The 72089-nt window shown below is 43.0% G+C and overlaps 1 protein-coding gene across 1 annotated transcript; it reads right to left on the reverse strand.

The window, feature by feature from the left end:
• Nucleotides 1-2630: 2630 nt before the first annotated feature.
• Nucleotides 2631-53562, reverse strand: IRS1 (insulin receptor substrate 1). Its single transcript, XM_053390068.1, has 2 exons — nucleotides 49124-53562; nucleotides 2631-3695 (listed from the first exon to the last, which is right to left on the reverse strand). Exon 1 carries the CDS (start codon nucleotides 52746-52748, stop codon nucleotides 49146-49148), a length of 3603 nt encoding a protein of 1200 aa, XP_053246043.1. The 5' UTR covers nucleotides 52749-53562; the 3' UTR covers nucleotides 2631-3695; nucleotides 49124-49145.
• Nucleotides 53563-72089: the final 18527 nt, after the last annotated feature.

Raw genomic sequence — 72089 nt, forward strand, 5'->3', positions numbered from 1 at the left:
TGCTAGTCTTCTTCATAAGGCCGGCATATGGCAAATGTTTGTGTTTATTCCCATAGCTTTTGGGATAAAAGTTGCTGTGGTTAAAAGCAAAGTTGTGAATGATAGAAATGCCAGGCTTTTGTCATTCTATGTTGACAGCATTATGGCTGATGTATCCCCACTTTCATTTTTTAAGCAATCAATAAGGTGGTTTAATGGCAGTCTCCATCCAACAAGTGGCGTTCAATCAGATACACACCAGAGATACACTGCTCTTCTGGAAGTTATTGCGGTTACATTCCTTCCAACTGGAAGAATGTTGTATTATAGGGCTTGACTGTTGAAAACTCATCCTGTATGTGTATCAAGTGATAGGCTTGGAGGCTAACAGAGCTACTTGAAGGATGGGAGTTGTTCTGGAGAACACCAGACCACACTTTAGGGAGAAACCATAGCTACATGCAGTACAGTGGTACCTCGGGTTAAGAACTTAATTCGTTCCGGAGGTCTGTTCTTAACCTGAGGTACCACTTTAGCTAATGGGGCCTCACACTGCCGGCGCACAATTTCTGTTCTCATCCTGAAACAAAGTTCTTAACCCGAGGTACTATTTCTGGATTAGTGGAGTCTGTAACCTGAAACATCTGTAACCCGAGGTACCACTTTATCTTGGGTCCCTGGTGTGATGTCCATAGACAGCAGTGTGTTCAGATATCCCTCTTAGCACCCATCAAGGTATCATGCCCCTCCCAGGTTTTTTAAGAATGGGGGGTTAGAAAACTTTGTTTAAAACATGGGTGGTGGGGGGCTGGCTCAAAAGCCAAATGAAAGCATCGAGACACAACACCTTACTTCGCTTTCCCCGGAATGCCTCTGACTGGTGTTTTATAACTGCTTTTGGTAGAGGTTGTTTGGTTGCGGTGTCTACTTATGTTTTGTTTGGTTCTTCTTTTCTTTAGTTTGTGGATGCATTGCCTAGTTTTGCTTGGGAGTGTTATGCAAATTTTGGGGGTGTTACCTGATTTTTGGCTGTCTCCTTTTTGGTTTTGGAGTGGGTACGCTTTGTGGGGGGGGGTTCTGAACATCAGTTTTCCCTCTGTGGAATGGGCATTTCTTGGTGCTCATTACAGCTTCCCAAAAAAAGTTGAGAACTCCGAGGTTACAGGATGTGCAATGTTTGGTATTCCAGATTTCTGTTGGAACTTTTCCACCCCACGGATTCTGATGACGTGTTGCATGGTGCTAATAGGCGAGGCCTCCAGAAATGCATACAGTTGTGTAAATATTTTTCAAAAATGAACAAAAAATGAGGGCATACCCTGATGAAGCAGAATGTTGCCATCTGGAGAGGCATGGCAAAATAAATAAACCCATTGCTCTTTGTAGTATGTGTATTCTTACTGCTGAAATTCAGTACACTTCAGAAATTACCAGTGGAGAACACTGCTGAAAACATCTGAGGTCTGAATTATGGCTAGGGGTGCGGGGGGAGAGGATATCAGGTTAAAGAAGAGAATCAATCTACCATAAAGGTTTCCTGTGCATGCCCTATTCAAATAATTAGGAGCTATAGTTTGCAAAGACTGGTTTATGTCCAAAGTCTAAGGATCAAAAAATGTTCCAACTTGTTTCCTGGGTGCCACATTAGCAGAAAGTGAGTCTCAATCAATATGCTCCATAAATGCTGTTTTTACAGTATCTCTATTAAGGTTCATCTATCTTAGATTTTCAAACTGGATTCAATTCACATCCAATTCGCTTGTTGCTCCTATTCTTGTGGTATAACGACCTATGAGACCTGAGGGTAGTTCACTGTGAAAATAAAATAATCAGCACAATAGTTTTCTGTTTCAATGATAAAAGGGAAATTAAAGCTGCTGCCCTAAACACTGTTACATAAGAGCATGTCCCACTAAACTCATAGAACTTAGCTCGATGTAGATAGCCACAGGATTGCAGACTGATATACAAAACAGTGAAACAAACTGGATATACAAGACAGTGCAATAGACAGCAGAAGAATTACCTTTGACTCTCAAGAGTACAAAAGGGAAAATGAATATGCTGGCGCAATTCTTGCTTTTTAAAGTTATGGGAAGGTCTTCCTAACACTGAAGACATTTCAAAATTCTCAGTTAATGGAATAGAAAAGGACCTCAATATCAGGCAGTGAGTAAACATAAATTCCAAAGTATGAGTGAAATTCTATAGAGATGTGTTTTTTCTATTGAGAGATCTCATTACAAGTACATTCAAAATACAGATTCTAAAGTAAGGACCTGACCCCTCCACAGAGAATGTGAAGATACCTTAATATATACATTAAGTACAGTGGTACCTCGCAAGACAAATGCCTCGTAAGACGAAAAACTGGCAAGACGAAAGAGTTTTTCGTTTTTTGAGTTGCTTCGCAAGACGAATTTCCCTATGGGCTTGCTTTGCAAGACGAAAATGTCTTGCAAGTTTGTTTCCTTTTTCTTAAAACCGTTAATACCCAGGGTGCATTGCTTGAAGAGCTGCAGTTCCGTGCTTCGCAAGACGAAAAATTCGCAAGACGAAAAAACTCGCAGAACGAATTAATTTCGTCTTGCGAGGCACCACTGTACAGGGATACTTTTTTTGGGGGGGGGGAACAAAGTAAGTAAGAGAAATAAAGATAAAACGGTATCTAGTTTATTATGTATAGAAAGAGATTTCCAGAATTTACAAACACCCACGTATTTCATTCCAGGGATATTTCAATTTAAAGAGTTCGCCCAAGTTTCATTTCTTCTTCTTCTATATATATATACAATGGAAGACTTAGATTTATTTTTCTGATGTTTTCAAAGTTCCTGTGCAACCAACAATTTTAAAACCCACACTTGTAAATACCATGCACAGTTCATTTGCCTTTTCATTAATACAGCCTAATGTTTTACAGGAACAATACAAAATATTATTTTATTTTTGAAAGAATTCAGCTCAGTCACAGGGTTATCTTACAAATCATTAGATTGGTAAATATGACTGTACAATCCAGATCCACGGGCCCATTGATCCATATTATATTATATTCTGAATTACAATCTTAAAAAGAATAGTACCCTACTCTATTCTTAAATCGCCTTGTTTTTTAACAGTTTCCCCCACCCCAACCCACTCTGTTTACAACAGAATATAGTATACCTCAGTTCCACATCAAAAAAAGATGTGCTGTAGGAAAAGTTACATTTTTAATTAAAAAAGTACATGTATAAATCAAAAAACCTATGTTAAATATTTAATACTCTTCAACCAACATTAACAGTTTGTATGTAATAATTTACACTGATGATTTGTCGTACAGGTTTTTCAGCAGCAAATTAAAATGTCATGTCTTATGTAAATGAGCTAGTAGCATGCCCATTCTCACCATTTTAAAGTGGGCACATGAGTTCACTGTAGCCAGCTAAGTCTTTATGGTAGAGGAGTAAGTAATCATAGACTCATTGTCCAGGTGTCACAGTGCTTTTGCTTGGCACACACAAAAAAAAAGAAGAATAAGAAGTAAAAGAAGAATGTGCAGTTCAGTCAACTAACTCCTGAGGTTTGTGTAAAGTAAACAAATTGAACTGGATGCATCGTACCCATCTACTGGGGAAGAAGATGTGAGGTCCTAGTTGTGATACACAAAACAGAGTCTGGATACTCATGAGTTCCAAGAAGGATATTCTGAGGTTGTATAGGTCATCAATCTGAGAATAAAAGAAAGAAAGTTCATGTAAAACATCTAGCACCATAAGCAAAGATTAACAATAAAAGCTGATGCAATGCTCATACATCTTTTGCAGCTATAAGGACATCTGCAAAAATGACCATTCTGAATCAAGGTCTACATATTACATGCCATTCCATGATTCTTTCTTGGAGGGCTGTTTGAACAGGTAAAGGAGATCTTGGTCAGGGAAGGACAAAGCGAAAATGGCTTAGGGGAAGGGCAAGGACTAGGAATTCCAAGTGTGAAATACCCTCTTTGTCTTCTCAACCCACCTCATCCAATCTCCACGCAAGCTAACATCACTTGCAGATGCCTTTATCCATTAAAAACAGCACATTTTCAGAGTGCAATAATAATGGAACTATACATAACAAGTAGTTGACTCTTCTGTTACAAGTACACACTACAATTGGTCAGACATCCAATCATCTATCAGCTCTCATGTTATGTTATTACATAGGGTTGGGGCCAGAATTTCCATGAACACAACTTCACTCACAGGACACTCCTGCTACAGTAAAGGAAAAGAGATGATTTTCACTAGTTTCTCATCCCCCCTGCAGCCCCTTGTAAAACTTTTCTGGAGGGCTGGAGAACCTCCTGGAATGAAGGCACAGGAGGCTGCGAAAATTGCCTTTCCTCCCTCCAGCAGGAGTTCCCACTGGATCTCAGTCCATTCTGCCAAAAGAATGAGTATTTCAGCATGCAGAAGGAGCACTCCAGGTCCAGTGCATAGTTTGAAAGTTGAAGTAAAGTAGGGATGGGAATGGGGGGATATTTTGCTTTGTAAGATTCAAAACTAAGCACTAAGGATAATTGTAGAGTTTTTGTGCACATTAGAGGTGATGAGTGGTGTAACTCAAGGAACTCAAGGATAACAAATTCAAATATGGACATTGCTTCTAAACCAGAGGGCAAACAATCACTGATAGAAAGGTGTTTTCTGGTACTGTACCTGGTTATTATTCTTCCTTATGTTAGCTTAGCTTTTTGATGCCTACAAACCTTCACAGAGCTAGAAGGCCTTTCTCAAAACCTGTCTGGCAAAAATGTGAATCAAAATTCCTACAACTGCTGAATTTGTTTTGAGTCGACTGCCGTGAATGATTTGCCTTTAAACGTTTTGCAATTCTCAACTAAACAAACCAAATTGCTTACGTCAAGTCTTAGATGTGTAAGAGTACCTTTATGTATTTTAAAGACGGTTTGTTCCTAGAAATAGAAATAGAGCATTATCCCGCTTTAATAAAATGTTGAGACTTTCCACAGAGACATGGAAAGACTGAAAAGATTGCCTGTGCTTTATGCGCTAATTGCTCAAGAAACCAAATTTATTTTGTATGGCCCTTCACGTGAACAGGAAGCCTCTCCTTGCAAATGTGTGGTATGTTGTGAATAACACCCCGGAGAATTCTCTCACAGATCTTTTTACATACTTTCAAGCTTTCTTCTGAACTCCTGTTGCCAATCTACAGAAAAATCCCAACTGGAATATCTATAGGAAATTTAACATAGCTTCACAGCTTTAAACTGTGTTGGGCCTAAAATTAAGGTAGTACTGCCATATTTTATTTAAAAGGCTTGTTAACAAAGAAAGAAATTGCCTCATTTAAACTGGGAAGGAGCTAGGTGTACATGGTTTGCTTTTCGTTTCATATCTGGCTCCCTTCCAGTATGGCTGAATGAACAAGCTTAGTGCAGGAACAAACTGTACCCAACAGAATGGTCACATGCTCTAACCTGCAATGGCTATACAATCGCAGAAACAGAGAGTGAAACGTATAGCTCTGCTACGCAGGACAAAGCTTGTTGCTCTGAGATGTTTTATATAGCCCCACACTTCAGCTAATGTTGCTCTCATCTACTTCCTCTCTCCAAACATGACTGAAGGTACTTGGAAAAGAAGAGCAACGTCCCTCCAGGGTGGATAAAAATCAATATTTTTTAAATTTAGATTCTTAATGTAAGCGTCCTTTAAGAATAACCTGCTTTAAATATATATCAGTACATAATACGAAACAAACATTCAAGTCTATACCAGCCATCACTTAAAACTAATCCATGGCCCTATATTTTGTCTGAGTTAAAAGCTGTTTTCTGTGTAAAATGTGTGTGTGGAGAGGGGACAAGCAGAACAAGAAAAATGTGTCATTTCTGAGGTTTATCATCATAAGAATAACAGTCAGTTGTGTACTATGCATATCATTGGTCACTATGAGTATTTAAACGGTCCTGAAATTCCCCAGGAAACTGGTGCTGGTTTTAGTCCTGCATAAGTATGCATATATCATTTCTGTGCAAGTCCGGGGTTCTGAAAATTCTTGAGAACAGTAACTGGCTTGGTTTTATTTCTAAGTAAATACTTAGAAAACACCAAGCAAACACACAGGACTCCAAGCACACACATACACACGATCTCTCAATGATCCCATGGTCAGGACAGGAAACCATGGGTTTGTCTCATCTGTAATTAAAATTCGCAATGTACATCACAATATTGGCAACCCCTTCTGCTTCTGCAACCCGTTCTATCTGTCTATATATAATACCTCCTTTCTGCAATGAGTGTGCAACATGCCTCATTGTGAGCAGGAGTTTAGTGTTGCAACATTTACCAAAATACTTTACAGCTGGCTCAAGATGATATGCTCTGTTCATGTATCCCATGCACGAATAGCAAGGTATTGTCTATTGGTGATATATAAACACAAGATTTCTGCATGGGAAATCAAGAATTTATCATGGACAAATCACCACTGTTAAAAGTTTGTGTACTTTTGCAGAACCCAATATGGAAGAAAGAGCACACTAGTTGCTTAAGGGTATTTGTACGGGTAGGCAAACTAAGGCCTGGGGGCCAGATCAGGCCCCATCGCCTTCTAAATTGGAATCAGTGTGTTTTTACATGAGTAGAATTTGTCCTTTTATTTAAAATGCATCTCTGGGTTATTTGTGGGCATAGGAATTCGCTCTCCCCCCCCCAAAAAAAAATAGTCCAGCCCCCCACAACACCTGAGGGACAGTGGACCGGCCCGCTGCTGAAAAAGTTTGCTGACCCCTGGTCTAGAGTAATATCCTTGGGCAATTAATATGATGTTTAAAGCCTAGACACACAGAACAACTTCTGAAAATGAAGCAACTGATAAGCAGCATGAGATGCAACCTTGGCATGCTTCTTGCACATCTCCCACTGCACAGCACAACTTTTACAGAAAAATAACAAAACATTGAAAAAGGAAATTAGCATGTGCAATCATGTAATTATCAGGGTGGTATATAAATCCATATTATTATATATCTTGACATATAATAGATGAATATACTGTTGGGGTTTTTTTTAGCAACTTGACACATAAGATTGTTCACTTCTTTCTTGAGAGCCACCCCCACATACAGGTTTATCATTTAACACCAAATAGTGTTGCTTTCTGAATGCTAAATATGGGGAAATCTTCTTTTGGTAAGATTTTAATGTGGGTTTTTCAAAACTGCAGTACAGCAACACCCTATGATTTAAGCTGATCTGATCCACACATACAATACAAAATAGTGTTGCCTTGTGGACATTTGATATGTTATTAATATGTAGTGGATGCTGCCTAAGAAACTAATCAAAAACTTCTGAGACGATTAGAAGTACTCCCATCTTTTAAAAATCAGAATTCTCTCCTCATTAATAGTAAATGAATTGTATAAGATGTTGAGTAAGTTTGGAGCAGAGCATCTTTCCCAGCAAAAGTTAGTGTTTGGATACCCCTATTGTTTCTTATCAACAAAGATCAGTGTTTCCTTAACAACGCGTAAAACTGTGCAGAGGACAGGAGTTTTAAGAGAGGGTTCTCTGACTTCAGTGTGTTGTGGTAAGGGTCGTTAACATTAATGACATCATTGTTGGCAGCTTGAAAATAGGGAAAACCTGTGTTTAATCCATTTCCTACTCACCACAGGCTTCAAGCTGGATTCCCCAATAATATGGCTTTGTGGCTGACTTTATGGAAGACATTGGTAATGCAAGAAAAATGTACTTGAAGGGGGGGCCTAACTTGCATCTTATACTACAAGCTACCTTTGACAAGTGGTCTCTGCTCAACATCTGCTGCAAAATACATGAAGATAACACTAATGCATGATCCAGCTGGCAAACCATTTCCCTTTTTCAAGGCTGTTCAACAAGAGGGATATAAGGCATTTACGTCATGTGCATAGTGCTATTGAAGTACACTTTAATATTACAAATATTCACAATGTTTACCGAAGAAGCTTATTCACATACATCTGTAAAGCTACAAAGATCTAAGCCCTTTTCTTTAAAGATCTCCTCAAGCCATTCAAGCTCCTGATGGGTATTCCGACTAAACACCAGGATGAACTTTCTGACAGTAAGAGCTGTTCGACAGTGGAATGGACTTGCTTGGAAAGTGGTGGACTCTCCTTCCTTGGAGGTTTTTAAGCAGAGGTTCGATGTATGCTTTAGTTGAGATGCCTGCATTGCAGCAGCTTGGGTGAGATGGCCCTCAACATCCCTTCCAACACTCCCAATTCTACGATTCTATTCTAGGGTACAACTTTCACATAGGCATTGTAACAAGAATTGCGGCGAAATCAAGTGGAATCTTCTTTTTCCAAAGACCGGAAATGTGTTGACGTTTTATTCACCCATTACGTCTTGCCCAACTAAGAACATGCTTCCTAGGTGTCTTTAAACCTAACGTTTTTCAAAACGATAAAAACACACTTACAAATCAAGAGATAAGCAGCAGTAACTTTGTTTTCCTTCCTTGCCTACTCAGGCTGATTCCCATGGGCCACCCAAGCTCAGCAATCAGGGCATAACTTCTAGACCCAGGAAGCTCGTGCGCTGCCATTTATTCTGAAGTAGGTCTCAATTTCCTCTAAGCCTCTGGGAAGCAGACTGGTCTGGGAAAGAATACAAGCACTCGCCTAAGCATAGGCCTACCATGTTAATCTTTTTCCAGCAGAGACCCTCACCATAGCTCTCCTGAGGAGTAACTTGCCTCCTAGGTGGCTAGGAAGCAAAGAGGACCTCCCATAACCACCATGAGTTCCTTGGAACAGAGATTAAATAAAAATGTAAAAATAAACCATAGTAATAACCTTGTACCCAGAATTCACTTGTAACTAGCAGCCTAAAAAATTAATTAAACCCATTCATGATCCTCGACTGTTATGTTCTAGCCAGCAAGGTTGCTGGACAGCTCTGATGGATCAACTTCCTCTGACAAAGTCTGAGAGTAGACCGAGGCCTTTCATGCCCCTGTTTCCAGACTACCTTTAAACCTAACGTTTTTCAAAATGATAAAAACACACTTACAAATCAAGAGATAAGCAGCAGTAACTTTGTTTTCCTTCCTTGCCTACTCAGGCTGATTCCCATGGGCCACCCAAGCTCAGCAATCAGGGCATAACTTCTAGACCCAGGAAGCTCGTGACGCGGCAGCTAAAAAAGCCAATACAATTCTGGGCTGCATCAATAGGAGTATAGCATCTAGATCAAGGGAAGTAATAGTGCCACTGTGTTCTGCTCTGGTCAGACCTCACCTGCAGTACTGTGTCCAGTTCTGGGCACCACAGTTCAAGAAGGACACTGACAAACTGGAACGTGTCCAGAGGAGGGCAACCGAAATGGTCAAAGGCCTGGAAACGATGCCTTATGAGGAATGGCTAAGGGAGCTGGGCATGTTTAGCCTGGAGAAGAGGAGGTTAAGGGGTGATATGATAGCCATGTTCAAATATATAAAAGGATGTCACATAGAGGAGGGAGAAAGGTTGTTTTCTGCTGCTCCAGAGAAGCGGACACGGAGCGATGGTTCCAAACTACAAGAAAGAAGATTCCACCTAAACATTAGGAAGAACTTCCTGACAGTAAGAGCTGTTTGACAGTGGAATTTGCTGCCAAGGAGTGTGGTGGAGTCTCCTACTTTGGAGGTCTTTAAGCAGAGGCTTGACAACCATATGTCAGGAGTGCTCTGATGGTGTTTCCTGCTTGGCAGGGGGTTGGACTCGATGGCCCTTGTGGTCTCTTCCAACTCTATGATTCTATGATTCTACCTTCTCCAGGCTCCAACCCTCTGGCCTGAAGACAGGCACCTCTTTCATTCCATAGCCTCCCTCCTGGTGCACTCCCAGCACTGCTGGCCTGGTTCTTCAGGCTCCAGGGAAGAAGTCAACGAGGTGTCCAGACTCTGTTCCAATAGGCCTTGGGGGTCTGGGAGGTTCCTCTGGGAGTTCTTGTCCAACCTGATCAGGCACAATGGCCTCCCTATTTCCCACAGCTCTGAGCTCTGGCCCAGACCTGGTTCTCCCTCTGGTATCCCTGCAGCCTCTGGCTCTGCTGGTTACATGGGTCATGACATCCTCTTCTCTTCGCTTCCCAAGTGCAATGGTCACTAGTTGTCTGCTATTCCCTCACCCTTATAAAGCAATTCAGGTTGCAATCCTATGCAATTACCTGGGAGAAATGATAATTGAGGTGCATGGGACTTACATCTGAGTAGACTTATAAACGCCATCTGTATATTTGTCCTTCTGTAGTAAAGCGTAAATATCTTGCAACCCTGAAGCTTTTCCCCAGACTCACCAAGTTAAGGACAGGATAGGATATGATGATGGGAGATATGCCCAATTATGTCTTAATATAGTAAACTTTCTCAGTTGAGAGGTGGCCTATTTCTTTCTAAATCTGGCCTTGTATAAAGGTAAAAAGAACAAACTAAAGCCCTTACGAGTTTACTGAGTGAGACTATGCGGAGGAAGGAAGGTGGTATGCAAGTACTCTCAAGTGTTAAGAGATAGGCGGAAGTCGCTGAACACAGAAGTCAGGGTACAAACCAGGGAGAAAAGTAAAAAAATGTAGAGTTGGAAAGGATGCCAAGGGTCATCTAGTCCAACCCCCTGGAATCCTGAAATTAATCTGGTATTGGGATGGAAAGGAGTCATCACTTAAGATGCTTTTAAATAATTCACTGTAAGTAACTTCAAAAATCATACAAAGGCCTACACAGAAACAGGATGAGCTGTTCCTTTCTTGCTCAAGCAAGACGCTCTTATGTGCAGGCCTCTTGATTTAGCTATCAAGGTATTTTGGACTTCAGTGGGATTAACCTCGAAAGCAGCATGGAATTACTTAATCAGCTCACGCAGCAAGAGTTGAACTTGCTGGTGCATGTTTTCCCAACAGTTATTGTATACTTCAGTATCTGTTTCTGCACTACTTTCTCAAAAGCACTAGCGACCTCCATTTCAAGAGATGACGTGAACAAATTTAACAAATAAATACATTTTACATTTTGAAGTAAATATAAAGTTAAAGGAGCACTTTAATTAATGAAGGTCAAGCAGACACAAGTCCAATTTTGATCAAAACATTAAACCATGAGGACACAGCTAACGGAGTCTGAATCAGATGGGATAAAACAACAAACATATTGCAGAGCCCCAGGTAATGTTTTGGATACAGCCATGGATAAAATTAAAACCCATTTGATTTTGGCTCCTCATACCAAATATGACTGAATAGAGGTATGTTAAAGCTATCTGCCTGCTAAATCATTTAGTGGCCTTAGCAACGTTAACAAAATGATATTAACGGAATCTCTCACTTTTGGTGGTGGAAATTAGGTGGGAAGAGTTGGGTGGAAAACTGGTGAGGTGCAAGATTAGCAAGCTAAAAACACACACGCACACATATCAAATACATCATCATTTCTGTTTGCCTTGCTTTTGCCGCTGGAAACTAATTATCCAAATACAGAAGTCCTCTTCAGGCAGAGAGGTCATGCACATAAGTCCTGCTCTCAAAACGCACACCCCAGAAACAGCCTCAAAGAGGCTTCTAACTATAGACAGCTGAACTCTGAGCAATCAAAAATGTGGTTAAAAGCTCCCTTCAGACTTCTCTGTTCAACCTGCTTAAGACCTTCCCATACACTTACTTACTTACTTATTCATTCTCTCATTCTCTTTCTTTCTTTCTTTCTTTCTTATATACCAACCATCTGACTGGGTTGCCCCAGCCACTCTGAGTGGCTCTCAAGAAAATATTAAAAACACATTAAAACACCAACCCTTAAAAACTTCCGTGAAAAGAATTGTCTTCATGTGTCTTCTAAAAGTCAAATACCTCCACAACCACTGCTCCAAAATGTTGCTTGGCTACCCAAATGGGCTTAAGAGGCTCAACTTCCACATCTGGTGGATGATTTAATTAAATTGGCAGTTGCCCCCCTAGAAAAGAAAATTTATTATGCTTTCGTACAATTCAGAGTCTAAAAGGCATGTGATTTAAAGAAGGGGTGGGCAACCAGTGGCCCTCCAGATGTTGTTGGAAAACTCCCACCATTCCTGACTGCTGAACATGCTTAGTTGGGGCTAAGGCGAGCTGGAGTTCAACAACATCTGGAGACTCACAATGGTATTTCCTTAATTGTAACTAAAACCTATTCTTGCCAGAGCACATACAAGTCGTATCATATGTTTACAGTATTAACTTGTAAATGAAACAACTTATTAAAACCAGCCGTCAGACAACCCACTTGGTGCAGACTACCCATCAATTAAAAATATGCAGTGTTGCCCTGCCTCCCACCTATGCTTTGAACTCCAGTACAAAGCAGATGCTTTTCAGCCTTACAGTAAAGAAAAAAGCACCCAACTTGCCAAGACACCTTGAGCTGGCAAGTCTCCCATCAATGTTTATATCAAAATGTTGGGCTGCCATAATCCCTGGCACAAATCCTCCTCTAGAAATGCAAGGATCACCAACAAGTTGATATGCTAGCTTAGGATGTTTCAAAACCAAAATCTCTCTCTCTCACACACAGAAAAACTGAAAACATACAATGGAAGTTACAATAAAGGAGAATCCATCCCAAAGATGCCGGAGGAGTTATTTTATATTATTATTAATGCCCAATGTGTTTTGCCACAAAAAAGTCTCTCCTCACCACCATATTTTTCTCTGGTTTCTTTAGTTCTGATGGTTTTGAGCTGTTTACAATGAAACATTAAGTTCTTATGTTTATATATGGAAGAGGAAATATTTTTTAGTGTCACTAATAAGGGGAATTGTGACAATGAGGGCCTTACAAGTATGTGAGATTGTGTCTCAAAGGTGGTGGGTGGTTTGTTTTGAAGCATGATTAACTGTTGTCCTATCTTTTTGTAAAAACGTTGCGGAGGAAGGCATTTATGGGCCAAACACATTGGGCATTAATGACAGCATTACCCCTCAGCATCCTTGAAACTGATTTCCCCTTTATCTTCACCATACGTTTAGGATGACTGATGCTATCTGGTATTCATATCAGGCACTTCACTGATCACACAAAACAAATATTCATCACACAAATAACCATGTGGTATGAGTGTAACCTCAAATATATTCCATTATTGCTTTATTTCCATCATTTCTTGGGACTGTGGCAAGTCTCCATCTCTCCTGCATTTTCAGATCCACTTTGATGTTGATATAGAATTCTGACATCTGCTATTTGTTGCAGCATCCAAGTTGCCCCAGTTACAGTTGCCCTTTGCCTGCCCATAAAACTGCACCAGGTGCCTGTGTGTCCTCCTGTAACATCATCGTGATGCCACAATGCACGATAGGAAACACCATATTCTGCACAGAAGGTAGTAAAACCTTGCTATAAATAACCATGTGTTCAAAAGCAGGTGTCTACTGTCCTGAATATAAGCCTCACTTTCCCCCAAAATTCTGACAGTGAAAAGTTAAAGTGTGGCTTATATTCACGACCTTACACCTCCGGCAAAGTGGCGCGGCCCCCCCCCCCGAAGCAGCCCAGGAGCGCTGGGCAATGGCGTTAGCCCGCCCACCACTACCAAGCCTCCCCTGAGCTGCTGGTAAGAAGGGGGAAGGCCACTGGCAAAGCAGCGTGGCTCCCCCCCCCCCCAAGGAAGCAGCCCGGGTATTCCCCCCCCCTTCAATTTTAAAGGTGTGGCTTATTTGCGGGTGCGGCTTATATTCAGGATCTAGAAAAGAGGATTCTTAGGTGTAAAAACAAATACAAAATGTCAAAGATTCATAGAGTTGGAGCAGGGCCTTGTACGCGAACTGGTCCAATCTACTCATGCGCAACTTATGTGGGGAGAGCTTATCACCTTCTCCTCCACTGAAGTGTTAAATAAAGTAATTGATTTATAGTAGTAGCATGTGCAGTTTGTACTGATGAAAACATCTTAGGATAGAGGCCACAGCAAAATAGTGAAACGAGGTTGTATAAACAGTTGCAAACTATTATTTTTTTTAATAAGTATCAAGTCTACAAGTTGAATGCATTATCTTGGATTGCACCCAATATAGAGGTCAGCTTCTGTCTGCGCCAAAATGAGCATTAGCCTTTTTTGGAAGCCAGCACAGGGCCCACACCGTAAAGTCAGCATTGATAAAGGCCGCTGTATAAAAAGATAACCTTCATAATGATCTACTGATAAGTATGCCTCCACCTGTTGTTAAAAGGCAGTTTGTGCTTTTATGCAAAGAGCTCTGACCTTCTATCTGGTTATTTATTCCAGAGTCAGCGCTGTGGTATCTGACTTTCAGAGAACAAGCGATGCCCTAACCCCATTGTAATTATCACAGTTTTGTTCTGGTCTGAGTCATTCATACATTCCTGAGTCACACACTTTCCATGCCAATAGTGCAGGAAGCAGCTACATGGGAGATGCCCAGCATTTCATAAGGCAGGGATGAGGGCCCTGCCTCTCTCTAGAAATGGTAAGACTACAACTCTCTTCATCCCTGACCATTGCCTTGCTGGCTGGGGCTGGCTGGTATGGGAGTCCAACAACATCTAGATAGCCAGAGTTTCCCTGTCCCGGAACAGCAGAATTAGTAATAATTTCCCCCTGGAAATCTATAGTTTTGAGCTGGTTGCCCTTACGTTCTACCTATGATCAATGCCCATCCCATCATATGTATAAATTATCCATCTGTACCTTTAACACATCTTCACACAAAGATCTTTTGATCATCCCGTGAGAGTAAGAGAAGTCCTTCCTTCCTTCCTTCCTTCCTTCCTTCCTTCCTTCCTTCTATGGGACGATCAAATTCCATTTTGCTCCCAGCTGCATCCCATAAGTGTGGCATGTTGTCAAGATACCTTTGCATTTGTCTTTCATTAAGCAATTTAAACTAAGAGAGATGGAGTCCAGTCATTGACACAATGCTTTTACAGGAAACCTCACCAATACTTTATCCAATGACATGAATACCTTCTTAAGCCTAATGGAAAGGTTTAACCAGTAGCCATAAACTCCAGCTTCCTCATCCCTGCCCCTCAGCACAGGTCTGATCTGCACACTGCATAAACAAGAAATTCACACAGTACTGCTGCAACTCCCATGACTGAGGGTGCACATTTTGGCACTTCCCACATAAAGGCCACGAGAGCTCTTGCTTCTGGCTCAAACACAACATTGCTTATGCATCTAAACCACTGGTGTGAGGGATAGCTGTATCACAACAGCAGCCTGTTATAATTTTGAGACTAACCAAGATTTCCAGTTTCTTGCATTTTCCTCTGGTGTTTCCAGCTGATGAATTCTAGGCTAGAGAGTGTTCATTATTATTCCCCAAGGGCAGGCCATTACACTTTGTACTAGTAAATGTCATCCCATTTCGATTACTCCAGTCTACAAGTTTGTTCATCCTAAATACATTTTCCAACCAGCAGCTTCTCAGCAGACTTTATCAAAGTTGATCACAAAGCTAAATGGGTCCCCAAACCAATCCTAGATCATTGCTTTCCCACCTGAACCCTTCAGCACTTCTTTCAAATCATAAAATGTTGGTGTTCTAGTTTCAGAGTATGAGTTATTAGTGCAGAATCTGCAACTTGTCCAACCACGTTAGCGATGAGACACCCAGCTTCCTTATTAGCAGTTCCAATTGATTCATGTACACTGATGCTACAGTACTTAGCTCTTGTTTGTTTGTTGTACTTCATATTACTTATTCCTCCAAGGTGCACAAGCTACATACATGAATTTCTGTGCTCCCGTTATACTCACAACAACTCTCTTAGGCAGGCATAGGCAAACCCGGCCCTCCAGATGTTTTGAGACTACAATTCCCACCATCCCTGGCCACTGGTCCTGTTAGCTAGGGGTGATGGGAGTTGTATTCCCAAAACATCTGGAGGGCCGAGTTTGCCTATGCCTGCTCTAAGGTAGGTAGGCTGAGAGAGTGCTTGGCCCAAAGTCACCCCATGAGTATCTGGCTGAATGGATATTTACAATGAGAATGTTCCGATCCTAGTCTAACACTCCAACTACAATGCTACACTTGTCTTATGCAACTGAATCCATCTGAATTATTTGACTACCATATCCATATCTAGACCTTGTCCAGCAGCTGTAATCCCAGTCTGCTACTGCTTGAGGACCATCTATAAGCCCATTAATGCCACCAAAGATGGCTAGGTAGAGCTAAAATCCTAACCTAGAAATCCTGTCAACCTTATTTCGAAAAACCATGTTCAAAATGCTTGTAGACACACTTTTTTTACTCCTTCAAATCACACAAATACTATGGTAACCCATGTTCACAACAACTCCTTTATCTGCTCATTTGGACACATGCTTATACTGGCACAATTCCTGGACTTCTGCTTTTTTATATTTGTGCTTCTGCCTATTTAAATTATAAAAAGTCCTTAGTGTTGACACAGTATCTTCATTTATACCCAGAACAAAGCACACTGCTGACATCTGAAAATACTCCTTAGGCCTGTACCAGTTTGAGATCTGCAGATGAAGGGTATGACATAATGTGGACATGTCCATTACTGCTATCTCCAAAAGCTTTCTTTAGCCAAACCCACTAGAAAAGGGAACTATCAAAATCTATCAACAGCAGACTCCTATTAATCCAAAATTTCACACTACTGCTCAGGTTGCTAACTTCCCTTTAGGGCTATTGCTTTCAGCGCGCGCGCGCACACACACACACACACACACACACACACGTGTACAAGGCATACATGTACAAGGCTGGTTACAAGGCACAGATTCCGTTTTTTCAGCAAATGATACCTTATATTCTTAACTGTTGCTAGCACAAACTTATATCCCTGAATAAATATGTGTTACTCACAATGATGGTATACCACTCTTGATTAGTCTAGTTATTATTGATAATATATGATCAGGATGTATACATGGCCAAGGGACATGGTGTTATTTGGTCATTTACATGGGACTTTTAACAGATATTGTAAATGAATTCATCACAAGCTCTGGGCGAGATCAAGTGTCCTGTTTTGAAGATCATATTATAATGATACTTGATATAAATGATGTCATACACTACTTGTGTCATCCAAGTGGAAAAAGAAACTCCTACACCTGCTGTATCATCGCCACCAAAGACATGGTCAATGAGAAGCGATTTCACAATGGAGCTGTAATACAATATTTGTACACAACTTTCACCTTTCAATCACTGTAAACAGCTTATTCTTTTCCAGCACATTCCTGGTGCATTACCACGAACTATAGGTAGGTGTCTGACACAAGTTGCCTATGTTCTTTCTAAAATTTGTATTAAACAGCTATTAACATTGTGTTTTAATGTTAATGTTGTGTTTTAATTGCTGTAACAAGCCGTGGGATCTTAGGGTAAAGGGTGGGTAATACACTGTAGCAATCATAATCACAATCACCATATTTGCTCTAGTTCCCAAGACCACTGAAAAAGGCCATTACTGTTATTGGCATTCCAAATCAAAACTCAAAACCAGAGTCATTATTCAGGCAACAGCAGAGAGAAAAGAGTTGGCCAGCTCAAGGCAATAGTAAGCCTAGGCCTAGACCTACCTTACCCACTTACCCTAGTTTCGTGTTCTCCCCAGTCACACTGCTGACCTGATATTGCTACTCTAAATCAGGGTAGCCAACGTGGTAGCTTCCAGATGTTCTGGACCACAACTCTCATCACCTCTGACCACTGGCCATGATAGAGCCAAGGCTGATGGGAGTTGTAGTCCAAAACATCTGGAGGATACCATGTTGGCTATCCCTTCAGATCTCTTCACTTGGCCTCCAGGCCTGCCAGCCCAGGTAGGATAGAACTAGCAGCACGTGCTAGCAGTTGGCCACAGCTCATAGTTAGCGAGAAGAGGGTTATTAACAACTCCCAATTCAGACGACATACTAAACAAAACCTTGACTTAGCTCAGCACGGTGTGAAAGTACAACAGACTAGGGAGCAGCAAAGAAGCTGTGAGCTCCTGCCGTTGTCTGGGAGCCTAGACATTTGTGTGGTCTGGCTAAGTTTGGTGTGTGGTGCTAACCAACCATGAACACTATACAACAGATGCCAGAGATAATCAGCTGAAAGCTGCAACACTGGAGCTTCTAATGCCCTCTCTAATATACCACTAGCATGGGAGTTACTGCAGAGTGGCTCTGTCCCACACGACCAGGATAACATAAGAAACTCAAAAAGTTCCCATACCAGCTCCACTTATAGGCTGGCTGAGTAGCACTGCAACTGCTCCCAAGTCACTATGACTAATGCAGAGACAAGGTGTTGAAAAGCTATTGTCTGAGCACATAAGTCAGCACTCACACGTCTCTTAACACAGTACCTTGGAAATTGCAAACCCTTTCCATCTCAACTAGCCTCACAGCTTCAGTCCTAACGTCTGAGGATTTGTACATTTTACTGTTCATATTTTTCTTCCATTCCTTTTAAAACGGTACATTGTAACCAGGACATTTGTAATATTACAAACCACGGTCTCTCATATGCAGCCAAAACGTCCCATAACATTAGAAGACATTGAAGTGCTCAAGATTAAAAACTAATAGAAAACAGCTGCCCTTTCCTTTCCCTATTGTTTATGTTTCTTCTGAGGCCTCCACTTTGTAAAATATTCCCTATACAGATCAAAACATGCTGTGCCTGGATAACTGCTAAACAATGACGCTGCTTTTAAAACACTGCCAGTTTAGCAATACAACTGAAGCCATATTTATGAGTATGACCTCAATTGACATTAATGCAATTTAGTGATAAATAAATTATGATCGCTTGCAGAAAACTCTGAAAGCATACACAAACCAGAACCTACAGCTCACATTTTTTGCTATTTTGGTGGTCTGAGCAATAAAAAATACACTCTGCTTAGTGATCGCAGACTATAGGTAATAGGTATGCTTTTATTTCATCAATGTTGCACCAGAACAAGACTTCATAGCTGCCCAGGTGAATGTTCATTGCACCATGCAAAGGCATGCTTCTGCTGCTCAACCAATCATTCTTTCACTGGAAAACTCAGCACACCAAAATAGATGCAAAACATCAACAATGCTTCCTAAACTGCACACTTGGAAATAACTTGTTTTCAAATTGATAGAAAATGCATTTACCATATCGTCCAAATTTGTGTGCAGAAATCAACGGCATCCATATTTAGTAACTAATATTGTCTCAGAGTTGCATCCAATTGTGTGTCTCTACTGAAAAAAAGGCTCCTGGATTCAGTGGAGGCTCTCATAAGTGGGAAGGCATGGAAGGAGATTTTCAGTAGTTCTCCCTTGCCTCTGCTGCTCCCTGCATTGCTACCTCCCATGGCATCTGAAAGAGTCCTCCCAGTCTCCAGTCCGGCTTGGAGGTCTAAAGCAGACACCCACAATAGAGTCACAACTGTTTCCATCTCCTGTAATTTTTACTCATATGCTCTCACTCTGCCTTACATGTTCCAGGTCATGAATCAGAAGGAAAGCATGGTGCCGAGTGGGTTTTTATAAGACTTGATAACTTCTTTGTCAAATTGTGAATCTTTGCACTGGTGGAAGACAACACACCTCCCTAGGCAGCTTGCTACCTCCAAACACAGATGCCTCTGTCCCCCTCAGTCAGGAGTCACTTACCACTTGAATAAAGTAGTAGCATGGGTCGAGTAGGAAGAGTTACCTACCGTATTTTTCCGTGTATAAGACTAGGGTTTTTTTCCTAAAAAACAATGTCAAAAATTAGGGGGCATCTTATAGACTGATACACCCCCCCCTATTTTCTTAAATCTGAGTCCACAAAAATAGGGGGCGTCTTATACATGGGGGCGTCTTATAGACGAAAAAATACAGTAATGAATGGTATGCAGAAGTAGACTCTTCCTAGTTTTATTTGCCCTGTGATTGAAATGGTTTTATCTGTTTTTATGATTGTATATTTTGTCCTTTATGGTGAAGGGGGGGGTAAGAACTCATATATAAATACAAAGTAGGCAAACTAATCAACCAATAAATAATTTAACTTAAATAAGTGAAGGTACTACCAGAGTATTGTGTTTTCATATTTCCAGCTTAAACTTCTGACTTAGACCTAGTCATGACTTAGAACCCAGCAGTATGAATGGACTTAAATCAATCCACCATTTATAATGTGGTGTAACATTTGTATAACGGGGAATAACTTGTTACTGGCTTTGACTTTGAAAAGAATTTATCTGCTCTTTGGATTAAGTTACACTGAAGGGGCCCCAGCCTGTCCCACATCAAGTTCTCCATTGCCTGGCCCCAGGCCAACTTCAGAAAGTGAGTCACTTAGTCCTATGTGTGATAGCAATTTTATTTTTGAACTGCTAGTGTTAAATGCAGCACATATGTAAATAAAGTTAACAGATTTTATTGTTCCAACCATTCAGGTCAAACAACACAAAATTGGAGCATTCAGTACATTTTTGATAGTACTAAATACCGCAATGCGTGCTGCACTCTGAATGCCTGGGTTTTATTTAGTTTTAGGAAATAAAGCCACAAGGCATCTGCTTCATTTTTCCCAATGATCATATGAACATCTACCACCGTATGTGGGTTCCTGTTTCATTTAAAATAAATAATAAGCGCTGTTAACAGCATTTCATTTGGGAAAATAGAAACTCCTCTGTAAATGTTTTGGAATAATTAAAATGACGCATAGTATGCTGCAAACCCACACAGTGTCACTCGTGCCATGAAATGCATGATTAGATAATGCAAATTAATAACTTCTTTGTAAATAAAAGGTGATTACAAGGCAACAGTACTGTAGCATTGCAACATCTCATCTATTACAGTCATACCTCATGTTACGTCTGCTTCATGTTATGTTTTTTCAGGTTGCATTCCGCGGCAACCTGGAAGCACCGGAAAGGCTTACTTCCGGGTTTCGCTGCTCGCGCATGCGCACAAGCGCTAAATCACGTTTTGCGCATAAGCGCCAAATTGCGCTGCGCACCTGCGCAGGTTGCAGGCTTTTCATGTTGCGAACAGGCCTCCAGAATGGATCCCGTTCACAACCAGAGGTACCACTGTATATCCCATAGGATGGAGTAACCATGCCTATGCAAGTATTCATAGAAGCTAGCCAAAGAAAAATAAAATAAAACCATAACAATGCCAAAAATATCAGACATAGTGATAGAGCAAGGCTTTCAGCATGGCTGCCCCATTCTGTGGAATAGCATTCCTGTTGAGATACAACAGACACCCACTATCTGAACATTACAGAAACAATAGAGGACATTTTTGTTTCAACAAGTTTTTGCAAATGGATGAAAAGGTCTCTCTGCCTTAGGTATGCATTTTGCATTGTTATATGACCTATTTTCTGTTGTGGGGCATTGTGTGTGTTCTTGGTGCCATACAGGAATGCCATGCAGACACATTTTCTGCCTGGAGGATTTTATACTGGCAACATGCAACACCAAAATGGAGGTGGTGAAGAGTTAGGTCAGGAAAAGTCAGGAGCCAGGGAATGACTAAGTATGTTGCGGCTACCAGGCATGGTCATCATCACTGACCACTGGTCCTGTTAGCTAGGGATGATGGGAGCTGTAGTCCCAAAACAGCTGGAGGGCCAAGTTTAGCCATGCCTGGGCTAGACCAAGTTCCCTACATAGACACTGGAAAATATGTGCTGGGTCTTTCTCAATGACAGCTTAAAAATTCAATTAGTCTTCTCCCACAAAAGGAATACATATACCATTAAGGCCTATGTGAGTAATATGACTGAGCAATAACTAAACATAAGCTTTCCCCAATTCAGTCATTTCAATTCCTTCCTGTCTCATTCAAATCAAGCCAGCTATGCACAACCAATGGAGCTGGTACTGTTAAGAATTAAGAGTGTTACCTGGTCAAGCAAAATGACCTAAATAATCAGTTGACTCCTGGAAAGTATTCAATCTCCAGGCTTGCAACAAGGTCAGTGTAACTCAGGACAATTTTGAGTAATTGCCAGCTAAGAGACAAATCCTACGAGGATCCTAATTTGAAACAGATAAGCTGACTTTCTGAACAGCTTCTCAGCACCCCAAGTGATAGAATACTTAAAGCAGGAAATGGAAGAGCGAACTGAAAGCTTTTATGAATGCAGCAGATTTTTGCACTGGGTACACTAGAACATTAGGGACGCGGGTGGCGCTGTGGGTAAAACCTCAGTGCCTAGGGCTTGCCGATCGCATGGTCAGCGGTTCGAATCCCCGTGGCGGGGTGAGCTCCCGTCTTTTGGTCCCAGCTCCTGCCCACCTAGCAGTTTGAAAGCACCCTTAAGTGCAAGTAGATAAATAGGTACCGCTTTATAGCAGGAAGGTAAACGGCGTTTCCGTGTGATGCGCTGGTGCTGGCTCGCTAGAGCAGCTTCGTCACGCTGGCCACGTGACCCGGAAGTATCTCCGGACAGCGCTGGCCTCTTAAGTGAGATGGGCGCACAATCCTAGAGTCGGACACGACTGGCCCGTACGGGCAGGGGTACCTTTACCTTTACCTTTTTACACTAGAACATTAAATAATAAGAAAATATTATGTAAGAGGCTGGTTTCAGAGATATAACCACAGTTCATGAATAAACTCTGGAGTGAAACTGCAATATTATGGTAGAAGAGCAATGCAAGGCCCCTACCCTAGCTGCAGACCTCACCACCCACCACTCCCTTACGTGCCCTGTAAGGCAGAACCACCAGGGGAAGATGACTCAAAGAGAGCCTCTCAACGGTGGGTCCTCATGAAGAACGCCTTGTAAGCAGTGAGGGTTGCAGAAGGGACAGACTTGCACTATTCCTCCACATCCTTGCTGCAGTGCTTCCACCAGCAATCCAAACTGCTTGCTGACTTTGCCCAGAGCTGCTGCTGCATCACCAGTCCAGACACTTCAGAAAATGGGCAGCAGGTAGATTGGGTCTGATTCCTGCGTCAGCTTTAGGCCATCGCTGGCTATATAGGTGCCGGCTCCAAGGGGCCGAGACTCTTTGAGTCCCATCAATATTACTTGGAGGGGGCCATCCTCACCTTGTTAAAGCCAAAGGTGGAGTTGGGTGCAGAGCGACGCCAGGACATCATGCTGGGGCCCCTCAATGTTCTTCGGAATATGGTGCCTTTGGCTGGCTGTGAGATCAGCTTGGAATCCAGCAGATCCCAGACTGGCTCTGCCCAACCTTTGGAACACTGCTTTGGGGGCCTTCTGTTGGGCTCTTTTGACACAAATACCACCGGCAGGCCTTCTGCCCACCCGTTTGGAAGGCGGAGGTCAGCATTTGCAGAATGATGCAAGTGTCATTTTGTTGGCAGTGGGGTGTCAGTTTAGCAAGCAGAAGTGAACAGAGAGATTCAAAACCCCCGCAGCCTGGCATAAGGAGGTCTTGGACTGCAGCCTGAATGTGAAAGTAAGGGTGTAATAATCAAGGGGGATGTTACTTGGAAAAGTCCACCGTCTGTCATTACTGGAGGAAGGTACATCCATATTGACAGTCAACATCAGCGCAGAGAGCCTCAGGGAAAATCTGCTGCAGACACAACGCTACACCGTATTTTAAAATAAACTATGCTGCTCCACAATGCTCAATTTCACCCGCTTGGCTCTTTTGCCATTCCTGGCTTTGCCACACTGGGAGGCAAAAACCAGGAAGTTGGATTAGCATTCTATGTCAGCCAGTGCTCACAGTTTGTTTGTTTTCAAACCACGATCAGATGTCAAGGTTTGTTCTTATCGCTCATGGTTTGTTTGGTGGAAACAACCCACGAGAGCTTGCTTCTTCCCAATGTGGCAAAGGCAGGAGCAAATTGGACCGTAGTGAGAAGCATGCACCAGAATGCTGCTCATTCATGTTAAACCATAGTTTAATTTAATCTATGGTTTAATGTAGCATGCCAAACAGGCTGCATACCAATATTAAACAGCACTATGCTTCCCAACAATGAGGGTGGCTGTCCTCTGAAATTTTGAAAGAATGTGCCACGATTTTACAGGCATCAACACTGTTGCTGCATAAATGCATACTTCTATTCAGCTAATCCCCCTTGCCCCCAGGGAGGAGAAAAATACAAAATTCCCACAATCAAATCAAACCTCCTTCCCACAGGGCTCACTTAGGCAGTTCTTCACTCCAGGTCCTTAATAGGACAACTTAAGCTCCTTTATGCTTAATACAGGGTTTGTTACCAGGGCTAATCAAAGTCTCTCACCCCCTCCCCAAAATGCAAGACATCTTAAAAACTACACACAACTGGAACTTACACCTACCAACTCTGAATAAAATTGCTTTTACACACTGGTTTTAGCATCTGCAAACATGGTGCTGTTCACAAAAAGAATGAAGAGAATTTGCCAACCTAAATGATACCAATTGGCTATTTTTGAGAACCTAGACCATGGGGCAGCTGGTAAATGTCTTGTAACATTAACCACAGAAGAGCAGCTGTGGTAAATCAAGTTCGGAAACTTTGCTGTACTTGCTATATTACAATGTATTTTGGTATGTACTCTCCACTGAACAGAGATATCAAGCCAGTTGCGTATTCCAATGAAAGTTTAATGGACAGATAAAAATGGGTAGGTGGGGAAACTATTATTTCGCTTTCCAATAAGACTACACGCATCCAATCAGAAAACTCTTTCCCCACAGCATCAGGTTCTGCATTTTCTCTCACGTGAATTTGTAGAGCGCATGCAGCTACAAGGTGGTTCCTTCCCACACTGCTCTAGAGACATGGGAAGCCATGTGGAAGTATTCTACACCAGCAATACTGGAAAGTACAGGGTCTTTCCATGTGGGTCAAGGGCTGCTCACATTACCTGTCTGGCAAAGAAAGGAGCCACGTTTGCAGCATTTTCCATGCTGCGAACATACTGCAAGAAGCAGTCCTGGTAAAAACAAACCATTTAATGGGGGGGGGGGAGAGCAAGAGTCACTAAAATATGGCACAATATGTCACCCTTCTTTCAACTGCTGTAAAAATATGATACCATCTGCATCAATTAGTATTGGAGATTTAACCGTCATGCAAAGAATAAACCAAATGATTGTATGTGACTGGGTAGTAATACATCAAATTAACACTACTCAAGCCTGATGAAAATTTGATACCTGCATCCCGTAACATTTCAGATAGGCTAAAAACCTCCTGTAGGCCAAAGGACAAAGCATGAGACCATGAAAAGCAGGCAGTAGATCAATTACTGATTGTGGCTCTCTTGTTCGACATTCTGCAAAAAGTACACATATGCAAAAGCGGCTTCTCTACATAAAAGAAAACAACTAAGCATTGCAACACCTTGCTTAAATACAGGAAGGTGTGTGCTTTTTTTACTTAAGCTTCACATATACAATCTGAAATACAGTGGTACCTTGGGTTACATACGCTTCAGGTTACATACACTTTAGGTTACAGACTCCGCTAACCCAGAAATAGTACCTCGGGTTAAGAACTTTGCTTCAGGATGAGAACAGAAATCGCATGGTGGCGGTGCGGTGGCAGCAGGAGGCCCCATTAGCTAAAGTGGTGCTTCAGGTTAAGAACAGTTTCAGGTTAAGAACGGACCTCCAGAAGTACTTAACCCGAGGTACCACTGTACACAATATCACCCGTACTCCTAGAATGTCTGCGTCATAGGTATTAGCCTAGAAACATAGTGTTGATCTGAACTTCCGTACGGAATGAAAAGTGTGCCCCCAGGATCCAAGTAGAATTGCCATTATTTTGTTTTTTGGGATAAAAGTCCTTGGTTTTAAGGCCTTTTCCTATCTTAAGAAGTGAACTGCCACTCTCTGAAAAACTGACAGAGGCATAATCAGTATGGTTAGAATACACTGATATTAAAATGCACTAGAAATTAATGTGCATAAGAGGGGAAAGCCTTTGGAAAGAAACAGTGCAATGTAACAACGCAATAGAAGACTACTCTGTATAGTTATATGTGCCCATTTCAGCCAACCAGCAAGGGCTGCTGAAGTCTCCCTCGCTAGCTGCAGGAAAGCCGATACTGCTAAGTTTCACTGCTGACTGTTTATGTGAACCTAAACTTAGAAAACAAACTGAGTATCATCATCAAGAAGGGTAAAAAGGCAAACGAGTACAAGTATGAAAGTACAAAAGGAGTAGCTGTCGATGCGGCAGGATACATTCACTTGAGTATGGTGATTCTACCTCCAATTTTACTGATTTATTAGATTTCTTATCCCCACTTTACCATATGGTCTCAGGGCAGGTCCCAACCATTTAAAAGTGCGCTATCAAAAACCATTAAAACAAATCGCAGTCAAAATAACAAGGCTGGTCCTAAAACAGATATATTGGAAGTCCAACGCCAGGGTAAAGAGGTGTCTCTTCACCTATTAGGACTCTTGTTATAGCGAGTTTGACATTACCCATGAATTCAATATGCAGAGTAACAGACATTTCTCCTTTGTGTACCACAGCATGTCTAGAGACAAGGACAGGAATATTCCATTTGGTTCCAGCTTGGCAGCAGCATAACCAACTTTCAATGTAGCTGGAGGTAAAACTTCAGAAATTCAGAAAGCAGAGCAGCCTCACTCCCTGCAAATGCCAGCACAGGGCTAAGGACACAGCTTGCCCTGAGGAGAAGACAGAGATTAGAAATGACAATTTGGTGAGCTACCCACATCTAGCTCCTGGTATTCCAATCCGAAGCTGCTTTTCCTTCCCCCAACCATCACCACAGGGCAACTCAAGAATTGTTTTCCCATGAGGAAAGGAGACCTACTAAAAAAAAATTTTAAAAATCCTTCTAGCTTGTGTTTTGTTCATTTTTATAATGTTGTTTTATATCATTTTAACTGATGCTTATTTTAATGTTTTTATATAAACTGTTTGGTGAGGTGTGCATGAAAAGTGATAAATATATCAACTAAATAAATAAACAGGATATATGTATTCCTCCTTATATATCCCATACATTTGCAATAAATACTTCATCTCAAATCAAGGGATACATGACTCACATTGCAGAAAGTCTCCTCAGGGCTCAAAAAGTCAATATCCATTACTGCTCACTACTAGCAAAAAATGGTTCATACAATCAGATTTTTCATGTCAAAGAAATGTATCTATGCAGTGAAAGCTTTGCAAACATAGAAACAGTCCTTAAACATTATTAGGAAGCCATCATGTCTAAATTTTTTAGAGAAACCAAAATCCAACAACTAACCCAAGTTTCCATATTTGCACACAAACCTTTTCTAGAAGTGGAGTTTGCTATGACAATACAAGTTTGCGAAACTGCCAAATGCCACGCTCTTATATTAAAAGGATATCTAGGGCTATACCATCCAATGGATCATCAAGATCAGATCAAAAGATCTGTGTACAAAATGAATTATATTTTGTGGGAATTGAGCTGTGTAACTAGAAATTTGCTCATTTCCCCCTGTGCTACCTGTTTAAGGGGCCCCTATGATACTACCTGCTAGTTAATCTACAATTCTGACCATACAATGTAGCTATATGACCACCAGTGGCAGTAACAGAATTAATAGTTAGAAGCTTTGGATGATGTGCTAATGAAATTATGCCTGCAGTTTTCACATTATCATTATCCACATAGTTGAGCTTTACAGTTACACTCCAGAGAAAGGTAGGCACATCCCATAGTTATGTGCAGTAAATTCCAAGGATTTTAATTGGATTTAGGCATGACTAACATTTGCTGGATTACACCCAACCATTCTAATTGAAGAGCCTGGGCCACCAGCAGAATCAAGTGAATAAACCTCTGCAGATTCACCCTCCCCCCCCCCGCCCTCTGAAGCTAGAATCCAATTCAAAACGACAGATAACATCTTCTGTAGATATGAATTTGCAGCGGTACATATAATAAGATGATTAACTCTGAACAAAAATAAAACAACAAAAAAGAACTGGTAGGAAGAGGGGGGAGGAAGCATAAGCAAAGAATGTTCCTTCAGGGGTGGCATTAATGAGTTGCCTCAAATTGGAATGTGGTCCTTTTGCGTGTGGCCTCTCTGTGCCTAAAGTCATCTTCTTTGGGATTCCCAGGGCAATTTCAAACAGCCTCTGGCATCATGAGTATATCTGATTTCGGAAATGTGAACCTGCAAGGTTGCAGGGGAGTTGTGGCCCAGTTGCTTCTATGAGCACTCACTTCTGATTGCAGCCTAGCCTAGGAAGAGGACAGCTAGCAGATTTCAGTTATCAGTCCGCAAATAGCCATGCATAAAGAGCTGCAATATTAAATGCAGTTCTACGTTGCTAGCATCGTTTTCTGATGGTATTCAGCGGTACAGAGCACTAGCACCTCATATTTTTTTGCTACCCTTGGCAATCGTTTTGCACTAGCGGCCACAACATTTGTATTAAGAACACCACCGTATCTTGTTTAAAAAACAAAAAGGCACAGATAATAACTAATAACTTTGGGTAGTGTATTCCTGAATACACAGACACTACCCAAAGCTATGCTCCTGTTGATTTTTATTCGTTGCTAAGAAATAGGGCACAGGTAGGAAGGCAGAATATGAGATTTGTCCCTTTTGTGCTATATAAATACTTTCCGTCTCATGTTTCTTCTGCCCAGTCTTGACGTAATTTGTAATTACAGTGATACCTCGAGTTACAGACACTTCAGGTTACAGACTCTGCTAACCCAGAAATAGTACCTCGGGTTAAGAACTTTGCTTCAGGATGAGAACAAAAATTGTGCGCCGGCAGTGGGAGGCCCCATTAGCTAAAGTGGTACCTCAGGTTAAGAACAGTTTCAGGTTAAGAACAGACCACCGGAACGAATTAAGTTCTTAACCCGAGGTACCACTGTACCACTAACCGCCTCCTCCCCAAGTTCTCTCAGCATGCCAAGAGTCCTTGGAGACAAGGGTGATAATGGGGGCATTCTGCTACTCAAGCATCCACCCACAAAGGGCTCAGCTGGAAAGGAAAGTGCTCTCTGGCCCTTTTGTCTTTGGTTCAGCCAAAGAAGGAAAGGGCTGCAGGGAGCTTCCCTTCCCTTGGCTAAATGAACACTCAAGCTCTAATTGGCAGTTGCCCTGGGACAGCAGAAGCAAGGGGAAAGGACACACTGGCCCTATGCATTTGCCAAAACGAGCAACAGAGGCATGAAAACCACCAAGGGAATATCAGCCTGATCTGGGTACAAATGTCTGCTTGTAGCTTGCCACTTCATTCAGGTCTTGAATAACTGATCTCTTTCCTTTCCCATTTTCTTCTACTCCTCCTTGCCTTGCGTGCATCTTGCCTGTTCCGTTCATAAACCTCACAGCAGAGCCTGCCCATCCCCACACCTCTCTCCTTTTTTTAATTCATGTGACACACATAGTAAATAAATAAATTTGTGATTCATTGCACTGTTAAGTGGCAAATCATTCACTGTAAAGCCTATAGAGGATCTGGAATTCCTTGAGACTTTAAAGTTCTAGGATGGCTCATCTAGAGTTTCCTAAGGGAAGGTTAATAAGGCCTCAACTGTTTTCACCAAAGAGGGAAATTCCACATGCAGACAGAAAAAAACCCCAAAGGGTATGTAATAATAAACAAGCAGCAACCTTCTAAATAGTTTGATACCAGGTAGTTTTCCCTGGTTTACTTCTTTTTTAAAAATAAAATAAAATAAAAAAACTTTTTTTTTTTGAGGCGGGAAAGGCACAGAATGCTTTCAACTAACTTTTAATCAGAGCAGACCCACTAAAAAAAAGAAAGAAAAACTCAGGTAGGTCCATAAATTTCAACAAGTCTACTTTGAGAAAAACTTAGTGAAAAAATTGCATTCGGCCTTGATTGTTTCCTAGCGCTCTTCAGTTTCAGTTGACAACCACGACCTCCAACAGGACCAATTTCAGCTTAATGCTCTAAGGAAAGAAACAAATAAGTTATGACCCAAAGTTAAATATTTGGGTGCAGACAGACTGGAATTATCACGAAGTTCTGAATATTATCTTTTACCGTCTAGGAAACATAAGAAGCTGCCTTAGAATTACGGAGTTAGAAGTGACCACAAGAAGCATCTAGTCCAATCCCCCTACAATGCAGGAATTTTTTTCTCTGTGTGGGGCTCAAACCAACAACCATGAAATTAAGAGCCTCATGCTCCAACTGAACTATCCCAGTTAGCCTTATACAGAGTCAGGACATTGCTCCACCTAGCTCAGTATTTTCTATATAGATTGGAAGTGGCTCTCCACGATTTTGGCAGGGGTTTCTCTCAGCCCTACCTGGAGATGCCAGGGATGGAAACTGGGTACTTCGACATGCAAACCATGTGCTCTGCCGCCAAGCAACAACCATTAACTATAGGTTTATGCCTCTCACAGTCAGGATCAATCAGCTCAGACAGGAACTGGGATGATTCAATTGCAGAGTGTGGACTCTGTTCATGGACTGCATGGTTAAAGCAGCCATACTTCGTCACTTGGCAATATTTTCACCTCTGTGGGTCAACCCAAGTTTATACTGGCATGTTCCAAAAACAAAACTTAACTTTTTTTTTCATTGCTAGAGCCAAAAACGATGAAAGAGGATTGTCTTTGAGCATATGCAGAGTACATTTTCCACCCCAGACCAGGTCCACCTAGGCCTGCCGTTAGTATTTTACAGTGCAGCTGAAGCGATTTAAGTCTCAGCAGTGCACATTCGGGAAATTGTTACAACACTTTTCCAGTTGACTCCTACTTCTTGTGGTGAATTTGAACAAATCGGGAAAGAACAAAAATGCGTAGGAGGGCATAAGCTGTGAATTCTTCACTTTGACAGCTAACTACCTTTAAAGAAGACTCCGGTCTCTTGGAAAATCACCCGCTCCTGCAAACATACCAAAACAACAACTGCAGTTGTGGTTATGGTATGTAAGCAGACCCACAATGGAAGAACACATCCACATAGTGGTTTCTTACTTAGGTAGCAGTCCCTCTAACATGCCCACTTTCTAAAAAGTAAGAGGGGGTGAGGCCTGAAGGACAGAACTTTTGTGACAATAACCAATACAGTGGTACCTCGGGTTAAGTACTTAATTCGTTCCGGAGGTCCGTTCTTAACCTGAAACTGTTCTTAACCTGAAGCACCACTTTAGCTAATGGAGCCTCCTGCTGCTGCTGCTGCTGCTGCTCCGCCAGATTTCTGTTCTCATCCTGAAGCAAAGTTCTTAACCCAAGGTACTATTTCTGGGTTAGCGGAGTCTGTAACCTGAAGCGTATGTAACCCGAGGTACCACTGTATTTCTTTCCCTGACTCCAAACCCTCCCTCACTTCTAAATATGCAATTCCTTGAGTTTCTTAGGCAATAATCTTCTGCAAAACAAGTGGTTTATTTATTTACACTTCATTGCAGACATAACAGAAATGAATTCAAAATGCTGCATTTTTAATGTGAAATAGGTGCTCCATATATATACCTTCATCCAAAAGCTAAGATATGCACGTTTCTTTCTGTAGCTCAGCAAAAGCCTCTCCTATAGAGACATCACTGATCTACACACACCTGCAACGAAAAGGGCAAGAGGAGCTGGAATAGAGGATATATCTATGTGGGTTATTTCAATAGAAATGTTTTGTTTAGGACCAACTCTTCATTTGTTACAAATCACACTTAACAAACACATGCATCTATATATGCCAGCCTTGCTTTAATAGGAACCATGTGGGGCAGAAGAACATTAATCCTATAACAGTTTCCTTTCCAGACAAGTCAGATTTGCAGTTAAAACAAAATGCTGTGTGATGCTAGAAAGACCAACATTCAGTAAACAAAATGAATTCAATACAGAAACTGAGAGTCTGGGCAGAGCCTGCATGTCCTGATTCCCCCATACATGTATTTGTCTCTTTCTGCAAGTCCACATTCTCCTTCTGTGCCGTTTTGCTGCCTATCTTTGTGTCCATGTCTTAATATACACTTACTTGCATTTAGTGGACATCTCGCTAATATACCATAAAACTGCTCCAGCTGCAAATGCAACTCTTGTTTCCTCAACGTAACGTTTGTTAGGTTTTCCCTGGCAAATGTCTATGATTCTCACTGTTCTGGCCATGCATATTCTGTAACCACAGCACACATTTTTGTTGAAGAACTGACAAAAATCCAGCTAACACTCCCCAATGCGTTTGTTGCACGTTGGAACTTAAGACTGCAATCCTATTGACATGGAACTTGCTCCCAGATACACATCTCTAGGATTGCACTCTCAGCCTTTCAAATCAGTAATTCTGTATGCCTAAATTCCCATAAGAATGAAGGAAATGAAGGTTAAAAAAACTGATAAGGGCTGAGCCCTATCTATTCTTGATGTGGAAATACCAAACATTTGTAGAAGCTTAAGAAAAGCAGTTTCCCATTGGTTCTATTAATACGTTCAGTATTTCCAGATCAGCTTAGCATATATACTCTTGTTTGTTATAGAGGTCTATCTAATACAACCTGTTGCACCTACTGAAACGCAGATTCTGCACTTCCTTTTCTTAGTGAGAGTGCCAACTGAGGAGAAATGGCTCCGTTTGATGGAGGCAAAATGGCTGAACTTGCAAAGACTGTTTTGGTCTTGTGTTTCTAATTTCTGTTTTCCACAGTACTGCTAATAATAAACGGCCAGATGGCGACTGAAAGGAAGAGTGTGCTATGTGACCTTCACTTGCTAAGGCAGAATGAACTTAAGGGAATCCTGTCATAGAGTGACACAGAGAGATTAGAAGGTGCCAAAATATTTGACACTGCCAGAGTCACATAAGGTGGGGAAGAAAACTACTGCTTCGATCTTGCTCTGTCGAATTGCATTTGTCCCGCTCAGAAAAGAACATATGCCTCAAAGGGTATAAAAATATTAACAGAATCTGTTTTGCATGCTCACAACCAAAACAATAGGTTGCAACACTACCTGCCATTTCTAATCTTTATATCAGTCCTCTTAGCAGGCCCCATTTCCAATAGGTTTTCTGCAGCAATTGGAGATCTACTTGGATGCCCTTAAAATGAACGGCAGTGCACTCTGCCAGATGATTCCAGTGGTAACCTCTATATAGCTGTTGCAATTCTCTAACCACTTACTCTGCTGTAGTATTATTTAAGGAATGGCATAAAGTAATTTGAAGCTTACAAGTAATTTGATGACTACAATCAGATTCTCAGGAAGTGCCAATCTTCTTGAGGTGACAAATTACACACCACTGCCTATCCACTGCCATTCTGCTCCTACTGCAGGGCTACAGCAGGTGCCTCTCACTACCCTACCCAAAGAAGGAGCAAAAGAGACTCGGGAGACTCAAAGCAAGGGGAAGCCAAGCCGCCATCCTCAAATAATTGTTTGCCAAGCTGCCGCAAAGAAAAGACTTGCAGGCAGTTTGTATTCCAATTTAAGCTTTTAAGCAAGTTGTATTTGCACTATCAGTTGCCCAAGGTGAATTGATGTATTTACTGCATTTGTGCAGCTACGCCATAGGAAGTGTTCTCTGGGCAACTCACAAAGCAAAATAAAAAAAAATTAAAAAAAATGCACATGCTTTAAAATACAGTGGTACCTCGGGTTACATACGCTTCAGGTTACAGACTCCGCTAACCCATAAATAGTACCTCGGTTAAGAACTTTGCTTTGCTTCTGTTCAGGATGAGAACAGAAATCGTGCTCTGGTGGCACAACAGCAGTGGGAGGCCCCATTAGCTAAAGTGGTGCTTCAGGTTAAGAACAGTTTCAGGTTAAGAATGGACCTCCGGAACGAATTAAGTTCTTAACCCGAGGTACCACTGTAATAAAAAACCTTAACAAATCAATTTAAGAAACGGAAGCACAATTATAATTCCGTTCAAAGCTGAGAAGCCCAGATTATTAAACATAATGGTCAAACATTCTTACATGAAATGTGCGTCAGCAATGCCAAACAGGAACTCTTGCGCCTTTCGTGGCTATGTTCTATCTCCCATGCCAGAGGCACTATGTCTTAGAATACAAGTTGCCGGGAATCACAGGTGGGAAGAGTGCTGTTACACTCAGGTCCCACTTGCAGGCTTAGCATAAGCATTTGCTTGGCAACTGTGAGAACAGGATGCTGGACTAGATGGGTCTCTGGCCTGATCCTGCAGGGCTCTGTTTGTGGCCTTAAGTTCTCTTCCACCCTAGGATAAGCAGGCATGAAAACAGCAGCAGGATATTGATTGTTGCTAACCTGTAGTCAGGAGAGCTTGTATTCCTACAGTGGCCTGGAAATAACCAAAAGACCGTCAACAAGGGGGTAGTGGGAATGGTTGAAAAGCCATGGAATTACCTCAGTCAAAAAACAGGATCTTGATCGTGTAAACATAACCCACATAATGTCCCAAAATGTACTTTGAAGAGTGTGACTTGTGCCAATCCAGCAGAATCAATGACTATTAATGTGCTTTCAATCGCACACCATTAGGGTCAAATGATAAAACCACAGGGATTTCATTGCAGCTGAAGGTGTACAGATTGTGGCCTTGTAAAAGCTTTCTAAAACCCTGTCATCTGATTCAAATATAAGAAGCCATCTAAAGCACCACCTTAGGAGATACATAGGCAAGTCTAATACAGGGGGAATTGCAAATTCTGCAACAGGAAACCAACTAATTAGCATCTGATCCACGCTTTATGAAACGTACACCCCCACCACATTCATATTTCTGTCCTCAAAACTAAATGCAGTTGCCGTGACCTGAATCAGTAAGAGGTAATTAATGTCATGAGAGCTCTACAAAAACAGAATAAAACTTGATGAGCTACTTTAGCAAAAAACAAAAAACAACAACCAAAAAACCCAAAACAGTAAACAACTGCATCAAAACAAAGCCAAGGTCCTGTCAATCTTTAAGAGTATGGTTTTTTGAAAAATGTGGAACATCTAAGAGTATTAGTATAATTAGACACTTAGTCACAGAATACTATTTCTCTCTATTGAATAATAATGTAATCACAGCAATTACATTTCTGTGGTGCAGCAATGCAATCCTAGATTTGCATGAAGTCAAGATGAAGTGAAGACCAGCAGCAGTCACAGCACGGGAGCGAGAAGGAAGGAACACTGAGAAGGGGAAAGTGGTGGTTTAAAACAACGGCAGAAGTTTGAGTAAAGCAGCGATGGAGGAAACTTGGAGAGGAAAATGGTGGTTTTAAACAACGGAAGGATTGAGTACAGTACTATGGAATTTTTGAGGGCTCCACATCCTTTATCTCGCTCACATGTAGCAACTGCAGGGTGAAAGAGGGAGAAGTTTGAGTGTTGCAAGAAGGTAGGAAAGACTTTAAAACAGTGGCCATTTTTAAACAAACAATCACAGGTCTCAGCTTCTTTTATAACATGCATGTTCCCATAGGCTTGAAATAGAGTATTCCATTAGTTACTCATGTATTGCTCAGTCTTTTCATGCTACAGAGCAGCAGTCTTCAACCTTTTCAAACTCAGAACCACCTTTATGTCAAACATGCATCTGGGAACCCATTTCTTCCTCTTTTTTACTCTATATATTTTCATGGCAACAGTGCTACAGTTGCGACCCACCTCAGTTCAAGCCATGTTCTGGTAGAAGGTCAAATATTTTAGAGTTTGGTACTGCAGTATCTCTGTTCCTGCATAACACTAAATACCATTGCTACTGCCTGTCTCTGTTAAATGTTAACCAGGATGTTAAAACTCCGGAGCTGGCTTGGCAAAGGATAATAAAAGATGGGATAACTCAACAGGACAGTTGCCAACGTTAGAAAAGTAGCGTAGGAGTGATAATTGCACAGCACCATTGGCAGCGATCAATAAAAAATACTAGTAGGACACTGATTTGTGTGATCCTGGTTATGCACCTTAGCTCTAAATATCCCCCCTTCCCTAAATAAAAAAGACAGACTGAAGTTGGTTTACAATGTCGTATCATAATTTGCACATCCTTCAGATTCTTTTCTATATCTCTATTCAAGGAAGCCACTTTGGGGAGTTCTTTTTGTTGTTGCTGCTGCTGCAGAGTGCTTGATAATAACAAAGACTCTATCCAAGATCTTGTTCAACAAAGAGGTGTGTGAAACAGGCTTTTGAATACATGGTAACATTCCTCTTGTGAGTTTCATGCCCCGAGGCAAAAAGCACTATCCAACCATTCATTCTTCCATCTTGAGAACATTCCTTACCAAGTTCAAAGGCCTGAGAAACCACATACCCCAGCTACAAGCCTGCACACCTTTCCCCTTGCAGAAACTTGCAAGATGCAAAAAGTTGGTTGAAGAAAGTATTTATTACAAGTGTTTAAAGACTGTTAATTAGGTGACACTATTATCAGAACTTTTGACTTAGATAAACTATGCTGATTCAATTCACAGGAGTGCAACATTTCAATCTTTCATGCATTTATAAAACCACAACATATTACAGCATGGAGTGATTCCAGTCCAAAGCTGCGCAAGTGCTCCAGTTTAAACATGGAGCTCAGCCTTTCCTGTTTACTACACTTAAAACTTATGTGGAGAGCTCTTTCAAAAAGCAAAGTGAACGAGGAAGTGCTTATGTGCCTGCACATTGAAGCCCTGGATGAGGCTAATGAGCTTTGATATCTTCACAAGATGCACATACCTTTATAAGTTCTGCTTGGTAAAAACAGGTGCCTGAATTTTTAAAATACGATACCGTATTTTAATGTCATCTCTCCCCTCCCACCCATTTCTGTTTTGCTGAGTGACTTCTCACCCATTCCATACACCAGCTATTCTAACTAATAACTTCCTTGCATTTTCATTTGTTTCCCAAAATGGAGGGTGTTGTAATGTAAAATGTAGATCTGTCACTATTTGGGGGGGGGGGGACAACAACTATGCAAGGGCTAGTTCCATCTCAGATGCTCTCTGCCAGCATCCTACAATAACAGGTTTTAACATTTTCTAACCTGTATCCTTGGGGGTTTTCCTGTTGTTATTCTGTCTCTCACAGCTACAATAAACCTACCATTAAAGTTATGGACTGGTCATTTCTTCGTCAGAGGGCAAACGGGCAAATTTTGCAGGGGATCAAATACTTTCCCCCCCTCACTGTATATCTTTAAGGATAAAGCAAAACAAGTGCCTTTATTTCATTTGTGTTTACAATAAATAATCCTCTAAATAAAAACAAAATCCTGGCTGCCCGTAGAACCATCAAAGCCTTGGAGAAATTCTTCTATGCAAAAGGCAGCCAGTTGGTTCCTCCAATCAGAAAAGCATTTATCAGCAAAGTCCTCCCGATGTTACTGTATGGGGTTGAAATCTGGGGGTGGAATTTAAAAACACTACAACGGCTCGAGATTCTACAAAACTCTTTTGCACGAAAGTTACTGGGCCTCCCCAAGGGCTCGGTTGCTGCACAGTTAAGAACATAACTGGGCCTCCCCTCTATTGTTGCGAGAGCCCACATTAGAATTATTAGTTTTTATTGTAAATTAATCAAAGCCCCAGGCTCCCTACTAGCCAGGCAAGCCTTTTTAACTTGTGCTCATAACAACAAATGGTCCAAGGCCATGGAGATTATCACGGCACGCTACTCCCTCCCAGATTTTGACACGCTGTCATCTTGGGACCATCATAATATCCGGGCCTGGATTCTTACAAGAGACGAGGCCATGGACCAGGCACAGTCCACCACAGCTCGCCTCTCCAAGTGGCTCCCTAAAGTGAAAGTGGTAAGATCACTTGCCAACTACTTGATAGACCTGACGGAGCCCAATTTGAGAAGAGCGTTTACCATGGCCCGTTTCCATTCTATACCCACGGCCTTCTTGCAGGGGATTTACTTTAAGACCCCCATTACTCAGCGTCTATGTCCATGCACAATGAATGAAGTAGAGGACTTCATACACTTCTTTTTCTACTGCCCTATTTATGAGCTAGTAAGAACTAAGCTCCTCCTCTTGATCCCGCCCACCATCACATCTAAGGAAGACTGTTTGAAATCGCTTCTTGTGGACGCAAATCCCTAAATTTCACGTGGGGTGGCAATCTTTATAGTGCAGGCTTTGAAACTCAGGGCTACACTGACTGGGTAGTGTGTCCCAGACCTGGACCTGTTTTAATTCTTTGTATTACCTTTTTAACCTAATGTGCCGAGCCTATTTTGGGGCCATTATATGTTTTATATACATCTGCATTTTAGATTCCCGGCGCTGGCAACTAAATTTTTACATTATTGTTTTAGGGTAATTTAAATGTCACAATGCCAGTAATATCGTTTGAATTTTGTTAGGTTGCTTCTCTCTAGCATTTTTGTCTTATCCTGCTATGGCTGTATGCTAATGCAATAAAGGTTTGATGATGAAATAAAAACAAAATACAACAAATAACTTCAGATTGCGCACAACTTTGTTTGCAATTGAGATGGATGTGATGCTCTTAACATTAATAAATTATCATCATTGTCATCATTTATACCCTGCCCATGTGGCTGGGTTTCCCCAGCCACTCTAGGCGGCTTCCAACAAAATATTAAAATACAATAATTCATCAAATATTAAAAGCTTCCCTAAACAGGGCTGCTTTCAGATGTCTTCTAAAACTCAGATATTTGTTTATTATTGTGATTATTGTTATTATTATTAGCTGTCTGCTATTGCAGCCTTGGCTGAGCTAAACATCTTTAATCTTTGCTCAAACCCTCCCACACCAAAAAGAAAAGAAAAGAAAAAAAGATTACTGAGTTTTCTGCTACTGAACAAAACAACCCCAGCTGAAAATTATCCTATTTACATTACTCTTTTGGAGTAATGTATTTCTACTATAAATTCCACGAGCAATTTGATTGCACTTGAGGCACAGATCTAGAAACCTACACAGGGAATCCAAGTTGTGTTTTTTTAAAAAAATACACACAATTATTAAGCATATTATTCCAAACTGGTCTGTTCTGAAGTTCTTTAAAAGTCGTATATCCTACTTCCTATTACATCTAGGACTTCCACCAAGCACCACAGGGTGATATTTCAGGAAGTAGGTTGGACCAGACGGAGGGGAAAGAGTCAGCAGTGACAGCAGTGACAGAGCATGAGAAAGTTAAGGTGGGAAGATGTGGTCCTCTCTCCTCATCCACATGCCTGTTAAAACAAGGCCACTCACCCTGCTTTACAGGTGAATGGGGCAAATGCATTAACAAACACATGTTGCTGCCTCCATCATGTCTAGTTTGGTCCAAAGAGAGATACCAACCTGGAATGAGGAATGAAAAGAAGAGCAACCTCCTTTTTTAAAAAAAATAACATCTTCATGGTGATCACAGTTTTACCTTTTCGGCAGTCCAAATGCATTGATAATTCCCGTAGAATGGCTAAATATAGAAGCATAGAATTGTATAGTTGGAAGGGACCACGAGGGTGCAACGCAGGAATCTTTTTGCTCAATGTGGGGCTTGACCCACCAACCTAGGATTAGGACTCTTATGCTCTACTGCCAGCTCTTAGGTAAGAGGCAGCTAATTTTTGACAGGCTTTTCATTCTTTTATGCATAGCTGAACTACGCAGCTCAACTTAAAATAAGGCAGAATATCTGCAGCTAAGGTCCAAGCAACCTGACAGAACTTGGCAGATAGTTTCTGTTTGTAAATCTGAATGAAGGGGCGGGGAAAACGAAAGCCTTACAATCCGTCAGCGAAGACGTTTCAAAATTAAACTTTCTATATGAGAGGAGGAGTTTAAGTAGAATCTGATCTATAATTAAGACACTTGCCACAGGACAACCCCCCCCCCCAAAAAAAATCACACATTTTTCACTAGCTTCCAATTGCACTGTAAAGTTTTGCAAAGAAATCAGCAAACCTTTCAATTATAGAAGGTTAAATGTGACCTAGATATGTCAAAGATGATCAGAGAGACATACTTCAAGCCATCTTTTGGTTGGTTTTTAAAAGTGCCAGACTTATTTACATCCCCTTTAACTATTTACACTCTGTGTTGGTTAAAATTTGTCACATTGATACATGCATAATATATGATGTTTACTCAAGCATCCCCAACAGAACTTGCATATTGTCCTCCTTGCCCCTGCAGAATTTCATGAAAGGGTTTGCAATTCATATTTTATTTTGACATGACTGAAACCAGACTGAGTTAAGCAAAGGTGTGCATATAACATTGCGTATAGTCAAGAGACCAAGATTGCCGTTTCAGCATTCTGGAGAACTGGGAACAGAGCTGGATTTGCGAACTACCTACCCTATTTCAATGTGTTTCATAAAAAGCAGTAAAAGATTATTGAAACTGGCAATTATTGCATAAGATGTCCTTTATCAGCACTCTAAATTTAAGCAAATTATTCTGCACTCTTTAATTCTTTGGCTTACACTCTAGGGAGCTGTTTCTCTCTCTTAAAAATTATTTTAAAATTTACTTCCCCACTTTACAATATACCGTGCAAGGAAGTCCAGTAACTTATAGGCTACCACATTTTTTAAAAAAATACAATGTCTATTTTCACCTGAAAAAGGACACACAGGTGAGAGAAGCTGAGATTTCCTCTCTTCTCACCTTACTCCTTTGTGCCCCATTGCCCCAGGTACTTTGCTCCAGGCCTAGCTCTGATACCAGAAGTTAGCCTAGGGGTCAGCAACCTAAGGCCCATGGACCCCTGCCGCCTGCTCGGGGACCCCCACCTGCTTGGTCGGCTCCTGTGCGATGTGCTAAATCGGCACGGAGCAGAGCGGGGACCACCTTCCACGACGCTGGCCAGCTTCCCATTGGCTGCAGGAAGCTCCTACAGCCAATGGGAAGCTGTGCATGCCTCCTCCACACCAGAAGGAGCGCTAGAAATAGCATATGTGCATGCACGCGTGCACTCTGGCCCACCGCAGGGTCTATGGGACCGTGAACCAGCCCAAGCCACTGAGTTAGCCAGACTAGGAGGAAAAGTGTCAGAAGCAATGCAGCACAGGGAGGTAAGAATCACACAGCACTATCTGGTACTGTAGACAGCATCACTTCAAAATGGGAAGGATGCCGTCTTTGAATACTCCTTGAAGGTGTTTTTTTTCAAAAGTAAAAAAAAAAAAAACCCTCTAAGTAAAAATCTATAAGAAGGGTGGCGCTGTGGTCTAAACCACTGAGCTTCTTGGGCTTGCTGATCAGAAGGTCGGTGGTTAGAATACCCTCGATGGGGTGAGCTCCCGTTGCTCGGTCCCAGCTCCTGTCAACCTAGCAGTTCGAAAGCACACCCAAAAGTGCAAGTAGATAAATAGGTACTGGTTTCGGTGTTCCGTTGCGCCAGAAGCTGCTTAGTCATGCTGGCCACACGACCTGGAAAAACTGTCTGCGGACAAACACGGGGTCCCTCGGCCTGTAAAGCGAGATGAGCGCCGCAACCCCAGTGTCATCTGTGACTGGACTTAACCGTCAGGTGTCCTTTACCTTTTAAAAATCTATAAAGGCATGGAGAAAAGTTCTAATGTAGCTTTCTATTAAAAAAAAACAAAAAACAAAGGAGAACGTTCATAAAATGTTATCCCCTGTCAGAAGCCTGAAGTGTGATAATGTATTATACCACCTTCCACCTCATTCATCCACATGTGTATGCACATTCCAGTGCACAGCACAGTGACACACACAACACAGATATGTGCAATGATTCCTTTAGCTGGGCTAAGTTGCAAGTGATGGAAGAAATCTTGGATGGCAACTGGGTGTAATTGTAAACAGTATGAAAGTACGATGCTTAGATAAGTTAATGAGAAAAGTTCAAATACTTAAATACAGAATAAGACACATAGGCTAAGGTTAGCAAACAATTACTAAAGGGACAAGGAAATCAAATGTCTATAGGAGGAAGCATACTGCTTGGACTCGCATACCTTACAGATTTTCAACTTACTGCCCCAGAGCCACAGAAACTTCTGCAGATTTTGTCTTTGGCAATACGTCAAGTTTGTTTACTTTTCTTTTTAATGGTCAACAGATAAGAGTATTAATTTAAAAGTTACTCCGCCTTAACTGTACACAATATTTTAATTGGGAGTCAAGCTGACCTGCATTTTGACAGAAGGTCTGAAGTCATAACAAGCAGGAAACTTGAAACCTCGGGCAGGAAGTTCCCTAAATTTGCATGCTGACATATATAGAAAGCTTATGTCCTCATCTTCACATACCTACCTACCTTGGCTGCAAGCATAACCACATCTACTCAGAAGTAAATTCCATTGAATTCAAGTAGGAGCTTGCAACCAGGTAAGTGAGGTTATTACGGCAGTCTAAAGCAGAAAAGCTAAGGAGCTCCCCAGTAATCTGTATCTTCTGCCTTCTGGAAGAAGGTACAGGGTTATAAAGACTAGGAATAGCCGCCTGAGAAACAGTTTCTACCCAAATGCGATTTTGGTTTTAAACGCAGTATAAGGAGTCTCTATGGGAGTATATTGTATTTTAAAATGGGATATCAGAGTTTTTAGGGGGCTAACCAGGCTGGGATAGCTGGGATAGCAGGCTTGTTGGTTTTTGAATGTCTTATGTATATTTTTCAATTTCGTTGTTCTGTATGGGACAATGACAATAAAGATTATCGTATCATAGCAACTCCTATGTGCACCCACCCTAACAATAACTATGTCATGCAATGTGAGCAAAACTATGTGCTGGAAGCATGCAGAGTTACATAAAACCCAGAAATAACTATGACCAGTTTTGGAAGCAAGTTTTGCCCGTTCTGCCCCATGTTCCCATGCCAAAAAGTCGTACCTACCAGCAAACCCAGCCTACGCAGATGAAATGATGTCACGGGATAGTGCAAGCAGGGATATAGGTTGGAATTAAATGTGAATTCTTCAGTGTGTACCCTCCCCTAATAAGTGTCCCTCCTTGTACAAATAAAGAGGGGAAACTGAATAAGAGGCATAAAAGAAAGCATTTGCTCTTTATAACTTTAATGTGCTAAATCATTTTGGGTGTCTAAACAACGAAAGCAAATGCGTCTCACAAATACTACAAGAAATAAATTAATGGTCACTAAGCAAATGTAACAGCCAAGTTACTGCAGTAATTTTCACATGGGGAGCTGGACTCTCACCAGAGCAGTCATGAATCACATGGCTCCCAGGAGCTGTTGTTGCCACTGTTATTTCTAGTTCAGTATTTGTATCAGCAAGCAAACCTTAAATAAAGGCAACATTTTACCAGCAGAGTAATCAAAAGTTTGACCAGGGTTTTATTTGATTTGCTTTTCTGATGTCATAAAACATTTTCACTGGAGACTGAAAAAGCAGATTATCATAAAACCTACAATTAGGTTATTACTGTCTTGTCTTGATAGTAGAACTTGATTTTACATCCAAAAAACTTCCCCATGTAGCAGAAGCACAAGACATTTGGCACATCAGATATCAGCTTGGTACCATGGCTTAGTACAAACATCTGGGCTCTAGGAGAGGAGCTACTCTGCTCCTCCCTGGTCTATCTGCAGCAGTATTTAAAAACCTCAATTATTCCATGTCCATAAAAATATGCACTTTAAATCCTTAATACCCTTCAATTATGATCCTCCTAGTGGCACAGCTATAAAACTGCTAGCACATGTGCAAAGCTAAGCAGGGTCAAACTGAATGAGGAACCTTGTGTTGAGATTCCTGCATTGCAGGGGGTTGGACAAGATGGCGCTTGGAGTTCCTTCCAGCTCTGATTCTATGACCTCTGCACTGACCATGCTGAGTTAAAGTGAGGAATGAACAGGCATAACTTTAATGAGGAACCACCAGCTCCAGGCTGGTCCTAGCCTGCAGAGCCTTTTGATCCAGCTCATAGCCTCTCCTCCTCTGCCTCACACCTCCACTTCCAGGGTTTTGGTGCTCCTCTTTTGCCAGTTGTGCAGCATGTGGTTCTTCGGTACTCAGCCCTGCAACCAGAGCTCAGAAATTGCTCACTCCAATGAAATTCCCTGTCGCAAAATGTGCCTAGAACAATGGGAGTTTCGAACACTGAACCCCACTCTAAGGTTCCAGCAGCTGTGATTTAAATTAACAGGCCAGTCTTTCCAGGATCTTAAATAGGCTTTCAAATCCCTCTTAAAAAACACAAACAAGGAAACAAGAGTTATGTTTTATCTTTTCACCTTTAGCGGGTATTGCTGGGTGCCTTACAAACAATTCCTTCTCTCAGTTATTTCTTCTCTTCCTTAGCCTCATTTATTCACAGAGACTAATGCCTGTATACATGGACCCTGCTCACTACTGGTGTGTGTGGCTGCAATGGATTTTGTATTAAAGGAATGTGGCCCTCGAAAGAAAAATGGCTCATGTGAACATTGCAGAACATTGGATTCATTCTTTCCCTTCCCTGGGCAACACTGTCAACTACAGAGAATACATTACAGATAGCCAAGAAACCTGTGATGTCTACATACAGCTTCACTGATCCAATATTTTCAGGGAGAGAACAGCGGTATGTATTCCTGTAGTTAAAACATGTGTGAACAATGAACAAATAAAGCACGACTGCCCAAATAACCTCCACAGAAGTACTTAATGCTGCTTGTATATCTTTGTGAACAGTCTTAAGCATAGACATATTCTCAGTTCCACCTGAATAAAGATGCAACGGAGGCCAAGACATCTCCACAGTCAACAATCTAAAAACAGGCCAATAACAGACTTTATTGCTTGGCTCAGTGAAACTATATTGCTAACAGAATTCCACTCCCAGCCAAAGCAGTTCTGTCAGTCTAAACGCTGTTCTTGCCTATGTCTGAATGAGAAGTGAACAGAATGTCTTCAGCTATGAATCAAGCTAAAAGAAAACCGCACCAGTTATTAAAAATGCACAGGAAGAGCCAAACTCTACAGGTTGCAGCAGACTTGACATGGGTTTTTGCTTCAAACAGGACATGCAAAACATTCACTGCCTTAACATGCACAAAAACAAAATGGCAGCAAAATAGCCCCTCTCATAAAGCATCAAAAGAGCAACGTAAGAGGATCAGGAAATGTAAATACTCTCGACTTTAAGATGTCTTAGGAATTGCATATGTTCAGCCAAGAAGGCAAGGGAGAACTGTGATCCCATGTGAGGAGGAATTGAACTCTCTACAACATTTACCGTATTTTTTGCTCTATAAGACTCACTTTTTCCCTCCTAAAAAGTAAGGGGAAATGTGTGTGCATCTTATGGAGCGAATGCAGGCTGCACAGTTATCCCAGAAGCCAGAGCAGCAAGAGGGATTGCTGCTTTCACTGTGCAGCGATCCCTCTTGCTGTTCTGGCTTCTGAGATTCAGAATTTTTTTTTCTTGTTTTCCTCCTCCAAAAACTAGGTGCGTCTTGTGGTCTGGTGCGTCTTATAGAGCGAAAAATACGGTAATTTCCCCACTACCCTTCTCTGAAGAATGTAAAAAAGACTGCATTGCACCCATCCTCCCAGAAAACCCCCACAATAGCTCAGTTAGCTGAATATGAGAAAGCAACACATATAGTGCTCAGGGGCAAGAGTCTGTCTACATTTGACTATATGATTGTGCTATTATGTTACTTGAGCTCTGCATAGTTCACTGGACAGCACCCTTGAAAACCACAACTGATTTATTGAAACAACCAAACAACAGAAGTCCAGCACAGCAATGGTTTCCATTAGACAAACCATCAAGGAATAAAACATTAGCCAAGCAGCCCACTTTCATAGTCACCAGTGTTCCATGAGAAGTTGTGTTACCCTGTAACTGTTCTCAGGATCTGCTGGTAACATGACAAAGGAACAACCGAGGAAATAGAGGACCATAAAACAAAGAAATTAACTGCTTATATATATTATCCAGCAACAAAGCTATAAACTCTTAGAATTGAAGCGTCTGGGGAAAGTCAGTAAGAGCAAAAACAAAGTGGAATCTAGAGAATGGTGTCATGAAGATTATTTAGACTACATTTTGAATAGGCAGCAAAAGAATGAGGCTCCCCATAACAATTCATAGCTGTGCCAGGGATATTGTGACTGCAAATAATGTGGCTGTCAAGAGCGCATCCATGAAAAACATTGTTTTCATTATAAGAAGCACTTGCAAGGCGGCCTACAAATCTTTACTATCTGCATTTATAGAATCATAGAATTGTAGAGTTGGAAGGGGCCCTGAGGGTCATTTACTCTAACCCCCTGCAATGTAGGAATCTCAACTAAAGCACCCATTACAGATGGCCCTCACATTGAAAGTTAAAGGCAGTAAGTGGTTAGAGTGTTGGAACAGGACTTGGGAGACCCAGGTTCAAATACCCACAGCGATGAAGCTCACTAGGCAATCTTGGGCCAGCCACTGTCAGTATAAACTACTACAAAGGGTTGTTGTGTAGATAAAACAAGGAGGTGCAGAACCATGTACGGCACCTCAAGCTTTTTCTAGGAAAGGTGGAATATGAAAGTAATATAGCTACCGTATTTTTCACTCCATAAGACGCACCAGACCATAAGATGCACCTAGTTTTTGGAGGAGGAAAACAAGAAAAAAAATATTCTGAATTTCTGAAGCCAGAACAACAAGAGGAATCACTGCGCAGTGAAAGCAGGGATCCCTCTTGCTGTTTTGGCTTCTGGGATAGCTGTGCAGCCTGCATTCACTCCATAAGACGCACACATATTTTCCCTTCCTTTTTAGGAGTGAAAAAGTGAGTCTTATAGAGCAAAAAATACGGTATTTAAAAATCTACCTGGTGCACATAGGAGAAGCAACAGGACCTACACGATCATTTGTGATTTGCTATGTAGTAAAAAGCAGTGATAAAGGTGCTTACTTTGTTTTTTGATGGTGAAAAATGTTTATTCTGGGTATTCAGAGTTTTCATTTTCAATCCTCACATATTCAACTACAGGAAAACCACCTCTGTGTTTTAAGGGCATTTACCACTCCCATCTCTCAACACTGCTAGTACTTCTACCCAGCAAACACGTAATTAAAACACGTCACAGAACAGAAGAAGTGTTTGTTATGACATTCTAAGATCAAAAAGCACACTGCTGAATTTGCCTCCATCTGTGCCAGTACAAACATTTCTTACGTCTCACCAGTAATTGCCATGGATCAAAGATAACGGGGGTAGTAGGAAGAGGTCAGATCAGGAGGAGTGTGATAATACAAAGCTCAGGGCAGTGGCGTAGCGTGGGTTGTCAGCACCCGGGGCAAGGCAAGTAATTTGCGCCCCCTAACCCGTGGATTTTAGCACTCGAGTGCGAGCGTGCCCCCCCAAATGTTGCGGCCGGCCCCCCCTGCACCCCCCACGCTATGCCACTGGGGCTGGGGGCGAGCGAAGGAGCCAAGGACCCCCCCAAAGGCTCAGCAGGAATTTATTACATTTATTATTTACGGAGCCCCCGCGGGCCGAGGCAGCCGAAGCCCCCTCCCCTCGAGCGCCTCCCCGCCCCCTCCTCTCCAGTGAGTGGAGTGCAGCCGCAGCGGTGGCGGGGGGCGGGCGCGCTAGGGCGCAAGGCTGGCGGTGGCGGCGGGGAGCCCGGCGGAGGAAGGAACTTGTCCCTTCCCTCTGGACTCGCGCCCCCCCCGATGCTGCGCCCGGTGCGGCCGGCACCCCTGGCACCCCCCACGCTATGCCTCTGGCTCAGGGCAGAATCGTAACTGCAGAACATCAAGATTTTGACAAGCATAATGAGTGGAAGAAACACTGTGAGAGTGGCAGCCATATTCGTATCAGCAGTACACACACCCTGGAAAACCTACAGCGGTGATAAAGCATCTCATTATTTTATTATGCTTCCTTGTGCAGACTCATGGGACCATAAACGAACCTAAAACATTCTCTTTGCTACTTCACTCATCACCATAATTTAAGTGCAGAAAGTTTATGGAAATTCTGCTTAATTTACTATTTAAGAACTGCTCATTCATTTACTTTTGCTCAACGCAACACAGCAGCAGGAAAGCTTTCTCAACAACGTCAAGCATATTCTAAGTTAGTGTGCCTTTTGTTTCATATACACTGTGCTTTGCAAACATCATCTACTGGTAATTAATCCCCATAGCAACCCATTGAGGTAAGTATTACTACACGTATTCTACGCATAGGAAAACTTGCCCGGAGCCACAAAACTTGTCACTGGCTCATTCAGGATTAGACTGCAGAGGTTTCCAATTCCAGCTCTCATGCCCTAAGTTAAAGACCACACCTCTTTCTCATATGCAGCATGCACACTTGCTCAGGAACACGCAAACACAGGATTCCTTTCTTTTAGACGGCAGTTTTCTGAAGGTTAAACAAGTAGGACAGCAGAATATTCACAAAGACACTTCTCAGAGTCTCAGCCAAAAGTGGATTAGGGGATTTCATAGAGAAAAGTATAATGTAGTAGCAACAATAATAATAACAATAACAATGGTGTCTACACGTAAAAGATTATGCTTCGGGAGTGCTGTATTATACGATATATTGTTTCTAAAGCTACAAAAGCAAATGAGAAACAAAGAAACCCATTTAATATCCCACTATCAGGGTTTTAAACAGCTGCAAAATTTTTGCAATGATCCCCCCCCCCCACTTTGTGCAACTGCCTCAATTTCCAGATCAAATGCCATTAGAAAGGATATTAGAAAGGGATATTACACAGCAAAACACAAAGCAAGACAGATTTTGTTTGTTTGAGATATATTAACCAGTATTAACCAGGCTTCAAAACCAAGCATAGCCTGAAATTTCATCTCATGTTTGCTATCTAGTAGCAGTGACTTCCTCCCTTCCCTATTAACAATCCTTTCATAGGACTTTGTTTCCTTGACAAATGTTTATATTATGACCATAAACAGAGCAATATAACAGACCTAACCCTCCTTAACCAGAATTAATGGGATTTGTATGCCCTGACCACCCGTCCTTTAAAACAGACTTGTTCCAGTTCTAACTCACTAGTAAACGGAGGAGCTCTACACACACACACACACACACACACACACACACACACGGTATGTAGGGATGACCAGGGGCAAAATAGGGGACTAGATGCAGTGCACAAGTAGATGGCAGAACGGTCAGATCTATTAACGGTTACATAATTTAAACCAACTAACGAAATGTGACCTAACCCATGATGCCTAGCTGAGAGATTGTTCATTTAAGGGCTTACTGGGGGTACCAATTCAAATCATCTTTTTTGCAATAGTCCAAAGCAGTATCCCCACCCCACCCCACCCCTATGAACCAACCATTAGCTCACAGCATGCTCACCTTGTCTCTGGCTCTTGCCCAGCTACTGGATGTCCTCCCGCTTGTGGAAGCTGATGCTGGCATATGCACTTAATTCATCACCCAAGTGGCTACTCCCACAAGGCTGATTAGGAGATTTAGGTGGCTGATGCTGCTGTGTCGGCTGCTTGACCCCTAGCAGAGAAGCGCTCTCCTGAGGGTGGGGGTGGTGATGGTGATGATGCTGGCGGGGATTAAAATCCTTCACCAAGTCCAGGTCGATGTAATTGAGCCCATTCTCCACGCCACCCCCAGCTGCCTGATCCCTCCTGAACGCCGCTGTGCCAAGGCCGGAGAAGGCCCCTGCCTCCCCAGATGCAGGCTTGAGCCAGACGTTTTCGAAGGAGGCTGAGCTGTGGCGCTTGGCGTCTTCAGAGCCTCCTCCTGGTCCGTGGGGCAGGGCTGAGGCCCCAAGGCCACCACCAGGCGTGGTCGAGGAAGCAAACGTCTCGGAGCTGTGGCGCCGCCGGCCTCCCTGAGGGTCAGCGCGAATCACTTTGGCACTCTGGCTGCTGCGGCTGGGGCTCAGGCTGACGTGCGTGAAGGCGCTGCTCATCCCCGGGGGCCCCATCATGGACGAGGAGCAGGAGTGGGGCAAGACAGCTGGCAGCTCCCCCAGCTGCGCCTGGGGGTGTTGAGAAGGCAGGCCCACAGGTGGGGGGCTTTTCTCTGGCCTGCCGCGACCCATCATGTCAGCGTAGCTGAGCAGGAGGGCCGGAGGGGGAGGAGAGGGGGGGTGGGCACACACTACATACTGCCCCCCGTTGCCCAGCTGCATGCTCATATAGTCTCGGCCACCGGGGGGAGCTGCCCCGGCCCGGCTTGGCTGCATGGATGCCAAGGTAGCTGGGCACGCTGCCCCCCAGTCCATATTCATATACTCCTCTGAGCTGGAGCCAGCATCTCCGTGGGGCAAAGGTGACGGGAAGGCAGGTTGCTTGAACTCAATGTTCACGTACTCACCAGGGCTTTTGGGCTCTGGGAGCTGTTCCCGAGCCCGAGGCAGAGTGCTGGCCTTTGGGCCATCCAAGGACAGCCGGGTAGGCCTGGCCAGGCGGCTCTTGGTCCGCACAGCTGTGTCCACAGTACAAGAAGGAGCAGGCTGCAATGGCTGTGTCTGTGCGGGAAGGGCATACCCCACACCCTCCTGTCCCCCAGGGCCACCGAGGCTGTCACTACTAGTGGAGGAGGAGGAGTCCTCGGCAGCAGCGTAGAGCAAGCGGCCGGAGCTGAAGGACATCCGCATCTGGGCATTTCCCTCTTCGCCTGTCCTGCGTTGCATGTGCTTGAAGGAACGTGGCAGGGAGAAGTAGGAGTAGATGGGCTTGTGGTGGGACCGGGTGGGTCCTTGCACAGATGGCTCTTCTGGGCCTGGAGGTCCTGAGCTGGCGAAGTAGCAATCTGGAGGGGTGCTGGTAGCAGATCCACTGGCTGGAGACATGTTGATGTAATCGCTCCCACCACTCGGCAGTTTCCCCTCGTTGCTCTCCACGGAGAGCTTGGGGTGGTGGCTAGTCCCATTCATCCATAATTTGCTGTAGGCAGCAGAACCACTGTCTGGAGAGCAGCTGCCACTGGGAGACATCATCATGTAGCCATTGGAGTCCACCGTGGCCTGTACATGACGGCCTCCTCTCCCAGGGTTGATTATCTGCTGTGGGGCAGACACACTCTTAGGGCTCATGGGCATATAATCACCACCTTTGGGAGTACTACCACCATTGGGAACTGGGGCCACTCCTGGCAACATTGGCATGTAGCCATCATCAGTGTGTGGGGTAGAGTTGGTCCGGTGGTGGTTGCCCTCCACCTGATGCATCTCTAGACACTCCTCAGGGTAAGAATGGGTTGGTACAAAGGCAGAATGTCGATAGGAGGAGAGCCTGCTGCCGCCACAGGAATAAGAGGGGAGCATCTCGGTATATTCCTCAATGGAGGCCACTGAAGACTGCGAGGGAGTCTTCTGGTGGGAGATGGTAGGGGAGGTACCAGCTGAATGAGTCCTTTTCCTGAAGCCTTTCTCCGGATCACCCACATCCTCACCGCCAAGCCGAGGGCAGCAGGGGGCACCAGGGCAGCGGGTCTGCTGCTGTTGAAGGTGGCAAGTGCGGGGGGTGAAATGACCATTAGGAGCTGCGATGCTGCAGCAGGACGAAGCAGCCTTCCCTCCCATGCATATGTAGTTGCTGAGCTCCTCGTCTCCCCGGGCAGGTGGGGTGTGTCCTAGAGAATCAGGGGTCACGCTGCGGAAGGAGCTGCGGAAGTCACAGGGACTGGATCCATACTCGTCTGACGAGATGAAGCCCCCGTCGCTGGGGGAGCCAGAGACCGAAGCGCTGGAGCGACGCGGGAAGAGGCAGTCCGAGGTGGAGCCATGGCCGCTTGTGCTGCTGGACGACAGGCTGACCGGGCTCGTAGCAGAAGGGGAGCAGCGCGAGGAAGGCATTGGGATGGAGCGGCTGTGGTTGAGAGGGGGGTGGAGCCTAGAGCTGCCACGGTGCCTGTGCGAGTGGGTCCGGTTGGCGCTTGGGCTAACTGGGCTCCCGTCCACCGAAGCTGGCCTGGACATGGTACCTTCTCCATCACTGGAGGCTCTGACGCGGAAAGAGTTGGGCTTGCCCCCTGTCCCTCCTCCCACACCACTGCCAGCAGGAGAGGTAGCTGTCACGCTCTCAGTCCTGGACCTACGGCTGAGCCCCACCTGGCTGGGTGGGGGGTTGTTGACATGGTGCCTGCTGCGGAGAGGCACCGATATAGGGTTGGAGCAGTTGGAGGAGGACTGGCTTTTGCTACGGGGGCGGAACTCCTCGCTCATGGCCCGCATAGCCTCCAAGATGGTCTCATGCATGTTCTGGGCTACTACCGAGTCATCTACTTGCATCCAGAACTCACCTGGTCCGGTGACTGCAGAACGCCCCACCTCAATGAAAAAGAAGTTCTCCGAGTGGCCACACCGCCGGATGTTGAGCAGCTGCAGCACCACGGCTGCCGCGTCAGAGTTCAGCTTGACGAAGCTGATGGTCTTGTTGGTTAGGCACAGGCGGTAGATGCCGATCAGATTCTTAGTCTGGCCCAGACCCTTGGGTTTCAAGATCACCTGCCAAACTTCCTTGAATGCTGGGCCAGGAGCCATATCACCATAGGTGTCCTCCCCTGCCTCTCCCATCCCAATGCTTCCACCACCCATGGTGACATCCCCATGGTGGTGGTGGTGATGATGATGGTGGTGGTGATGGTGGTGCTGATGGCTCTTGGCCCGGTTGTGCAGTTGTAGCAGAGCCTGGTACCAACTCTCCTGCTCAGGCTCGCTGTCAGCAGCAATGGCAAAGTGTTCGTCCTTAGTGTAGAGCGCCACAAGGTACTTATTTTTGGAGTCTGCCCTCTTGTTGATGTTGAAGCAGCTCTCCAGCGGGATAGAGCGCTTGGGGCCCCCCGACTTGTGCCTCCACTTCTTTTCATTTTCATAGTACTCCAGCCGGGCGGGTCCGGACTCGCTGGCTGCCCTCAGCACGAAGAAGCGCTTGTGCATGCTCTTGGGTTTGCGCAAGTAACCCACCTTCCTGACATCTGAGAAGAAGCCCTCGTTATTATCCGTGGGGCTCGCCATGCTGGAAGGGGAGAGAGGTGGCAGAGCAGCTCCCCTACTGCAAAGGGGCAGCTTCCAAAACAGCAGAGGGGGAAACAAAGCAACAACAACAACTAAAGAGAACTAACGGAGCAGCCCAAAATCCAATTCTTGCAGCAGCAGCAACCAAACAAAACAAAACCCCAGCAAAACAGCACTGCAAACCCCCCCCCTTCCAAAAAGGGGATAGGAAGAGAGTAGCAGGCAAGAGAGCAGCTGTTCAGCGTCCTTCCAGCTCCAGAAGCAGAGTTTGGGTTGCTGTTTTTATTTCCAAATCACCCTTCGCAGGAGAAACGTGGCTTTCAAAAGTCCAGTCCAGGAAAGTCTCGCCCGAGCAGCCGCCGGGAAAGGGGAGAAGTGCATAATTTCATCCGTGAGGGGTGGAAATTCCTCCAGCGACGGGAGCAGGATGGGGTTCCCCCGTCGCTTCCCTCCCAAACAAACAGCCCCCTCCCCTTCTCAAGTTACCCCTCAGCAAGGAGCGAATTTCAGATGCCGATTAAATATCCTCTCCCGTTGGGAAGGGAAGATTTGCTTTTGCAAAAAAAAAATAAGAGGAGAAGGGAGGAAAGTCTCCGTCGTGAACGCAGGCAACCCTTCTTTCCGAAAGCAAAAAAACAACAGTCAGTCAGTCAAAACACCACGCCAACCACCTTGTTTTTCTTCCCCGCCAAAAAAATGTCAGTCAAAATATCCTTCGCGGGAGAGAGAGAGAGATTGGGCGGGGGGGGGGGCGCGTCGAAAAGAACCCAAACAAACAAAATATCCGGGGGGGGGATCAGCGCCGCTGAGACTGCAGCTTCTTCAGCTTGTGCAGGAGAAGACTGGCGACCCCATTCAGTCCCGTCTGGTTAGGGCGAGAAAGTGCCATTTCGACACAAAACGCGGGCAGGCGGCTGCAGGGGCGAGAGCCGGGAAGGAGAAGGCGAGGAGGAGAAGCTGCCCGAGCGGAGGAGAAGGAGGAGGAACATCCTCGCGGTGGCGGCGGCGGCGGCTCCTGCTTCCACCTCCTCCGCCTCTTCTTCATTCCAGTCGGGAAAGTCTCGGAGGGCACTCGCAGCAGCAGCGGCGGCGGCGGAATCCGTCTCCCTCCTGCACCACCGCTACGTCCTCTTCCTCCTCGTGCGCCCCAGGATGAAGGAGGCGAGCGAGGGGGGGAAACAGCAGCCGCCGGACTTGCTTGCTTGCTTTGCTCGCTGGCTTGTCTCTCCCTCTCCCTCCTCGGGCTGCTGCTGCTGCTTGCGGCGGCGCCTGCAGTAGCTGCAGCTCCGCAGACTTTCCCGAAGAGCCCCCGCGAACCAAAACAAGCGGCTGCCGTCTGTGTTTATTATGAGTCCAGCCCCCTCCAGCCGCCGCCGCCGCCGACACTCCGTCTCACTCCTAGGAGAAAAACACGTGATGGCGCCAGTGCGTGGACCATCCCCATCTCTAGCCCCAGCAGCAGCAGCAGCAAGAGCGCGGGAGAGCAGGGCGAGGTGGGAGGGAGCGGGGTGGAAATAAGCGCCCACGCGCAGCCTAGCTTAGTTAGCGCGGCATTCCAAGCCCGCCTTCCCGCTCCCATGCCTGCCGCGGCGGCGGCTTTTTCATTCAGCACCGCAGCCAGAGCGCTTACCTTTAGGCGCTGATCGCGTCCGGAGCCTCGGCGGGGGGTCGCTTTCCTATTGGAGCACCTGCCTGTCCTTCTTTGGGCCTCCTAAGGGTTGTGTGGAGAGAGCCAGACGGGGAGGCAAACCCAGGCTTGGTTGAGAAGCGCGGCGTAGTAGTTTGTTATGTATAATATGTGTGTGAGCGCGCGCGCGGGAGCGAGCTCGCGCCTTCTCCCCCCCCCCTCACACACACATACACACACATATATGAGGGAGAGAAAGAGTAGACGCCATTCACTGGCGTGATATTTATAAAACGAGGGGGTTGCGGGTCTCGCTTTGCCTTGCCGCCGTGATTGAAGCAAAGGCGGGCGCCGTGCCGGGTTTTTTCATCCCATATCCCCCCATTATTTAAAACAAAATTATTTGTAGGGTATAATAAAAAATAAAAGTCACGATTTGCAGCGCTTTGCAGAATAATTAATATTTCCCCCAGTAGCCACGAATTGCTCCTGTTTTCCCTCCCTTCTCGTTTCCGCCTAGCATTCAGGTCCCCCAATCCTTAAACGTTTACATGGAAACGACATCCATTGAATGTCATGGATCTTTAATTCCCCCCCCCCCAAAAATGTCGAGGATAGGGGCACTTGTGGCCCGCCAGGTCCTTGGACTGCGACTCCCATCATCCCTGGCAATTGGCTCTGCTAATGGGGGCTGATGGGAGCTGTAGTCCAACAAAAATGTCTGTGGGCCACAGGTGCCCCATATATAGGTTCAGGATCCGTTTTCCAGCAATTACTCCTGAGGGGAAGGTGACCAGAAAACATGACTATAAGAAGAGGGGTGGGCAACATATCAACCAGAGGGCAAGAAGAAGTCGTGCTCCCACTTTGGGGGTCACACATACTGAAATCTGAATAGCCCAACAAATAACACAGAAATTGATTACTTTTTCTTTTCTATGTTCCCCTCCCCTCCCTTTCCACAAGATGTGGCGATGCCCCTTTGTTTACATGGCTAAAAGGGGGTTAGACAACCCTGTGGACAGATCTATCCAGAAGTATGTTCAGAGACAGTGTGAAATGTTTGCTACGCTGAAAAACTCATACAATATGCATTCTGTGATCAACTCCCGTCCAGAAACCAATGTCCCCACTGTGGAAGGACATGTGGATCCAGAATTGGCCTCCACAGTCACTTACGGACTTATTGTTAAAACCGTGTTTATGGAAGACAATCTTACTCAGCTACAAGTGATCGCCAAAGAAGAAAGATGCATTCTGTAACAGGCATCTGGTCACCACACCTCAAAGAGGGTGTTGTAGTGCTGGAAAGAGATGCAGAAAAGGGCAATCAACATGCTCAGGTGATTAAAAAAATTCCCTAACATGAAAGCTCACAGTGTTTGGGGCTTTGGGGGAGAGGGCGGTGAATAAGTGGGAACATGAAATCATACATATTCTGAACAGGGGTGGTTTCTTTCTTTCTCTGCCTTTCATAATACCAGAACCCAGGGTCATCCAGTGAAGCTCAATGGTGTAAGACTTGTAACAAACCAAAGTACTTCTCCACACATTAGATAGTAAAAGTTTGGAATTCGTTTACAAAACAGTGTGGTGTGGCTTCTAATTTACACATCTTTAAAAGGGGATGCGGGTGGCGCTTTGGGACGCGGGTGGCGCTGTGGGTTAAACCACAGAGCCTAGAACTTGCTGATCAGAAGGTCAGCAGTTCGAATCCCTGCAACGGGGTGAGCTCCCGTTGCTCGGTCCCTGCTCTTGCCAACCTAGCTGTTCGAAAGCACGTCAAAGTGCAATTAGATAAATAGGTACGGCTCTGGCAGGAAGGTAAACTGCGTTTCCGTGTGCTGCTCTGGTTCACCAGAAGCGGCTTAGTCATGCTGTTCACATGACCCGGAAGCTGTACGCCGGCTCCCTCGGCCAATAAAGCGAGATGAGCGCCGCAACCCCAGAGTCGGTCATGATTGGACCTAATGGTCAGGGGTCCCTTTACCTTCAAAAGGGGATTAGGGAAGTTTGTGGAGGATAAGGCTATTAAGGACTATTAATGACTATTAGTCATTATAAATACCTCCAGCAGAGCAAAAGCAGAAGAGTGCAATCATGTTCCTTTCCTGTTTGTAGGTTTTCCATAAGCATTTGATTGACTACGGTGGGGAACAGGATACGGGACTAGATATTGGCCTTCAATCTGATCCAGTAGGACTCACCTTATATTCTTATGGGCTAGCAGCTGATACTTGGAATTATTTGATCAAAACTGAAAAGTGCTGATCATATGTATTCTTCCAGGCAATAATGAGGCTACCCAATGGTAATGAATGTGTGGTGTAGACATCTAATTTTATCTCTAAATTTACTTAATCTGGTAATCATTGAAACAACTCAGCAGGAATATGAATGTGCAGGCTGTTGGGATGCCCACTCTTTGTTCTTGCTATTATCATTGTTTAAAGTTTTATGAAGCCTTCTGAGTATTAAACAATGAACATGAAACCAATAACACCTTTTCTATTACAAAGTTTTAATGTTCCTATACTCTGAGTCACATGAACTCAGCCTACAATTAAAGCATTGGTTTGGGGATGACATTGGTATCATTACCACTGTGTCACCTGGATGAATGAGGTAGTCTGAGCCCAGCATTTTATTGCCAGTTTCAAGTAAACTGCAAATTAAACTTGCAGAATGTTGATGCCATTTAATACTAAGCCTCAAATTACATTATTAAGAAAATTAGAAAAAGTACCAATTCTAAGGCTATCATCCTCAGCATTCTTGTTTAAAAATATTTTTTAAAAAATGAATAGGACTTGTTTCCAAGTAAATGAGTTTTAGGAGTGGAGTAACACTGCCATACTCTAGTCAAATATGTATACTTTTTTAAACCTTCAACTACAACCTCAATTAAACCATAGAATCTAACAGACATTGTGGTTATTCTACTAACTATATATTTGTATATCATCTATGCAGCTTCCCCATACATTAATGTTGTCATTCTAGTTCACTTTATGAATATTTCGGCTTCTCCCAGTTAAAGGCAGGCAAACAGAAAGAATACACACAGAGAAAAATATTCCCAAGAAGAGAAGGAACAATGCTGAGATGTGGTTAGAGTGTTGGCCTATGACCTTGGAGACTAGGATTCAAATCCCCACATAGCCATAAAGTGCACTGTGTGGCCTTGGGTCAGTCACTGTCTCTCAGGGTTGTGAGAATGAAGTGAAGAGGGTGGGGGACCATGCATGCCACCTTCAGCTATTCAGTGGAGTTGCGATGATATCATCATCATGGGTTCATTTTGAACCATCAACAACAAGTTAAAGCTGAATAGCTTAAAAGAGGGAAAGGTCATATGCCTACAAATCTGATTTTATTATTGCAAACGACTTGGACTTGAAAAGCAATATACAAACACTGTAAAGTAAATATAACTGGAGTTGTCTTTTATGAAATACACACAGATTTAGATTTAATTCTTATCAGTGCTATTTTTCTAGAAAAATTGGTGCAGGAAAGCACCATGAACGCTTCCCTTATTCTCTTAGAATGGCAATGGTGCCCACCTGAGAGGTGCCAAAACTGAGTTCCGACAAGTTCCGGCTGAAAAACAAGCCCTGATTCTTATATATCTGCATTATATGATTTTGTCGGTCATTATTGAGGGATCTTTGATTCTGAAAGTTAGAAAACGCATTGAATTCTAAGCAGTACTAAATAATAGGCAAACCATCTTTCAGACAAGGAAAGTCAAAATCTGGAACCAGTGTGATCTTAATTATGCATTACATTCAGGTTGCCCACTGCTTAGCATTGCGGCTTGAAGGTTAACTTCCTGATCCTAAGCACATCGTGGTGTTAAACTGGTTTATTTGTAGTCTGATCTTAAGCATATTTACATGAAAGTGAATTGAGAAATGGTTATAGCTCAGCAGCAGAGCAACTGCTTTGCATGCAGAAGGCTCCACGTTCAATCCTTGGTATCTTGAGGCTGGGCTGGGAGAGACCCCAGTCTGACTGGGGGTCATACTGGAAAGCCATTGCTAGCCAGTATAGACAGTACTGAGCTAAATAGACCAATGGTCTGACTCGGTATAAGGCAGTTTCCTACGTTCTTATGTAGTAATTTCAATGGGACTAATTTACTGATAAGCATGCTTGGGATTGCTTCCCTAACCACAACTTACTACAAACCTATGCACATTCACCTTAATGGAACTAACTGTGCACAGGACTTGCCTGTACCACCTGTTGGAAGCAGTGGAACTCAAAGTAACCACAAGTAATTTCTTATACCGCTTTCAATCACTTTTAACTAACATTTGCTAGACCAGAGCTCTTGAATTCTGTATGGATGACATCCCAGCCCCGTATCCTGCTTCTTAGCTTACTAGTACAAGTCATTTGAGAATTGTCCTTTGAATACTTCTGCAATCTGCAAATCTGTATTGCTTATTCAGTTCTGAATTTATAGCCTTTGTTTCATAGAACTAGATATAGGAATTATCTATCTCCTCTCTATTCATCATGATAATGCTTGAGTTTGGAGTTTTATTGATGACTGGAGAGTTGGAGACACGTCATTTCTGCAGTTGCTGGGCTTCTCTTTGTTACTTTCAAGGATTTGCTAAATTGTTGCCCATGAACATTTTCAGAATGAGCATTTTGCTTTTGAGAGGGTTAATTGTTCCCTTCAGAACTCTTGCTTTTATATTTTCCAGCACTGTTCACATCCATTGTCTCCCATCCCCACAGCCTCCATAGCTCCTTCCTGGAGTAATCCCAGCCAATCAGGGATTTTGTCATGAATGCGACAACACTTCTTACATCAAATGTAGCTAATTGAGGGCAATGCTTCTTTGGATGGTCACATGGGTGATCCTATCAAATCAGAAAAGCATAATCATTTCGGCACAAAAGAATAAAAAGAAATAAAAACCCATAGTAGGATGGTACCTTAATTAGGCCAACCAATTACAGTAGTGTCACAAAATATGTAAAGCAAAGTAGGAGGGGAAAGCTGGCTTGTTGAAAGCCACAAAGTCTTCATAGGTATCTGTACTAAGTTGGTACAGTCATACCTCGGGTTACAGACACTTCAGGTTGCGTATTTTTGGGTTGCGGACCACTGAAACCCAGAAGTACCGGAACGAGTTACTTCCGGGTTTTGGCAGTCATGCATGCGCAGAAGCACTAAATCGTGCTTTGCGCAGAAGCGCCGAATCACAACCCGTGCATGCGCAGACGTGGGTTGCGAACGCTACGGGTTGCGAGCGTGCATCCCGCACGGATCACGTTTGCAACCCGAGCGTCCACCGTATATGGGAAGAGAAAGTAGACTAGATAGATTAGGTACTTCCAAATGGACAGTTTAAAAGAAATGATCTGTGGTGGCAATGTACTTTATGAGCAACCCTCTCTTATCTTTGTCAATTTGCCAAGAAAGGAAAAGGTTCATGCTGTAAATCACCCCTTTTGCTAGTTTAAAGGAAGCAATCCATAGTGCAAAGCCTCCCCCACATTTGGCAATGAGTTTGCTAAATATCTGGAGGGAAAGAGAATACTGCAGATCTGTTGCTTCCTCTAAAAACTGACAAAGTACTTGCAAACTGACTTGAGAAGAGAAGGGATGCTGCTGCAAATCTTTACTGTCTCTTGCAGTGGGGAGAAAAACGCTGGATGGGAAGGTTTTTTTTATACCTTTAATTTTTTTGTGAAACTCCCCCTCCCTTTAGCCTAATTATTTTCCTAATGTACTATCACCTGTATGTCGCAAAAATCTTTATACAGTATACTAAATTAAATTAAACGTGCAACATGATTAGCATTTTGAAGAATGCAAACTTTTATTTCTACTTAGTTGGTCTCTAAGGTGCTACTGGACAATTTTTTAATTTTTAATTTTTATTTCAGTTGCAGTATTTAAGAAGAAGCCCTGCTGTGCAACAATCCAATAAAGGAAAATACATTGCTCAATGCTGCCATCTGTAGGCCAGTCATATTTCTTGAATGCATTTTGTCCAAAGAGATACGTACAGGTAACTCACAACGTGCAATTTCAACTTTGCATTGTTGAAGGCCAGCCTGTTGTAATCACAGAAATTAAATGCATGGCACAGAGCTTAAAAGCACTTTTTGCTCAGGGTTTTTCTGGTGCAGAAAGAGCTTTGAAACTCCCTTACTTTTGGGGGTAAGACCCATTGAGTCCACCTTCATTACTGCCCCTGCTTCAGACTCTGAGCTAACTTTTAAGTCTTTAGCCCTTCTAGAAAGAAAGAGATGGGGCATAATGTGCAAGTACCCTTCTAAGTGATTTCTATGAAACCAGTCAGCCTAGCTGCTCCTGTCTGTAAGTGTTATTAGCCAATGAGTAATGTCAAAGCTGTGACTGATAAGTCTGGACACCAGGACACCCTGCGGGTCCCAAAAGACTGCTGTTTTCCAGTAGTCCTTAGCATTCTTTCTTTTGTGCTAGCAACAAGAATACATTTTTTTCCTGTGGTGAGTTTATCTGAGATCAAGAATTAATTTCTGCAACTGCAACTACTCTGTAAGTGCAGGTAGATGTTAAACAATCTCCAAAGGGCAAATGCAAAATGTGAAAACTTTGCAAAGAGGCTTAAGCATGTCTCCTACTCTACAGCACCTAATGCAAGTCAATCACTAAGAATTCACTGTATAGTTAACTTACGGTATGACGATATATATGTCTACTTAGAAGTAACTCTATTTGTGTTTAATGGGGCTTTCACCCACGCAAGTGGATATAGGTTGGCAGCCTAGGCTTTGGTTTAGGTTTGGCATTGGAGAAAACAGGGGGGTTGTGTTTTTAACAGCTGTGTTTTCACAATCAGGCCCAGCAGGACATAGCTGACTTCCCACGGTAAGCATGAAGTAATCGGGGGGGGGGGAGAGAGAAGCATAAATGGCAGTACTGTCATGCCCCTATGACAGCCATTTTGTATTATGCCATAGTCTCATGACAGCCCAAACAAAACTGGCACCCACATTACTCTCAAAATTCAAAATGTATTCACTGAATTTAGTATCTGTGAATGTCGATTGCAGAAGCAGAATGAATGACACATCCAAGCCCAAGATTAGTTGCCCGACTCTTTGTGACCCCATGGACCAGAGCACGCCAGGCACTCCTGTCTTCCACTGCCTCCCGCAGTTTGGTCAAACTCATGCTGGTAGCTTCGAGAACACTGCCCAACCATCTCGTCCTCTGTTGTCCCGTTCTCCTTGTGCCCTCAATCTTTCCCAACATCAGGGTCTTTTCCAGGGAGTCTTCTCTTCTCATGAGGTGGCCAAAGTATTGGAGCCTCAGCTTCACGATCTGTCCTTCCAGTGAGCACTCAGGGCTGATTTCCTTCAGAATGGATAGGTTTGACTTCCAGGTTAGCGCCATCGGCTAATGGCGGATTCCCTCCGAGCTCCGGAGGGAATCGGCTCCGCAGGATTGGGTCTTGACTGCTGCGGCGACGCGGGGACCCTCAAAAATCACAGGCGGTGAAGCCTGTGAACCTGGTGACTCGGCGGGCGCCATTTGCGCCCCCCCCGACCTGCGAAGGAGCCTTTTTAAAGGCTTCGGAACGGGGGACGGGGTGAGCGGCGCGGTGCTGAGAGTCGACTGCTTCTCCTGCGGAGTGAAGCCGCATTGCCATGGTCGGAGAGCGCTGACTTCTTCTTGTGAGCAATTGGATTTTAAAGCAACAACCCGTGAGTAGTACGGAAATTGGAATTGTAAAGAAAAGTTGTTGTTTTTTGAATTAGGCACGATCGGGGAAGGTGCAAACAGGAAGTCCGTCTCCCCGTCTTGTAAATAATCTAAAGCAAGGACCTGCTAAGTAAGGTCGAGAGAACCCTTTCTTTTTTACTTGGTAAAAGATATTAATTTCACGATTTGGCAGTATAAGAAATCTTACTGGAGGATAAAGAGCTAACCTTGGGAGCTGAAGTGCCACCCCCCCCCCCGGACCCGGGAGTGCTCCGCGAGAGAGCCTGTTGATGAGGTATTGAAGAGTTTGACAGCTGTCAAATTAGCTGTCAAGACGGGAAAAGAGAACTTTGTTTCTGTTGCTTCCTCTGGCTATATTTGTTACAATTCGGTTACAATTTGTTGAAAACAAGGAAGAACTGTTACAAACTAACTTGACTTTTGGATTTGAACTGGAAGGAATATTAAGTTACCAAAATCCCTCTAGAGGGGGATTTGGGACATTACAAGAATGGCTGAAGAAGGGAAAATTCAAGCTCAATTGGACAGAGTTTTTGTTCTCTTGGGAAAGTTACAAGGCCAAATTGATGTTTTGGCTACAAATGTCTGAACTCTGAACTTAACAGTAAATAAGTTCACTGAATTTGATAAGGATTTGATTCAGGAAGTCCATGCAGCTGGACAAAAAGAGAAACTTGAGAGCTTTGAGAGTGTGGAGAAGGAGATATATGTTGTTCCTGAGGAAAAGGAGAAGGAGAAGGAGATATATGTTGTTCCTGAGGAAAAGGAAGGAGGAGCTGTAATTTTGCAGATGATAAAGGAGAGCCAGAGGCCTGACATGATGGTTACAAAGGAAAATAAGAACTTTATGTTGAAAATCTGGTCTGAATTGGAGATTGAAGAATGGAGAGATCTCCTTATGTGGAGATCTGAAGACCCAAGGATTACAAATTTGCTTAAGGTGGAAGTTGGAGCTTTGGGGACATTTGGATTTGAAAGGAGTAAGAAACATGATTCGGGCTCCACTTTTAAGTATGGAGGTCTGGCTGGAAGAAACATGGATCCCGTTGGGTTAGAGCTTCTCCGAGATCTGGTGTCTAATATTAAGGACTATCAAAAAAACCTGCAGAGAGGAATTGAGAGAGAATTAAGAGCCTCGGACGTGAGATCTCCAGGCTGATAGTAGACTAAGACTGATGGACATTTGTTGGGGATTGAAACCGGGAAAGGGTGGGGTGGGGTTTGGGAATCCAAAGGGTGCATAATTATAATCTGTTTTGTTTTTACTTTGCTTTGTTATTTGTATGAAAATTGGGGAATTTGTGGAAGGGAATTTGGGTCGACGTTAGAAAAATGTTTTAAGAATGAGTACTGATGTATAAGTATTGAGGTTTAAGTTTGGATAAGGCAAAATTGGTTCTTTAAAATGAACTAAATAGAAAAAGGTCAATAATAACTTGCTGAACTAACAATTTGAATTTGAATATAAGATGGGGAGGTGTGGGGAAGTCAGGGAAATATGTTATAGAAAAATAAGGTTTGTGAACTTTATGTGTTTTTAAACTTTTTTGTTTTTTGTTTTTTGATTCTTTTTTAATGTACTAAAGTTGAAAATTTCAATAAAGATATTTAAAAAAAAAAAAACAGAATGGAGAGGTTTGATCTTCTTGCAGTCCATGGGACTCTCAAGAGTCTCCTCCAGCACCATAATTCAAAAGCATCAATTCTTTGGCGATCAGCCTTCTTTATGGTCCAGCTCTCACTTCCATACATCACTACTGGGAAAACCATATGAAGGGGCCAAGATTAGTAGCCGAATACAAACCTGCCCTGTCTCCCTCTCCATAAGTCAAACTGGTAATTGCAGTCCACTTAACCAGCATTGCAAGCATAACAACACAGTAATATACAGAGTGTATCTTTTTTGAAAAATCCTACTGATGATACCTATGGGTAATGTATTACTCCCTCCCTTCCATACTTCTTCCCTTGTTGTTTTACTTTCCTTTCTTCTCTGGATTTTCCTGAGACTGCAGAGGCACTTTGGCCTCTGGCTTTGACCAGGGAACCAAGGACCACTGGGCAGCCGTTCCCCTTCTCTCCCAGGAAAAACATATTGACAAGAGCCTGGCCCTATCTATCAACAAGAGAGGAAGCAGCTGCATGGAGCTTGCTTTGCCCACCCCACCCTAGCTGGAAAAAGTACTTGAAAGAACTTTATAATGAAAAAGTAGCACCTGAGTTTGCTTCTATTCCTCCTGCCCCTTCTCCTTCTCAATCACTTTCCCTTTGGGATTATAAACCTGAGGACAGGGTTTATTATTATTATTATTGATTGTTATTATTATTGATTGTTATTGTTATTGATTATTATTGATTGATTATTATTTATTGTCACCAGCCGTCTGGAAGTATTTTTCAACTGATGAGGAGAGTAAAAATAGTTTAAAAAAATTTAAAATGCATCCCCATTGAGAAACCCAGATTTTCCGTTGATGTACTGTTATTTCAACTGCACACTACAAATTATTGTTGGATAACAACCAAGCTGATAGCCCCTGAAGCCCCGTGGCAATTATCTTTATCGCTTCCTTGCATAGCCACTTCATGAAAAATAAACGCTTCCTCATATATTATTCTTGCTGATACAGGCAATAGCCTTTGTAGTCACAATGCCCAGCCACGTGCAATACAGAATCATCTGTCCAATGTATTGAGCAGCATTATTTTGGGACTGTAAACACTGACTGTTCACCAGGAATTCTTGAGGAACGACAAGAGAGCAGGCATGCCTGGTGTTTTCCTAATAAAAATATAGTAGTGTCCAGAAAAAGATGGAAATGAAAGCACCAGAGGAGGTATGGCCCAAGGGCTGCATCATGCTGGGGAGATATGTTTTTATACACCAGGCATATTGCAATAATCTGATGGCTAGAAGAAAGGGAGTAGAAGGAGAGAACTCTTTAGGATTGTTCAAGGAGTCAAAGCTGGAAGCAAAAAGATACAGTTAAATAAGGATAATTTAGTAAGAATATGTGGCTTATTCTTATATTCATTTTATTATTTATTAACACAGCTACACTAGCGACCTACAGTTGTACCTTGGAAGTAAAACAGCTTAGTTCCCGAATGTTTTGGCTCCCGAACGTGGCAAACCCGGAAGTGATTGTTCTGGTTTTCAAACTATTTTTGGAAGCCAAACATCCAATGGGGCTTCTGCAGCCAATCAGAAGCTGCACTTTGGTTTTTGAACGTTTTGGAAGTTGAATGGACTTCCGGAACGGATTCCGTTCAACTTCCAAGGTACAACTGTGTACGTTTCCAGGCCCGTTTCAAGATACTGGTTTTAACCCATAACGCCTTTTTCATTTATTTTCTTTTATTTAACAAGATTTCTATACCACTTGATAAAAAAGAATCTAATCACTTTATATAAAATGGCGTAACCATAAAGATAAACCTTTAAAATGGTAGCCGAAATATGAAGACTGCTGTAGGACCAGGCTACAACCTCTGGAATCTGGATATATGATGTGGACTTGAATGGGCTTCAGATTTAGTAGCAGACTTCAGCTCTTGAGGGGGGGGTTAAATTTTTCATTTTCAATTTCTGTATTTATATTGTTTTGTAATATATTACACACACAAAATTTTAGAAATGAATAGCTTGGAATCCCAGAATTCCCTTTTCAAACAACAGTGAACTTTCTACTTCCATTTTATCGCACCATGGTGGATGATACTGAGATGCAGGATGGAGATCAGATCTCATACATCAGGGTTTGGTAACCTGTGGCCCTCCAGACATTGTTAGATCACAGCTCTCATTTTCTCTGGCCATTGGCCATGCTGGTTGGAGCTGATGGGAGATGGGAGTCTAACAGCATGTGAAGGACCACAGGTTCCTCATCCCTGTAATAAGTCAATGACTGCAGCCACAGAAAACAAGATTTCTGATATTGTCTATTTGCAGGCATATCACTGCCCTCTGCCTGGCACCAATAAATCCTGTTTGGTCATCGTCGTACAAAAATTCACCACTTGTTCATGCTCAAGTTTGTTTCTCTACCACAGTAGCATAGCAGAAGGCAAGGAGTATGAAACCTAGTCTCCAGGCAGAGTCTCCAGAGCCTTGAGCATGACAAACAATGAAAGTAGGGCAGAAGAGGACAATTCCCCCACTCTCTCAGCAAATATCACATAGACACACTCCTAGTACAGCAAAACAGTCAAGAACAAATGCAAAAAAATCTATGGCCTTGTTTTATGCGACAAGGCTAATACTCTGGCAAGGTAAAGTAACTGTGTTACCTTGGTATCGGCGCATCTTACCCACCCACCCTCAATTTGGCCTACAACTCCCAAGCCTACCCCGAGCCATCGGGGGAAAGGGGAGAGCTGTGCCGCTTTGCTGGTGCCTTCCCCCCTTTCCCCTTCATTTTGACAGCTAGGGGGTCGGCGGCGCACTGAATGTCCGCCATTGGCAGCTTGCTCTGCCCCCATGGACGTCTCGCTCCGCCCCCAGTTGCAGGGTGCGTGCACCGCTCCATGCACGCAAGCAGCTATTCCGCACCTGGGAGGGCACCCTCCGCGCCCCCCCTCAGGTGTGCATCTCACCCCCCTTGGGAGCGCACCCAACCTGGGCAGCATGGGCATATGCTTCGCCGCTGCTCCCCACCACCCCCCCCAGTCCCTGAAAACGGTATCCTGTCAGAGGAAGGAAAAACCCCAACTAATCATGCAAACACCAGAACCTATCCCTTTGCTAGACATGCCCTTTATCCAGAATAAAGTATATTTCATCAAGGGTACGATAAGGAGTCAGTTACTGCACTGGTGCTTTTTTTGCAATTACCAGTAGTTTCACGTTAGCAGTGCACCAATGAGCAACTGAGCCATACTATCAGCCAAAGGCCATGGCTCGTCCGCGGGACTTTCAGGGCCAAAGTCCAGGCCCCATTCGGCAGAACAAGGGAGGGGCCAAAATGCAGCAGGTCTGATTTTCCACTTTCTTAAATTAACAAAGTAACACTTAAAAACAGGGGATTCCTTCCCTCCCATATCCCTAAGACCATGAAGTCCAGAGCCTAAGATTAACTAACTGCACCACTGCAGGTGCATCAGCTGTATGTCAATATTATTATTGTTGTTGTTGTTGTTGTTATTATTATTATTATTATTATTACACAAGTCAAGTAATGAAATTCTCAAAAATGCAGTTAGTGACACAATCTCTGTTCCAGGCTCTGAGGAATTTCTGAAGCACTGTGAAATCCTATAGTACATTGGTTTGGAGTTCAGAGTGCGCTCTCAGCAAATCCTTTATCCTTTCTGGTTGCATACTGTGGGCTCTTTAGCACATAATTCTAGATTACTAGTAAGGATGACACTGGTTGGTTGGTTGGTTGATTGGTTGGTTGGTTGAGCAGCACCAATGTGCTAAACTCTCAGTGTGTGATATTCCCAGAGACTTCTGATAGGCCACTTTGAGAACAGAATGCTGGACTATATAGGGTTTTAGTCTGACTCTGCATGGCTCTTTTATTCCTATCCATGGCATCTCAAGGATCAGGTGGTACATTATGTAAAAGACCTCTATCTGACACCTTGGAGTGCTTCTGCCACTTAGAACAGATAATACTAAGGTTGATGGACATATACTGTAGTCTGACTTCGTTTAAGGCAGCTTCCTATGTTCCTAAAGATGCCTACCCTAACCAGACATGTTAGTACACTGGAATTAGAAAGAAGCAGCTGGCAGTGTCCTTCATTGGGGTTGTCCCATGTTTATGTTCACTGCAGTGGTCTCTCCTTAACATGAAAGGTCAGGGATATTCACACAGGATAAGCCAATAGGTTTCCCATTAAGGACTGCCGAACTAACTCCACTAAGGAAAGAGTCACTAAAGAAAGTTTGACTTATGCACTGCATATTCATGCACAGCAAATATGCATGGTACACTCACAACTTAGTGCAGGCATAGGCAAACTCGGCCCTCCAGATGTTTTGGGACTACAACTCCCTAGTTAACAGGACCAGTGGTTAGGGATGATGGGAGTTGTAGTCCCAAAACATCTGGAGGGCCAAGTTTGCCTATGCCTGACTTAGTGTAATGGAGTTAATTGCAGTTTTATTATATTAAAAATTATTTACAATTTTATCATGATTGATCTCAGATTGTTATTCCACTTATTTCTTCTATACATACTATATCGCTGAAAAGCAGCCCCATGGATTCCTCTTTTGTTGGTATAACATCCAAAGGCATGTTGCCCCAAATATCTTCAATAAGTGAATTTGTATATTTACTTGTATATGCATTTGAGAGCACAACCCAAACACAATCTATGGACATTGGCACTTTAAGTAACAGGCAATTCTGCCCTAATTCTCAAGCAAATTCAGAGTTGGGTGAAAAGTAGAATTAAATTAACTGTTGGATTGAACCTGGGTTGTAAATCACTGTGATTACTAATGCATGCTAAAAAGAAGAGACACAAGAGGAATGGAGTCTGATGTCTGGCTTCTTTAGTAGCCAGAAGCAAGTCAGAGACACAATTCCTGTGGAAAAGTTTCACTTGATGAGCCAGCCCCATGACAGTGCATTTAAAATATCATCACCCTATTTGTTCCTTAACTAGAACATGTTTAATTGGGTCAATCACTTTTTAAAGTATCTCCTAAGGAACTGGTTTTACTTAATAAAATCAAATGTCAACAGCCAGATCTTACAGCTACAGAGTTTTATGGCTCCTAGCTGTATGTGAGTTTTGCGTTGTTATTTATCTACTTATTTAACTTGTTATTATATTGTACCTCTGTAGGCAACACAGTTAGAAAATTGGCATATGCATTTTAAAATAAACAAGGCTTTCTCTTAGGAATATGATCCTTCCTTCATGCCAAGTTGCGGCAAGGCAGCCTTTGACAACCTTGTGCCCTCCATATGTTTTGGGCCCATCACTGTCTCTTAGTCCTACCTACTTCACAGGATTGTTGTGAGGGGGGAAATAGGAAGGGAAAAACTATGTATGCCATCTTGAATTCTTCGGGGGGAAAGTGAGATATAAACCTATATATTTTGGAAAATGGTTTGCCGATTTGCTTGTTCTCTGTGCATTCAGACATTTCTCAAGATATTATTGCCAAAATTGGCATGCCAGCTGCCATTTTGAATCCAAAACGGCCGACCAAAATATCACTTCAGCATAACTTTGTCTGTATTTTGTCACAAGTTTGGTTGCCACTTGAGATATTGTTGTCAAACCCCGTACAAGGGCTTCCCAGTGGGGGCAGCAGAGTTTGTTACAATTTGGATGCTGGACACCATTTTGAATCAAAATAATGGGTCCAAACATCATTTTTTTTCACATGAGTTTGACTGCCTCTTGAGATATTGTCACCAAACTTGGCATGAGGGTTCCCAAGATGGGAGAGGCAGTCTTCATGGATGTTTGAACACCAGGTGCCATTTTGAATCAAGGTGGTCGGTCAAAACATGACTTTGGCATGACTTCACCCAATTTTTGGCATGATGTGACCGAATTCACAAACCACACTATCCATCTAAAAATAAATAAATCACAATATATTTTTGGTTTCTAAAAATTTCCAGGCAGCATTTGGCACTCCCCGCTATTGAATAGATAGAAGGAGTTGTAGTCTAGCAACTTCTAGAGGGCTAAAGGATAGCCACCACTGTGATAGATGATAAAAGGACAGTTTAAACTCATACCCTTGAGTCTTGAGCCAGCAGACATACATGTGAATAGAACACTACCTGAATAAGAATTAGCTGCACGGAGAATGTCACTTGATGTTACTTCATGAAAAATTCAAACTGTCAAGGGCCTTAAAAATGTCTCTGAATTGCAAACATACAGTCTGGTCTAGCTGCAAAGGGTGCAAAATTAAGCAGATGCTCAGCTAATACCTTGCATGTGAAACATTATATGTCAATGAGGCCCTTCTTAATCTAAAGGTGAATTCAATAACGTTATGCTGAATTGCATTCTACAAAGCTTATGATTGAGGGTCAGAACCTCTAGACCATGATGTGATGTCAGCAGCTGCCCTTCTATTGACCCTATCCACTACAAACTTTCTAGCTGAATCCAGTTATGGATGTTACGCCATACCATATTGCTGACTTTTCTTTTTTCCCCCCCAAACATATTTATTGAATTTTTCAAAGAGTTACAAAAGTATAAAAAGAAAAAGGAGAAAAAAAAGAAAAAACACAAAAAGCAAAATACAAAAATAAAACAGTGATTAAAAACAATTCCACCTTCTTTCACTTAACTTTCATTTACTTATTTCCCAGACTTCCTCACCTCTCCCTTTTTTGTATTCCAATTCAATTTGTTGATTCAGCAAATCCTTTCCCACTTTCCTTATCTTAATCTTTCATTGTCTTAATCTATTTTCATCATTTATCTTATACCATAAAGAAGAAGAAAAACCTTAAAATTCAAAACTTTAAACTTATTTTTACTAATTTCTCATATCCATTATATGCTTACCTAATCCTATAAACATTTATACTAAAGTCAAGCCATTTCCTTTCAAACATCCTTCTAGCGTTCATCAAATATATAAAACAGTCCTAATAGTCCAATAAAGAGAGTAAAACAATCCAATCTTCATCCAGCGTCCCCTCCCCCTGGTTCCGGATTTGTCAGTCCATTTTATCTCATAGAACTAGCACATTAACCTGGTAACCTTATATCCGAGGCCCTTAAGTCTCTTCCCTGTCCCTTCCACAATTTTTCTTCTGGGTCTCCTTTCCCTCGTGTGAACTCCAACTTAGTAATGTTATTGACCCTTTTCAACAAATCAGCCCTTTTCCCACAGTCCATATTGAACTCCATATAAGATTTAAAGTCATATTTCAAAGTCCTTCCAAAATTGGGAGCCCCCATATCTCCAGACCTCTCACGGCCCATTCCCAGACTCGGAAAGTCCATAAATTCCTGCTCAGGGGGGTCAATCCAACCCCCCATTTCCAGACCAATCCAAACTTTATCTTTCCAAGTCTGATTTTTTCGACAATCGATTGGTAAATCCAAAGGCTCATGTTCCTGCTGGGCCGCAGCTTCCTCCATCTCTGACTCCATCTCTGGCTCCCAAAATTCCATATCCTCCTCTTCTTTCATCTGTTCTATTACGGCAGACTCCTGACTTGATTCCTGGGTAAGCTCCATTCTTTTTCCCACTGCCTGGTCCAAATTTTCCACTGTCTGCTTAAGTTTTCCAACCAAGTCAGTCGTCAAATTCGTTTCCTCATGCAGTTCTTCCAGTAGGGCATTTGTTTTAAAGAAGACACACAATAGTGCTTCTGAATACATTGTGCTTCAAGGACACCAGTCAAATTCCCACGAGATAGTCTGCAGCAGCTGGAAATTCCCTGTAAACAGCTACAATTTCACGTTCTCCCTCTAGGGGGTAAACTCCTATTGCAGATCCAGCCACAAAGTTACTTTTTGTTTTGTTTTGTTACTTTTGTCCAAATTTGTTCCTTTAAAACGCGAAAGGACACAGTGGAATCACAATGTTTCTCTTCATTTAGCTAGCTGTCAAAGCTTCTGTCTCTGGTCAATGAGCTTTGAATGTCAGTCCTGACACCCGCTCCAGGGTTAGGACGGTGGAAGCTTACTTTACTTTAAGCTTACTTCGGCAGTTTTAGACGTTCCAAAGAAAAGCTCCCTTTTCTCCTGCCAAAAGAAGGGGGGGTCTAACCTTTTAGATGATGAAGTCCAGTCTTTTGGTAGTAATTTTCAAGACTCTAGCTTACTCTCTCTTTGCTTTGTACGGTCTACAAAGAAACGGAAGGCTGACTTCCTGTTTGGACCTTTCCGTTTCAGTATCAAATTAGGTTAAAATTTAAGTCCAATTCCTCTCTACCGGCCAATCCTTGTTTAAAATCCAATTGTTCCAATTTCACGTACTCACGGATGATGCTTTTAGATGCCGAATTTTCCCAGGAAAAAGGCA

This window comes from Podarcis raffonei, chromosome 5 (genome assembly GCF_027172205.1).
Source record: "Podarcis raffonei isolate rPodRaf1 chromosome 5, rPodRaf1.pri, whole genome shotgun sequence".
NCBI classification, from domain to species: Eukaryota; Metazoa; Chordata; class Lepidosauria; order Squamata; family Lacertidae; genus Podarcis; species Podarcis raffonei.

What these genes read in the sequence shown, in the direction of transcription:
- IRS1 (XM_053390068.1), bottom strand. Translation starts at nt 52,748, where the DNA reads ATGGCGAGCCCCACGGATAATAACGAGGGCTTCTTCTCAGATGTCAGG.